We start from the raw sequence: 72,089 nt of genomic DNA on the forward strand, positions 1-72,089 counted from the left end.
CTTCTCGTTTGGATTGATGACTGCCTTAGAGTCGCAGAAGACGGTCCAGTGTTGAGGCAGCTCTTAACAAGTGAACTTAAGTGCAGCTCGTAATGTGCATCCGTAGACGAGTGACTTATGCTCTTTATTTGATCTAAGTCGACGTCGCCGAGGTGACGACTGCAGTTGTCGAGCTGCATCAAACCATCTGCGTAAACACGCTGTCGCTCTCTGTGCGCTAGTTTGCTTGATTGAAAGCTCACACCGGCACTCCAGCGGCTTTCTTCTTGATACCTGGAATAGTCAGCTGTACCTTAAGCCGGTGCAGACACCACAAAGCTACCAACTGCCGTGCAGTAGGCGTGAATTGTGGTGGTAAGTAGGCTTGATGTTCAGAAATTATTTTAACAAATGTTGTACGTGGCATAATTGCTGCGCAGGTATGCAGTAGGGTGAGAGGGAAGCCGAGTCAGGTGCCAAAGAGATGGAGAGAGCTCTTCTTTGTAAGCAGAGGTCGGCTGGCGTAAAAAAAAAAATTAAATTATGGGGTTTTGCGTGCCAAAACCACTTTCGGAGGCATGCCGTACTGGAGGACTCCGGAAATTTCGACTACCTGAGGTTCTATAACGTGCACCTAAATCTAAGTACACCGGTGTTTAGGCACTTCGCCACTATCTAAATGGCACCGCCGGGATTCGATCCCGCGACCTCGTGGTCAGCAGCCCAACACCATATCCACTGAGCAACAACGGCGAGTGGCTGGCGTAAAAGTGCCCTGCTACATGATATACTATGCAAAGGGAGGGGGGGAAGGGGAGAGAAAGGCCTTGGAAGGAGAGCAGAGAAAAAAAAGAACACGACTTGTCACCTTGATTGTATTGCAGATTTTTCGAATGATATACATTTGTCCTAATGACGCAGGTTTTAAAGCCAACCAAGTGATTCAAAATAAATGAACGAAACGATGAGGTCTTGCCGCGCTTTAACGAACTGTGCCAGGGTAATAGCTTGCGCTTTAGAATTAAACATCCTTGATAGAGCGTTGCAATGTTTATCTTGTATAGACCCATTTCTCTACTGTGCGCACTGCAGTTTAGTAGAATGTGTTCAACCGGTTCCACATAACCGTAGTTTGGCCAAGGTATTGTGTGTGACGTCACGTTTTAGTCATTGGTAAAGTGTCTCTAAATCCATGGATAGACGTTTTGAGAGCTTTGGGTTAATGCAGAAAAGAAATTCGTAGTGGCCAAGTGGCGAAGACAAGAGTTCCGCCAGCTCCTTAAGAACATACCGCTTTGGTAAAGCATATTCAGTTTTCGTGAAAAACAATTTTCTTAATCTTTTGCGATTGTAATCATATTTAGCTGCCTCAACCCCTTTTTCGTTCATGTACTACGGGACGCCTGCCATGACCATGAGTGTCACTGGCTAACACTCCTAGGGCCAGGTCAAGTACACATACACAAATACCCAAGAAAAAGGATGGGAGGAGCCTCAGCACAATTAGCGGAGCACCGCACGCGTAATGCGAAATAAGTGGGTTCGGCTCCCAGCGGCGACAAGTTGTCCACTTTCATTTCTCGCTTTCTTATTATTTCTACATTTCACTTAAAAACCGCAGTTAATTTCCCCTATGCTTTCGTTGGCTTCAGTGTCTGTTGACTTCATGTGATTGTGACTGACAAAAAATTGATGCCCTCGGTTATGGCCTTCTCGTTCATTTAATCTAAGCCATTGAAAGGTTATGAGGCCGCCAGTATTACATGCCAAGTGGTGTAAACTATTCAAGATCACTAATACGCATGTGACAGATCGACTTGATAAATTTTGTGCACAGTCTATATAAAGCTGTCTTCAAGACTAAGAAGATTGTTCAGTGCTGTGGAAGATATCGTAAGAGTTACCTGGTTGCCTCTCCGATTGCGTACACGCTGTCAATGATGTTGCTATTTCAAGGAGACAAGAGAAAATGTTTCCCGTGGAAGGCACAAACTACAGGAAGGTCTTTGGGGCATTGATGAGTCATCAGGATATATATATATATATATATATATTGCGTTGGAGTATTTCGTGCACACATGGGCAACCAGCGCTGAAACTTCGCGTACCAGTGCATGCACAAACAGCCTAGGGAGCAGAGCCAGCAGCATTCACTATGACGTGCTGCAATTTCGCGCGAGCAAATTCAGCGCTATCTTGAGGTATACGCGTGTCCAGCTTCTGACCTTACATTGTCCCCCCCCCCCTACCGTTGTATGTAGAAAGCTGCTTGGGGCATAAGTTTACTTGCGGCCGATACTGGAGATGTATGCTGTCGTATACGCGGATAGGCGACACTGTCCACTCCATAAAAGGCAGTGTGGTGACATTATTTGTGGTGCTCAATTTGGTTCGTATTGCAAACAAAATGCACTCCATGACCTGACCGAATTCTGAAGTTTTTTGTGTGTGTGTGTGTTCTTGCGATGAGACATACAAAATGCTCCTATGCTTGAAACACATGCCTGAGACGGATACGGGTCGTTTCTTGAACTCAAAGAGGACCAAGAGGGAAACGCTTAGCTATATCTACGCTTCATAAACAAGACGAACATTGCGGAAGTCCGAGGCGGATGCGCAAGAACTTATTCCACGCCACTTCAAGGTTTTCTTTGTTGTTGTTGTTGTTGTTGTTGTTGTTAGGGGACAGCCGTAGTAGTACCGGAACAGTTTTTAGCAGTACACCGTTCTCGTAGCTGTACCATGGAGTCGCTGCCCCATCACTGTCAAACAAGGTAGCTAATCAGCTGAGTAGCGTTTTACCTATGGAGTCCATGAACGGTTCCGGTCAAATGACGCCAAGGAATCTATAAGCCCGGTTGTAAGGAATAGCTCCACCACCAATTATCAATGGACGAACGCCGATTGTATCATATACCAAATATGCACGCGCAGTGCATCAACAGCATTGCAGCTTGAGACATTAATCTCGGGCCATGTCCACAGTTGCTATTAAAGACGCACGTCGTGGGAGGTCAAGAGACGATCTGGGAGTGTCGAAACCTCTGTATATACATTGTAATTCTCTAGGTGCAATTCCAAGCGCGTAATTACCATCTTCTCTATAAGCTTGTCTGCGCGCAGCTGACCCGTGACATATAGGACGATAGGATGACAGGCCCAACGGATAGTTGCCAGGCTTGAGGAGTGGTCCAGGAAACTGGACTCCCATTTGGTGAGGACCAAGCAAACCACCAAGCCATGATTCCATTCAGGAGTAGAGAATTACAGGAGGAGGTAGTTGTCTAAAAATGTTAGCGGATCCCGTACGCGTAGCAACGCTTGCGAGCCGACCTTGTTCGGTAGATGCTCATAAGTACACACTCGAATTAATACCAGTCTTTGTCGCTTCACACCTTCGACGCTAGGACTTCGGACCTGTGAGGCATCATGTTATTGTGTTCAATTTGAATAAGTTTGAATATGACCGAAGTTGCAGGTGAAGAGCCACAGTCGCTGTGCGCTTTCTGTGAGAGATGGCGTTTTCATTTATTTTGCGCTATGTAGTACTGCCGAGACGTAGAAAAATTACCCCAAAACAGTCAGAACATAGTTGTTGCGTTAGAGCGTTTGACGCGCTCAGTCTCAAAAGTACCACACAGCGCAAAACAAATTAACAGTAATCAACTAGCCGCTTTCGAGACACTTTATATGCCGCTATTTAGGTCAGCTTGTTCAATCCTGTGCCAGAGACATGTAAACCAACTCCTCCCGTGCCGGTACCCTATCCTAAAGTCACGTAATCATGCATATTCCTCAAGTTATTGCAAGCTCCACTTAATGTATTAACCCCGAGTGAACATGCGTAGTGCTAGAAGAATGGCATAATATTCCTCTGATACAACAGGAATATGTACAAGAAAGATCGTTCCCCTGCCTGACTTGTGCGCATGTATATCCTTCCATGTGTGCATGCATGGCTTAGCGTGGCGTCATATTTGTGTGTTCTGTCTGTATGCTGACTCATATGTTGAATCATTAAACATCTCTATGCATTGTGCCTTCTACTGTGATTTCCAGAAAATATCATATGAAGCCAATAAACGTGATATTATGTATGTGAACGCAGTCACGCTTAATGAGTGTGTTTGACTTCCTGCAGCGATACTGCGCTTGTTTCAAAGCGTAATCTGACGTCAAAGAGAGAGAGAGAGAGAGAGAATTTGGTCATCTCTTCACTGAAACTGAGTCGCTGAACTATACGTCAGCTTTATATCCTGGAACGAGAAACAACCATGAGCCAACAGGCACACTGAACGGCGCGCTAAGAGACATAATAGGCTAAAGTTGATACACTATAGGGCTTTTAGAAGTTGAAAGGGATGTGCGTGCGTGCGTGCGTGGGCGTTCGTTCACTGTTGAGGGAAAGAGAGTGAGGGCAAGAGGGGGATGGAAAAGAAGAAAATGAGTGAGATTAACTAGACCTACTCATGCCCAGTTAGCTACCGCGAAGGGGTAACCCACTGTATCTGTAGTCGGTCTCTCAAGTAATAGTTCTGCAGGGGTAGCCCGGAAAGCAGGGTTTGTTCATGAAGAATGAAGTCAAGCCCCGAAAACATTAGCTTCGATGAAACCAGCCATGCTGAAGAAGCGTAAGGCGGACAGAGCCTGGCGAAAGTTGCCGAAATTAGAGAGTTGTAGAATACGGGACGCAAGAGGCTTGCGTTTCGCTTGCCTACGCAAACCGCTGGGTCTCCTGTATAATACCCGAGCAGACTTCGTTCTTGGGTATGCAAGCCCCCTGCACCCCGTAATCTAAAACTCTCCATTGGCACATAGCCCGGTACTTTTCTGGGACAGATGACCAAACGACTTTTATGAGATATTGGTACATGATTTCTTCCATCTGAATAATAACGCAGCCAGTAGTTAGAAGACATACCCAGTAGGCGACCTTTCGCGTAAGCACTCTAACATACTTATCATACGGGGTGATCATTTTTAAGTTTTTCGGAATTTTTAAAACTCGCCTGTGGCAGAAAACATAATTCTAGTCCTTGAGCTGGATCATTCAGACAGGCGCACATTACTTTCACGAGAACTTGAAACACATATTCAACTAATTTTTAAAGATGACTGCTTAACTTCTTAATTAATTAATTTACGGCACACATCGCGATATAGGAATTGTAGCCGGTGAGTTTGCAAGGCGCATCCACTTGGAATGAATTTCCAGAATGGCAACAGTTTTAAGATATGCGCCATCTAACTCGCCGTAAGAATGCACGGTTGTTCCACTTCCTTTTTTAACAAAACGCTCTTTTATCTATTGAAGCACAAAAGTAACTGAAACGTCCATGTATTTAGTCCAACACTTTGGGAAATAATATCTCGCAACTGTTGTCATCCTGGAGATTCATTTCAACTGGATATGTCTTGCAAACACACCGGCTACAATTCGTAAATTGCAAGATATGCCGTAAAGTAATTAATTACAAAGTATTTAGTGATTTTGTTAATTAGTTAATGTTAATAACACACACACACACACAAACACACACGCACGCACGCACGCACGCAAGCACGCACGCACGCACACACACACACACACACACACACGCACGCACGCACGCACGCACGCACACACACACACACACACACACACACACACACACACACACACACACACACACACACACACACACACACACACACACACACACACACACACACACACACACACACACACACACACACACACACACACACACACGCGCGCGCGCGCGCGTGCGCGCGCAAAGGACAAGCATAATCATAGTACAGTACAAAATTTATGGATTTTATTATAGAATCGATACCAGAGCATACGTTTAGTTACAAGTTGAATTACTGAAGTATATGGAATAATTAGAATTGATTAGAAATCACTGAGACGTCCGGGGACGAAATTAAAAATAAATCAGAAAAACATGGAAAGAATATTACAGTACAAAATTCATGGGTTTCATTATAGATGTGATACCAGAGCATACGTTTAGTTACCAGTTGAACTACTGGAGTGACTGTAATAATTAGAATTAATTAGAAATCACTGATGCGACCGGGGACGAAATTAAAAATAAATCAGAAAAAATAGAAAACAAGTATTACAGCACAAAATTCACGGGTTTCATTATAGATATAATATCAGAGCATAAGTTTAGTTACAAGTTGAGTTACTGAAATGTTTGTAACAATTAGAATTAAAAATAACTGAGACGACCGGTGACGAAATTCAATATAGATCAGAAAAAGATAGGAAAAGAATAGTACAGTACAAAATTCATGGGTTTCATTATATATATGATTCAAAGCATAAGTTTAGTTACAAGTTGCCACTGAAGTGTATGGAATAATTAGAATTAATTCGAAATCACTGACTACTGCACATCAAAGCGCAGAATCGTAGAATTTAGAGACCCGCCACGTGAGCACGACTTTGGAGAAACATCCGGAAGTAATGACGTCACCAATGACGGAACACAGATGAAGGTGGCATGATATTTAGCCGGCTAATTAATGAAAAACAGTTGCCTCCGAGTTCTATTCGTGCGCTGCGTTCGCCTAAAGTTAGCGTAAAGAACACCAACGCCGAGGTGCGAGTACGTACCCCTAAAGACACCTAAGTCAAAGATTAGGGTCACCTACCATTTCTTTATATAACGTTATATGTCCTCAACTTACTTTTTGGTACGGATGACTGTGTAATTTGCATTTTAATATCACAACGCAATATCAGTTTCCTTGATCTTTATAATTCGCTGTTTTTCTTTTTTTTTTCGTTTTCACCATTATTTTACGTGAAATGACAATTTGCTGTTGTCGCGCTGCCTAGTGCTTTGTTAATTTCAGAGCATGCTTTCTTGGTGTGCGGCAGTGGCTTAAGTACAATATAACTGGGACGCTGACCGGCCTAGGTTAGTGCAATGATAAAGGCCTAGGCAACGTTACGTACACGGCATTAGCCCATGCTTCTGCTCATTCCGCTGGTTCGACGCCTACTGCCCTGATGTTTAATCCGAAGTTGAATACGTAGTGTTTGAGTAAAAATAAACTGCGTAGATACGGCGGCATTATACAAAAATTTCCCCCATTCCGTGCATGAGTGTCGTCCACGCGTATACTGTATGTGACATGCTCGGGGCCTGAGAGGAGCACATTTATTCGCTTCTCTCTTGCGAGGACTCGTCGTTCCTGTCCGGCGAGTCCGGCACTTCGTCGTAGCTCTTGCTGTCCGCGCTCGTCGACTGCACAGAACTAGACAGGTTGTTGGCCATCTGCGTCACCTGAAAGTGTCAAAACAACGGGTCGCTCAGGTCCCCTAATCTTAAAAGTACGTGGTATGGGAATTTAACTGAAACAGCCGGTCAAGTGTGAAGTCAAGTTTAGTTATTTTCATCAATAAAAAGGAGCAGCCGCATAAAAGCTGCTATACGCGTACAGCATCTTGGCGGGGCGGCTAACCCCCAATATTTGACAGCTATCACAATCACGTCATTGTAGCCACTGCATTAAATTCCACTTGGACAGTCACAAAATGGAAATGCATCGAAGAAGACGTACATTCCGATGAGCACAGATCAAAAACGCGGATATACGTTATAGAAAAAGGTGATGGGTGATAGGTCTGATAGGTCTGACAGGTATAAAATATAAATACTGATATACAGTGCAGACACGACTATAGGAACCAAAACTATTCGAACAAGCTGGGTTGAAATGAATGTATGCGCTACTCCAAGCGAGGGCTGCCAGTGCGAAACGTGCACATGCTTACAAGTATAATTCACGAGGACCATTAAAGGAAATTATTTCGGGATCTTTTGCAAGATTCTCTAAGAATTTATTCAGAAGTGTAGATAGACTAAATTAGAGCATATGGTGCCTAAAACTAGAGCCCTTGTGTTGTTATCTGTCTTGTCCATGCCTACTTCTTCTTTCTTCTTTCTTTTATTTTTTGGGGTGGGGAATTTCAATTTATTCCGTATCATAAACATAAAACGTCCAACAACGCGTCTTGTTAAACTAGAACATTTGTTTGCCGTAATTTGTGCTGCATGTGCAAACATGCCATATAAGTTGTACATTTTTTTTATAAGGACAAATAAGAAGCAGATGTACTTACACGTATACTTCTTATGCACAGTGAAGATAAATGCATTTGTCGAAGCTTTTGCAATTGACTTCTCAAGCATTGCACTCTACTCACGCTTCGAGCATTCTTATGTTCCAGCTTTTAACTGTATGCTCTGGATGTTGCACGCCTCCCATACAAAGTAGACTTTTCCTTATGAGACGTTTATCAAATCGCCTCAAAACAGTCTCTCCCAACTCTCTAGTTTTTTTTTTTCATGCCAAAAAAAAAAAACATTTATCGTCCACAATTCATCCGCGCTGTACGTAAATAACTCGATGCAACACAAACACCAAGCAGTAAAATCTACCGCAGTTTGAAAGGTAACTTCTTGTGGGATTCTTACAGCGCCGTGTTTTCGTGTTGCTCTTGCACTGCTGTAACACGTACGATGAATCCTAAACAAACTCGGCCGCCTTTCTATCTTGCTCTTATCGAGTGTGTCGATTCTTCCGAACAGCGCGGCTCGCGATATATGCGCGCTCGGCTACTTTATCAGGAAGCAGGCGGGCTCGTGACCGTCAGCTATATATATATAGCATGATGAACGCAAGCCACCGCACTTACCGCCGCGTCAATTTCTATTCCCGAAGTCTGCTGCTGCTTGAGGCACCGCTCCTCGAACTGTCCGAGCAGCCTGGCCGCAGCCTTGTGATCTCCTAAGTCATGCATCAGGACGGCGTAATTCAGGCATACCAGAGGCTCCCTGCGCGGCAAGGAATGGACGCTGTGGGCCGAGGTCGAACCGGATTGCAGGGGACGAGGTGCAGACGGAAGGACGAAACTTTAATTTCTCGTGCCGCAGCGATGGCACACGTACTGTCTTGGGCGTTGCTTGGTGCGGCACAAGCCATAAACAAAAATTCCCTCAGCTGTTATACCTGAAAGATTGAGCGGAAAATGATGGCGTCTTACAAAGTTATGATCGACACGGCATCGGCATGCCATTTCAGATTACGTGCGTCCTGTCTTTCTCTCTCTCTCTCTCTCTCTCTCTCTCTCTCTCTTTCTTTCTTGCTTTCGTAAAGAAGTATTTCAAACCATAATTTCTACTTTTAAATTTCACGGACATGATAAATTCGACGCTCCATCACATAAATTTTCGTGCGTGTCGCCATGCATAACTTCGTTTGTATTTCAACCCTTGCAAACGCAGTGGGTATACCCGGATGCAGGCGGTCCCTCTTTACTGGTTGAGGTTTACGACATTTAGTTGTGTTTAATGAAGAGTGCATTGAGTGCTTTTTGGCGGAAATGGACAACAGACTGTCGTAAAAAAAACCTGCAGCGAAGTGAGCGGTGGGCAGAAATGCATGCGTGTTGGCGCAGACAGGCTCAGTGCCAGTCGCATGTGACGTACTCGTCCAAGGTCATGGCTCTCTCGTACGCCCGCTTTGCGTTGTCCGGGTCCTGGAGGTTTCGTAAAGCAACTGCAAGCACAATTAATACACCGGTTGAAACAAAGGATGCTGTCAAAAAAAAAAACTGAACAAGAACTTAACCGGCACTTGCAACAGCGTATACATATAGGCCTGGTTTAATATCAGCAGAACACGCGTACACTCTTTCTGGGCAATTTTTGCCTCCTGTAATACACGGAACACTTTCCCGCGACAGCTCCTACATTTGTCATGTGTCAGTCACCCGATCCAATAGGAGAAAAAAAAATTGGCTCACTACGCAAGAAACTAGGAAACCGAGCGCCCGATATTTATTAGTCATATCATAAGAAGCCAAAAAACCATAAGTCACCAAGGACAGCGCAGGTGAAATCACATGTACTTACTGATGGAATTAAATAAATGATAAACGAGTGGAAATGAAAGTCGATAAAAAAAACACTGGTCGCAGGTGAGGCACGAACCCACACCTTCGCATTACGCGTGCGATGCTCTTACCAATTGAGCTACCGCCGGCGCCGTTTTCCCATTCACTTTCTGCAGTATTTATGTTAGGCAGGCAAATCGCCTTGTGTCGATCAGCAGGATATCCCGAGCACGTTCTAATTTCTTTGGCAGGGTGTTTGCTAAGGAAGCGCAATGACGCCAGCCGAAACGGGGCAACACAAGACGGCAAAGAAAAGTGGTTGTGCTGCCTTAATATTGTGTCCCGTCTTGAAGCGCTGTTCTTTCTTTGATTACGAACAAACTAGCCCGTCAGTCAATCCTTGCAGGCATATAATGCTGTCGCATTAGAAAAAGAAACTTCAAATTTACTCGAATTACGACAGATGCGATTATCAGCCCAGGTGGACATGATCTGCAAGAAAAACTAAAACTATACCTTCATGATTTAAACGAATTACCGCAATTAACTCATTAGTTACGAGCTTTAAAGCACATGCTTATATTGGAAAGTTGAAGGGAACTGCCATAAAGGTGCAGTTCGGCGTATCCACATTTCACGACGGCTGTGTAGACCAAAATAACCGGCGTCAAGCTATCCGTTCAGTTTACCTGATTACACACGCGGCACCGCGAAGCTCGACTCGCCGTGTCCGAGCCCTGTGTGATGTGGAAGGGTGGCGTAATATGAAGCAGTCATCGCACTTCCCTCGTTCCACGCGGTTGAGGGCCGATTGGCGCTTTGCGCAGCTCCCAATTGAACCCATAGTCACTTCAGCAGCAGAGACGCGCGATGGACTGCTGTATCGCGCCGTACGGCGAAATTTCATTTTGCGCCGTCCCACTATGCCACACGGGGTTCCATCCCGAGCCACACATCGCGGTTGCACGTGCGTAATGACGTAAATTTAGCAAATAATTTGCGGGCAGTTATTTTGATCCCATGGCCACTCTGAAATGAAGAAAACACGGAACTGGACTTTTGTGACCAATCCCTTCAACTTTTCAAAATAAACATATGTGCCTTAAAGTTTGTAACTGAGAAGCTCATTACCTACCACGGTAGCTCAGTATATCAATCCTGTGTAGCGTTAGGAGCCGATAATCCAGGGGGTTTGCTTACTGGCGAGCAGCATGAAGAGTTGTCCGTTGCGCGGATTGAAGTGGACTGCGGCGTTGAAGAAATGGTAGGCGGAGGCGTACTGCTCCATGGTCAGGTGCACTAGACCAAGGTTGTGCAGGATCTGCCAATCCATGGGGTTCAGGTAGTTGGCCCTCTTCAAGCAGCTGATGGCCTGCGCCGCGCGTCATCGCGACCTTGTATAGTAGTCCTCCTGCTTATTCCATGGTAAGCACTATTGGATTTCAGTTAGCATAGAATAGACTAAATAATAATGCGCATCGTATAGCCACATGATTTTATAGCATTGAAATAGCACCGCAATTAGTTTTGTTGAAGCTTGCTGTAGTAACTGCCGCCTCTAAACATTCCTTGGCGAATAAGTGTATCGGATGCAATACCAGGTGCATAGGTTATTTTATTCCAGGCGGCGGCAACCAATTGCTTCTCCAAATGTACGTAGTAGTTGTGTTATGCCCAGGAGTATGGTACTATCTCCAACTGGGAGGCGTTATTTCAACCAATGAAGAGGCAAAGATCTCAATATCCGTGATTTTCTTTCTTTGTTTGTTTCTTTAACAAACGTACGCATTTTGGCAACTTATATAGCTTATAGTTTATTAACCAGTGGATCGCTGGACACTGTCGGATGCAGGGGAATAACATAGCAGATGCAACAGAAAAAAATGACCTAGGGCGCTATAACATAAAGCTATTCCACACTTTTCTATTCCAATTATGCAGTCAGGCCTCCACTATTTGTCAAAAACTTTTCGAGCCATTCACCCGCCCCCCGTCCCTGTGCCTGTCTGTTACGCGACGTCAGAAAATCGTGAAAACTCACCGCGTCAAAGTGACGTGGACGCGTTGAAGGCGCATTATTACCCTCAACAAAACTGAAATCTTTTCTGAATAGCCGGAGACTGCCCCGTTCTGAAAGAAGATGGCTGTCCGCCGTACACGGTGGTACTGGCTACTCAGAGCTGCCGGGGAACATGGATTTGCGTATGATGAAAAGTTTTGCGTGGCAGTATAACATTATTAAAATTAAATTATGGGGTTTTACATGCCAAAACCACTTTCTGATTATGAGGCACGCCGTAGTGGAGGACTCCGGAAATTTCGATCACCTGGGGTTCTTTAACATGCACCTAAATCTAAGCACATGGGTGCTTTCGCATTTCGCCCCCATCGAAATGCGGCCGCCGTGGCCGGGATTCGATCCCGCGACCTCGTGCTCAGCAGCCCAACACCATAGCCATTGAGCAACCGCGGCGGGTGGCAGTATAACATTATCGAGACCTTTTGGATTGTATACGACATCACTCTGCCGATTCTTCTTTGCAGAGGATACATTTTAGCGGCATTTCTAAACTTCCGTTGCACGCCACCGCGATTTTCGATCATCCACGCAAGCTAAGTAAGGAGAAGCGGATCAATCGCAGACGCCGGCACCCACCCTCCTCATCCGGTTATCCCCTTTTACTGTGCTGGCTTGGCCCCATCGCAACTCTCTCCACTTGAGGGTGCTCCTCGCCTCTTCTGAGCCAATTAGATAAGAAAAACTGCTCAATGTAGGCAATGCTATTCGCTTTGAAAGCAAAAGGAAGTGGCATCCTGCGAACGGGAATGTCATTTGGCATCCAGTGCAGCCATGCGAGCCTCTTCAGAAGTTAAGACAAGGTCTCACTTTTATGCGACGACATACTTACGCACCGTGTGGGACGCGCGGACTCCTCCAACTGTGATTAGTGAAAATTGCCCGAGAGAGTTGAGCACATGCTCCTTTGTCTCCGATACGGCATATGAAGGACAGTCATTGGCATATTCATAAGCGCTAAATTGCAGCAGATCACTGATTTAAAACGTCTTACTGGTCCTTATGCGTTCAATATCGTCGTACAAGAACGTGTATTACGCAAATGCTAACGCGAAAGAATAAGAGCTGACGCCTGCGACAATACCATGCATAATTTTTGCAAGCCCATCCCCATCGCCTTCTCTCATATCCCTTTTCTTCTCTTCTGATTCTCACTGAGCAGAAGTGACAGGTTAGGGGACGTTTACCCTCGACTTGCCTACCTGCTTTTCTTCGAATGAATGTTCAGGTAGCTAATTAAAATATTCACTGACTAAGTTTTGAATTATTCACATTAGGACACAGTGATATTTAAATGAAACAGCAGTAAAATTATTTTTTATTATTAATATGAAATGAAAGGAGAGGCCGCCACCATTATTGGCGTTGGTTACTCATTTCTGCAGGGCAAGAAAAACAAAAGCCCAGAAAGTTATGTGCACTGGCGAAAGTAAAATACCGCTAACATTTGCAAAGTTATACCCACAGAAGAAAGTAGAAAGGACACTGAAAGATATGCACAGTTCCACAAACGAGTGAAAGTGCACGAAAGAGTCTGAAAATACGCGCATAAGGTTCAGTTCATATCTACACAAGACACATAACAAGAAATAACAACGCTCTACGTGATCTACACACATGTAACATACTATACAACCTCTGGTATTCAAAGAAAATGTATTAGTGTGGTGAACCACTATACGTTTAGTAAGAACCTAATATATATATATATATATATATATATATATATATATATATATATATATATATATATATATATATATATATCTGCGATGCGACCTAAGAACATTAAATGGGTCTGTAGTCTTCGCCTCGTGGCATCGTGTCGAAGGCACTCGAGAAGGTGTTGCACGTGTTCGTCAGCGTGGCCACAATGTCACCGCGGACTAGCAAAGCAGTGAATCCTGTCCCAAGTCGCAGTCGGTGCAACGAAGTTACAAAGTTTATATCGCCGCTCAACTTTGCCGGAATGGACAATGTGATGTTAGGACCTATAAAATATAACTGAGCACTTTGATTTTTGATCAAACCATTGTTACGACTTTGAGGTGGTCCCGTAGCGCTCGTCACCCGTTTCGTGACAGAGCGTTGGTAGCGAAGACTCCGAGTCAGGCGTCGGTGAGAATAACAAAAGGGACTTTATACACTATATACAGGTCATTATACAGGACATGAAGGGATCGGCACTGGGGCCGAGAGCTCACAGCAAACGCGACTGTTCCCGCACGGCGACGTCCGGCGAAAACGCGTGACACATCTCACTCCAGTCGAGAGCGGCACTCTGCTCCCGGTGGGTCGGCGGATCCGGTTTTCCAGGCGGCGCGCCGCGGCTTATAAGCCCCCAGAAACCATTGTCACTCAAACGGCCCAATACAAAGTGAGCACTCGACGGTCGTCGGAGAGGTCCAACCAGCGACCACGCTGGCCACCCCGTTCAAAGTTGGCGGGCGCGGTGACCTCCAGGCAAGGGGAGGTACGGCGCCGGGCTGTCTGGCACTTGGCGACACGTTTGAACATGTTGCCCGCCGATGCTTCTCCGGAGGACACCACTGCCTGACGGCTCAGCATCTTGACTTGTCAAGGGAGAATTAGGGCGCTGTGCCTTTCGGCGCAGCCCCGGGTTTGTCCAAAGGGCGCTCGCAGGATAAATTCTGCATCTTGCAGATTCGGAATCCGGGCTTGTGGTAATGGCACAACACCATGTGTTTGTGCTAAGTCGGCAGGATCTATGTGCCACAAACAGGCGGGTTTCACTATGGGTAAGAGGGAAATTAATTGTATTTTCATTTTCGCGCAGCCTGTTTTGCAGCAGCGTCCGCTGTAGTGTTTCCAGGAATAATCGCAGTTTGCCGGAATGCACTGAGACGCTATAATGTGATTTCTTGCACTGAATTTCTTGTGGTCCTTGGTGATTGCATATACCAATGCATTTCGGTCTGTGCTTTTTTATAGACATGAGGACGGCTTAGGAATCACTAAAAATAACCCATTTCTGTGCAATCTCCATGTTTGATTGATGAAATTAGACTAGCACCACTTTCAAGAGATCTAGCCTTAAAGAGAGCTGCGAAATACATTGGGGTTGCAGCTAAGTTTTCCAAAAGCGTGCCTCAAGTAGTTAAGGATTGTTTGTACTGTAACACCAATGCATTATTCAGCAGATTTTGGACGCAGACATATCGAAAGTAACCGCTATAGTCTTGGAATTTACATGACCTTTCCTGCTTCTAGGCTTCAATTTCACAATTGGAACACATGTGCTCTAAAGTGAATAATTAAAAAGTTGATTAATGAATATTTTAACTATCCACCAGGACATTGCGATTTGTCGCTCAATTAAGTCATGACTACCTCGTTAGGTAATCCACTTGAACAGGTCAAGTGAAGTCTCAGGACCTGTTCAAATGAAAAAGGTCATGAGATTTTTACGGAAATTAAAACTAAAACTAGAAAAATAAAGACATGACATAGTACAGAGCTAAAAATAAAAACATGGATGGTATACTGCTGATAGCATCACGACAACAGCAAACATTTTCTCATTGTTCTTTTTTTCTCTTAAATGACATGAAATAACAATAAAAATATGTTTTATAATTTAGAATACGAATTAAGGGGGAATATTCGAATGAAAAGCCATGAAATAGATTGCTGAACATCTTACACCTCGGTCTGAGGAACTGTTAAAGAAAGCGAATGAATGCGAGGAAAAGGCAGAAACAAAGCCCTCAGTTAAACTACTTGAATGGGGAGCTCTCTCCCTAGCATTCATATTTGAGGGGTCGGGGACAGAAGAAAGAGTAACAGAAAGAATACCACACCCCTTTCGTTTCCTAAAGTTTTCTTGATATCACGTGCTCTCTTATCGCCAAGCTTGCTTCGTATTCTGCGAGCAGTGAGGAAGTGCAGCCTTTTCTGAAGCTCCCATCGTATATCCGTCGGTTAGCAAGACATATTTTCGGTGTGAAGGCGCATCTATTCAGCCCGCACACAGACTTACGTCGCCAGATGGGAAGCCACGCAGTTTGTTATGCCTTAGGTCTCATCAGCCGTTCTAAGAACGACACGAACGTGTGGCATTCCTGTGATGACTAAGGATGCCAGAAAACAAAAACTTCAAGAGCAAATATGTTCGAAATATCTACCTTTACTCCTCGTTTTCCCTGGCCATAACGCTTGCTCAAATACGTGTTCTTTCTAATGATTTTGTTCGTCAATATGTGCAGGTAAGCAAATACAATCAAAGGACGTTTTACGTAAAGTTGCAAGCAGCTGCGGATCTGCAACCGCGGAAGAATATCCGTAAAAGGTTGCGACGGGCCATCTTACCGCGACGTACTTCTTTTTGCCAAAGAAACACATGCCGACGTTGTTCCATAGAGCAGGGCTTTCATCCGGTGCCGATGCGATGGCGCGGTACTTGGTCAGCGCCACGTCGTAGTCGCCATACGTCTGCATGATGCTGCCGGCCGCCAGGACGGCCGGTCCGTAGCTCGGGTTGCTGGCAAGCGCCGCGCCCAGCCGCTCGAACGCCTTCGGATACATGTTGCACTGCGCAAACCATCACCACGCCACTGGTCGTTGGCGGTTGGAGGTATGTACCATATGAAGTTCTCCATATTGCTACGGATAGACGGAAACGTCGCTGTGAAGAAGCTGGACAAGATTTGATATACGACCGAAAAAGCAGGGATGTCAACGTCAGGAGCATTCGACTAGAGTAGTACGGAAAGGGGGGGTGGGGGGGGGGTTTAAATAACGTAAAAGCAACACTGGTGGTGAGCGTGAGCGAAATGTTTTGTAGAGGTACCACGCGCAAAACAAAATATCAGTTGTTCTTGCAGGAGCATAATTTCTTTTCTCGGCGTTACAGTCTTGTTTGTATAGCGAAGAAAATAAATGCATTCGACGTCTTTTTGTTGGAATTTGTATCATTATTTAGATGGGCTACAGTTGGTAATAGGGCCCAATCGAACATCGCAAAGAGACACAGAAAGACACGATGCACACACGCGCGCGTACTGTCGCTTCTTCTGTCTATACTTTCTCTGTCTAATCATGCTCTACTGCGACGGTCGTCCATACCGAGGCTCTGTTTTCGGCATTTGTTCGTCTTTCTTCCGAGTCCCTGACAATATTACCAGTCACGAATAGGCTGGCAATTGGTAAGTTCGCATCGGCCATTAAAAAAAAAATGAATTGGGACCATATTCTAGTTTCTTCACATGGGGACTTGTATTTGGTCCAGCCATGATATTTACTTATTTCCTTCGTCCATTACTCGTATTAGGTCAAAGAGCCATCCAATAAATAAAACATTTATTCAATCAATCAATTTCCTTAGCTTATTTCAAACTTGAGCAATGCTACAGAAAACAAACAATTCTGCGCGTATTTTGGCTGCTCCAACAACGGGCACACGCGGCCACGCACCCTAGATTGCGCGTGAGCTGCTCGCATGCGAGGCACCTGGAACGAATTAGTGCCGTGAAGAGAAGTGCACATAAATTGCACGACGATATTCATGCATCTGTTAGCCCTTACAAAAATGACTTTAGACTGTCTATAGAAAGTCTATAGACTTTTCATAGACGACCTTTCCTTTCTATAGATTTGGACTTTTGTTGATATAAAGTCTATAGACTGTCTATAGACGAAAGTCGATAGGGTTTCTATTTCTTTTTGTCTATTCGCAGTCTATAGACGGTCTATAGAAAAAAGTCGATGAGGTGTTTGTTTCCTTTTTATCTGCTTCCCCTCTATAGAATACCTACAGACGAAAGTGGATACAGTCTCTATCTATATTTGTCCATACTTTGTCTATAGACTTTCTATAGACGAAAGTCGATAGGGTTTCTATTTCTTTTTGTCTACTCGCAGTCTATAGGCGGTCTATAGAAAAAATTCGATAAGGAGTTTGTTTTTTCTTTGTCTACTTCCCCTCTATATGGACTACCTGTAGACGAAAGCCGATACAGTTTCTATTTATTTTAGTCCATACTTTGTCTGTTGACTCTCTATATTATGGACAATAGTCGACAAGGTTTCTATTTTTTTCTCTACTCCTGGTGTATTGAATGTCTACAGAAGAAAGTCGATAATATGTAATTCCGAGTTCCCATACCCCCCGCCCTCTGCGAACGTGATGATATGGCACTGGTTCATGCACGACGGCACCGCAACCCCGGCGCGGCGGGAAAACCGTGCAGACTGCTAGTCTGCGTTCGGTGCAGCTGCACCGAACGAGGATCGCGGCGGAGCAGGCACCGTCCGAGTCACCAAGGCCTTCCAGGCACCCGAAGGCCCTAAACCTGGCTGCTTCCCGGACGTACACTTCGCGAAGACCAGGTGGTGAAGGTCAGATGGTGAAGATGTGGCAAAGGGGGTGAATAAGTGGCGAAAGCCCGCAGACCAGGTGGTGAATTCACCACCTCTGAGTTGTCGTGATCTTGCATGTCTATAGATTAACAATAGACAAACATCGTTAATCTGGGCCCAACCCGTGTACGCTGTAACCAAGCGCAGGTACCGGTGGATAATACATAGCTGCATTTGATATAAGCCACTAAAGTTGTATACTGCTGAGATTGCTGTAGAGCCTATTTGTAGACTTTAGTAAACACATAGTGTATACCTCCGCATTTGTTGACCACATATGATCTACGTAGTCGCTCTCGGCAATCCCAAGACAGTCTTCACAGTTGTCGCATCACTTTTGCGGCAGTAGAATAACGGAAGCAAAACCCCGATCCAATTGTTAAAATATATGTTATGAACGCCAGCTTAGATACAAGTGGATTCGAAACAGGCATCAAGCTAACAGCAAAGACACTCGTAATTTTTGTAGCTGTCGATGTCGCGCATGTGGTGTTCGCGTTGTGTGTCGTCCGATTCTCGGATACTTTTCACATTGTCTTCATATCTCGGCTGCGTCACTAACATCGGGCGACTTTTGTTGCCTAATATCCTGCACTATAAACTCATCAAAGTTTCTCATTCACTTAAAATAGGTGCCAAATTCTCTGAGCCCACCCAGTATTTCGCCGGAGGTATGCCTGCGCAGCCACGCATATGAGTACCTCAATGCTGTACTGATTGCTTTGACCTATCATCGGAACAGAAAATTAGCACTAACATACGTGCGGGCATCACATTTGGCGGCACGCTGGAAGATATGCTACAAATACGCTGTATTACTCATCGACGCTGGCAATAATGCGTCTAAAACGTCTGAAGGGCCCCGTAACGGCTTTTACAAACAGCGCATTCATGTTAGCATTCCAGTCTCATACGATAGCCCACAGCGTTTGTCATACAACCTGCCAGCGCATATCCTTTGTCCACGAAAAAAATGCATAACGGAAAAGAAAAGCCACCCGTTCCGGCGCGCATGGCGCGCAGAGAGAGAGAAAGAGACAAAGAAAAAAATGAAGGAGGAAAAGGCGCTCACACTCCTCCGAGCGCGCACGCCCTCCCGGCGGAGCTTCTGCGCATGCTCGGAGCTCTTGCGCATGCGCGGCGGTGCGCCGTCTCAACGAGTGCGCCAGGCACGTAAACGGTTGTGCCGGTGTGCGGTGTCTCCCTGAACGTTGGTGTCTGTGTATGCGTGTCTTCTTTGTGGCATCACACGTCAACTACACTGAATGGTAAGCTTTATCAAAGACGTTTTGCGTCAATACTTCATGATTATGTGAGCGCATTTCGTAGCGCGAACCGGCTGCATGTAGCGCAGGCGACTCGGGTATAGTGTCGGTTTGTCGTTGACATGGTTTGATAACGCGCTCTTGTTCTCGCTTCTACTATACGGAATGTTTTACGGCGAGCGATCGCTCGTGCTTGTTGATTTTATCATTATAGCTTAGGTGCGTAAAAAAGGAAGTACACCATGTTTTAACTTGATACTGAGCTACCACTAATCGGATTGTGTGTGTTGGGCAGCCAGTGTGGTAGATCTCATTTAGTGGCGCTCGATCCGGCCGCGATGAATGCTGCACCGTATGTGTAGTGAAATTCTCGTGACACGCTTTACGTATATATCTCGAAATTGTGTTAGCATCAAGAATTTTCAAACAGACAGGCATAGTTGAATAACTGCTAGCGTACTCGGATGAAAGGCCGTGTTTGCGGGGCATGCATCAGCAGTGTGTGCGCTGCCGTTTTCGCATAGTTTAATAGTAGCAGTATTTTTAAGGTTCCTGGCAACCAATCTAAATAATTTTGGGAAGTTACAATCTAAATAATTTTGGGAAGTTACAGCAAGCAAAACACGAGACTTGAAGAAATATCTAGTAGAAATCTCTAGATTCACCCAATCTATTTATATGCAACCGCAAACGCTTTTGGAGCATGAAACCAGCGATAAGCTCAGTCACTTGCAGCTTCGCAACTTAGCCGAAAAAATTAGAGAACAATAAATTAGTCGTTCCGGGAACACCTTTACACGTTTCAAATTGAAGGCATTGCGTTTGACGGTAGTTGGAAGATTTGTTTTTTGTCTCTTTTTTTAAAGAATTTAGCAGCAGAAGTTATCTTTCGAGCTATATGAAAAGCGTTAAGCGGCTTCCGATGCTTCGGCGTTCTGCAGTTTACGTGCTCTTAATCACAAGGCAGCTAATGGCGCAGATTCGCATTGTGCTAATCGTGCATGGTATGAAGCCATTGTCGTGCGTAATAAGTGTTTCGGTTTTCATTACTGTTGCATGTAGTGCCGTCGTGTTGGACAGACTGCATACAATATGGGCTGTACAAAAGAAAAAAGAGCCAGATTATCAATTTGGTGGTCTTTTCTAAGTAGATAACGCACATATTATTCAAATAATTCAGTGGGCATTGCATTTGTTCTACCCTTATCAACACACCTAAGAGATCGTAACATGTTTTAGTTGATAAGTAACCTGATCAGTACGCCCCCATTCATGTGCATTCTACTGAAAGTGTGGCAAATGTATTCATCTCGAAGTATGAGAAAAGAGACATTGCAGACTGTTCTAAGCGGAAATAAATTGCAAATCTTAACGTGATTGTTCAAAACTGCAGTCAGTATGCTGAGCATGTTCGTTCGGCACGGGCATATTGCATTAACACCTGAAAAATGTGCACAGTCCAGCCGGGTATCTTTGTTTCGACAAGTATTATTATAGGAATCGTTTGGGATTCTCGCATTTCTTTTATTTTAATAAGTACACTGTGTGTCACATGAACCTGTCTTAAAACGAAACGTACCGTTGCTGCCACCGGTGACCATTACGGTTGTCTAACTGCTTATCATACTGTAGTATAACGAAACATCATAATGGTACTGATTAATATTGCCATGTAGTCTTTAGTCAGAGGTAAACAAAGTTAACTAGAGGCATAAGTGATGAGAGCAAATTATATTGAAAACTACTATTGAACCGTAAAAATAACTAATTGTATAACTCATTGTATAGTTTTTCCTCACATTGTTGCATTTGCTTTACGTGTGTCTCTGTGTCTTCCGTGCTGTACTCGTGTGGCCATCAATTACGAACTTGCCGAAGCCCTTGTCAGCTTTATTAATCAAGGGATTCAAGTCAGTTGAATCTAATACTGCATGTCAAGTGACTGACGTGTTATTCGTTTTATCTAAATATTATGGACTGGCAGTACTTGGCAAGCATTAGACCACAATATTTTTTTTATTACACTTAAGCTGCAGGCGTCATAGATTGCCAGAAAATTTTTATGAAAACAGCCAGGGAAGGCTTGGAAAAAGATCGGGAAATTTTAAATGGCCACATAGGTATGCTGTCTTGTTATATGTCATGCAAAGTTTCCAGAGAATCTCTGAGTTAAATATATTTTTAAAACGTTTCACCTGATAAAAATTGAAGGAAATTGGTTCCATTTATTAAAAAATAAAAGAAAGTCAAGCTTACTGACAAGGCATTTCTTACTCAATATGTGTTTTTTTTGCGTTAACTAAACGTCCTGAACCTCGATAGCCTAGAAAAAATTTTCATCTTTCAAAGCACCTTAAATAATTTACTGTAATAGAATTCATTCGAACTATACTATCAGTTCTGTTTCCTAGGAGGTGCATATCTGTCGTGCCATGACACAAAGTGCTCGTGTGGTATTTCGGGTGCTCATGTGGTATACCTAACTTGGAAACCTGTTAGCACGCCCAAGAGGCCTCATTACCTGTAACAAATTAAGTGACCATATCGATACAATCAGCCCATCTGCTTTCCGTTGAAGTTATGGCCAATCACCCATTCATTTAAAAGTATGAGAAAGACATTTAAATGTGTATTAAGCAAAATAAATTACAATCTTAGGCATGATACTGTGAATATTCCAGTCACGTCTTCTGAAAATATCCCTCTGCACGGGCATACTTAACTACCAGCCGAAAAAATGTACAGACAGCCCAACTGGGTAACGTTTCAGCAATAAATATAGAGACCATTTGGGATAAGTCAATAATGCATCATATATGAACTTGTCATAAAAGGGAACATACTGTTGCTGGCACGAGCAGCAGTTGTGACTGTTTAATTGTTCACCATACCATGCAATAAAACATTGTATAAAGGTGCTGATTTGTATTGACAAGCAGCCATTAGTCATAGTTAAACCGCATTAAGTATTGACTTAGATGGTTTGAGCAAATATATTAAGCTGCTTAATGAACACACAAAGAATATACACTTGTTATTTTTGCCTCATATTGCTGCATCTACTTATTTGCAGCATACACCTGCAGCACCTTTGGGACTAATGACACAAAGGCCAAGGCCAGCCTGGCGACCATGCTTGCCAAGGAGTAGTGTAAATATTTAATCTGTTTACATAATAGCATACGACATGAATTTAAGGAATTCATCTATTATATCGAGCAATAAAAACGGTGAATGCATTGCTGGTGCCTTTGTTTTATTTTTCGCACTGCATGATTCAGCACTATATAAATTCTTTCTGTTTATGCAACATATATGAAAGTACAGCTGGTTCAGAAGCATTATTAATCTACTAACGGTAATGCATAAGTGCAGATGAAAATGAACAGGTGCACATGCATAAATACATTCAAAACTTTTTGCTACCGCATGTAAACAAAAATGTAAACTAACTTGTAGATAGCCGCTATGGAGTTATGGCCTTATACACTCTTTGTAGACTTGTCTATAAGATGTCTGTGTATATAGAGTGCCTATAGATTAAAAAAATTCATATTTGTTAACAAATGTCTGCAGAATGTCATAGAAAAAAGTGTATCGGACTATAAAGTTCTGTTTTTGTAGACTGAAGTCTATAGAATGTCTATAGACTATCTATATACATTTGTATATAGACATTTCATAGACTTCAGTCTACAAAAGTAGAACTGTATATATAGTTCTACTTTTGTAGACTGAAGTGTATAAAATGTCTACGGACAAATCTCATCTGTAGACATTCTATAGACTTCAGTCTACAAAAGTAGAACTGTAAGCCTATACACTTGTCCATAGACAGTCTATAGACAGTCTATAGACTCAGACTTCTTATAGACTAGTCTATAGAAAGTGTATGGCCATAAGTCTCTAGACTGTCTATAGGCAGTGTATAGACAGTCTATAGACTCAGACTTTTTAGATTAGTCTACAAAAATTGTATGGCCATAAGTCTATAGACCGTCTATAGACAGTCTATAGACCCAGACTTCTTATAGACTAGTCTATAAAAAGTGTATGGCCATAAGTCTATAGACAGTCTATAGACAATCTATAGACTCAGACTTTTTATAGACTAGTCTATAAAAAGTATGGCCATAAGTCTATAGACTGTCTATAGACTCAGACTTTTTATAGACTAGTCTATAAAAAGTGTATGGCCATAAGTCTATAGACTGTCTATAGACAGTCTATAGACTCAGACTTTTTATAGACTAGTCTATAAAAAGTGTATGGCCATAAGTCTATAGACTGTCTATAGACTAGTCTAAAGAAATGTCTATAGACAGTCTATAGACTTCATAGACAAATGTCTATAGACTGTCTATGGACTTTCTATAAAAATTTTTGTAAGGGAGGAATGCCTCAAGAATTACTTGGACGAAGGGAAGACGCAAGACACATCAGACGGGGGCCGTCCCTTCCCCACCCCCCTCCTCCTGTCTTTCGCGCTGCTTATTTAACATTTCTAATATCGAGTCATATATTCCCCAAGCTTCCAACCTAACGGTTGGAAATGCACTAAAGCTCAATCGCAAGACGATTCACTAAACACGTTCTACGGCTGCCAGTGAGCATACCTACAGTGGCTCCTGACACAGCATGCTTGTGCATAGCGGGTTTCCAGTTCCTTTTTATTGCGATAACAATTATATGGACGCTCCAGGCGCTTTTATGCCGTCGGCGTCGGCGTGAAGTCCCGTATTAAGACCAAGGGCGATAAAAGTATGCTGTACGGATGAGTGAAAGCGTGCGAGGGTGAGCCGGAGATTGCGGCTCAATCTCGCACCCGCAAGAGAGGGAAGCGAGGAGGAAGCGCGCTGTCTTCCGTCATGCGAAGCTCTGAGGGGAGGGTAGGGAGGGGGGTGGGGCGAGTTCTAATCCGGGCCGCTGCATCTTAAAAGCCACCTACAGCGCGGTCACAGTCCACCGCGCGCTGTTTCCGCGGCTTAGTTCGCGTTCATGCGAAACGTCGCACGAAGGTCAATTCGCTCGCTGTTGCTGCCGCTCTTCCTCGCTCCAGCGTTTTGACAGCGAGTTTATGCTATAATGGGTCCGAAATAAGTTATCGGCCGAGAGCAAGGGCTTCGAGTGCCCGTATTGAAAGTAATGAACAAGAGCGGGCGGATAAAGATGTTATGAGACTAATCAAATAAAGTATATATCAACCTATTGGATCACAAAGAAACGTAACTTTCGATGATGCCATTGTGCTTGCAGCCAAGAGTGGATTACGAATACAACATCGCATGTCCGTGAGTCCGGCCTCTTAAAAGAAAGGCACGTGCAAAAGACAGAGGCCGAGGCACCCAAGGCCCATCTGGAAAGTTTAATTTTTTCTCCGCGAGCACAAGTGCTGCCATGTGCTGCTTTCAGAACGTCAAAGCGCACTTCCCCTTTATCCTCCTGATCGACATGTGGCATTCTCGCCCAGTGAAGCCCTGGCGAAGGATAGACCGGGCACAAGACAGAACTAGATGAAGCAAAATCGGGAAAGATGCTCACTGTGGTTAAGCCGTATCCTACAACGACGCACGAAAGAAAGAAAGAAAGAAAGAAGAGCGGCCAGCGTTTTCGCTCCCCGAGTTACTTTCGTTACGCAGCCGTTTCCTTTACATCCTTCTATTACTTTTCATAGTATGTGCACTGCGCGCCTTTGTTTCTTTCTCTCCGCGGATTTCTGGCGCCACATGTAACCGTACTGCGAAGAGCGCGAGAAACGAGGACAATGGAGCGAATGACACGAGCAGTATACGGGTCATAATAGCCAACTAACCCAAGCAAACATGTTGCTGGAAACTTGATCACTGATGAATCATTTCAGTACACAGACCTCGTGGCGTACACCTCAACGTGACGTGTGCCGACCTCCCAACGCTGTTTCATTTCTGCAGCCGCTGCATTTTAGATTATCAGGTACACCAATGTTCTATAGGTGTGCTGCCAGCAAATATACCCGTTAGCATAAAAAGTCGCAGTTTCGCCCGAAAGGCAAAGCATCGATTGCAATAGAAAATTAGTAGACAGTTGTACGAAGTAAGGATAGTCGTTTTCGGCCGTATAAACTCGTAAACATACACCTACTAACTAAATTAACAAGCGTGGTGTCAGCGCGCAAAGGTAAACATGACCACACCACACTAGATGACCGCGGGCATTCGCAGTCAAAACGATGGCGTGAGGAAGCGCGGCAGCAGCGGTGAGCAAAGTGACCTTCGCGCTGTCTATCGCTTCAATCAAATTGAGCAGCGAGAACAGAGGACGCCCGCTCAGTTTGGGTTGAAGTGATAGACAGCACGAAGGTCAGTTCGTCGTATGAGCCGTCGGCACACCTAGGGCCCTATAACGTCAAACTATTCCAATCTCCTGACGTCAAACTTACGTAACCACCAACGCAAAGCCCAATAAAACGCGCTTCTAGTTTATGGGATGTCAATTTATTCTGCTTTCAAAGCGAATAGCGTTGCTTATCACTACTATTACTATTATTACTACTCAGAGCTGCCGGGGAGCATGGATTTATTTGCGTATGATGAAAAATTTTGCGTGGCAATATAACGTTATCGAGACCTTTCGGCACGTATACGACATCACTCTGCCGACTGTTCTTTGCTGAGGATCATTTTTAGCGGCATTTTTAAACTTCCATTGCACGCCGCCGCGATTTTCGACCAGCCACGCAAGCTAAGTAAGGAGAAGCGGACCAATCGCAGACGCCGGCACAACCCTCCTCATCCGGTTATCCACTTTTACTGTGCTGGCTCGGCTCCATCGTAACTCTCTCCACTTGAGGGTGCTCCTCGCCTCTTCTGAGCCAATTAGATAAGAAAAACTGCTCAACGTAGGCAATGCTATTCGCTTTGAGAGCAAAAATAAGTGGCATCCTGCAAACGGGAAGCGCGTTTGATAGGGCTTTTCAAACAGCGCTGGCGTGTTACCGCCCGATGACTGCGTTGGTGGTTACGTAAATTTGACGTCAAGAGATTGTAATAAAAACATATCGGAATAGTGTTACGTTATAGGGCCCAGAAAATGTTTCAGTTTTGTTCGGCATATTAATGAGTCTTTATCGCGTACACATGTCACTTTGACGCATGAGTTTTTGCGGTTTTGTGACGTCGCGTGCCGGACAGGTAAAGTGGGCGCAGCCCGAAAACGTTTGACCAATAGCACTTGGTCAAACGACGCCTTTTTCGCTAATAGCGAAAAAGGCGTCGAATGAGAAACAATTTTTCTTTCGTTCGGTCTAATCATGCATAATCAGTTTGCACGTATCATATCAGATGGGGCGTTTTCGCACTTTTCGTGACATCACCTTACAGACAGGCGCAGTGGGCAGTATGGTGTGGTATGGTATGGTAAAACTTTAATGAAGTCCTGCAGATCGTGAGTCTTCACGAAGCGGGCCGCTCCAACGTGGGAACCGGTGGCTCAAAAAATTTTTGACCAATCGTGGAAGGCTGATTGCAGAATTGGAACAGAAAAGCTTGGAATAACTTTACGTTACAACGGCCCTACACACTGCAGATCGCTTTCAAGATGGGGCGCGGAATAAGCAGTAGCTTACCGAGTACAACGCCGCCCCTCCTGCTTCCCCTCCCCATGCGCGCGACGGAATGCAGCGCGCTGCCTCCCCTCTTTCCTCCTTCTTTGCGCGCGCGAGATTGAGCCGCGATCGTCGGCTGCCCTGCTGTATGTGCTGTATGTACTTTCACTCGCACATACAGCATACTGCGAGCGGCGACGGTATTATCGCCCTTGGACTTTGTACGGTACATTGCGGCCACGGCGACGACGACGGCAAAAATACGCCTGGGGTGTCCATAGAATTGCTATCGCAATAAAATGTCACTTATACTACATTTTAAAATCCTACATTATGGTTGTCAGGACGCGGGTTCGGCTGCCCAGTGTTGAAACCCGTGGAACATTAGGAAAAATGCTACTAGATGGCATAAACTATGACACAGACACATGGCAAAGCTTGTACTTAATTTTTTTTCCTATTCGATAAAGTACGTGCGTGATATAGAAATAGGGGCATATTGCAACTGACATGTTTGCGTGTTCAGTACAGACTCAGTACCCTGGATCACAGCTGAAGGATTTCATTCGTTTGTGACTTTTTCGCGCTCATACTCAGATGGCTTTGTTTACGTCTCTATTAAGATGGCTTCCAATCAGTCAATTCGCTGAAAAGGCGCACCCATCCACTGCAATGCCAATGTCGTCAGCGAGATGACATTGACATGACATGACACATATTACGACGGATGCGTACGTTGAAGCAGCAGTGCTCTGTGATGTTATTTTTTATAAAATGTTTCACAGCATAGCCAGCTTGATTCCATCGCACTATGTATGAGCAAACATCTTATACATATCCGTATGTAGCTTACCTGCATATACAAAAGCCCGAGTTTCGTGTTGAGCTCAGCACTTTCTGGATTGTTCCTAGACACAAAAAAGACAAGTGTACATCAGCCGCAGCTTCTAATAGACAGACAGGACAATTAGTCCTGTCTAGAAAACAAAGTTGCACGGTCCTTTACACATCCGCCGACTCTTCTTTCTTTATTTTTTTCTCCCTCTCTTCTCGAGGGCGAACAGCTGTTAGCAAAGCAAGGCACACCGTGCGAAACAACGACATTCGAGAGGCTACATGTAGCTATATTTTGTAAATTTGAGTGAACTGCCATCCCGATGCTTACAAAAAATAATTTTAAAAATTAAAAAAAAACAGAGAGAAGATGAAGAAGAAACTAAAAATAACAGCTGCCTAGTTAAAGATATCTTCTAATTTAGAGTAACTGACGAACAAAAACAGAACTGGGAAAAAATAGACAATAAAGGGTGAGTCAGAAAGTATTTGCTCCTATTTTTTGTTAGCCAAAATAAGGTCCATGCAGGCAATTACAAAGATACGTACTATTCTACGTATCTTACACTATTTTTCGACATAGTCCTCACACCGGTTCAGAAATTTGTCCCATTACAGCTTTAAATTTGAGGTGCTCCTGGTGTCAGCCAGCGATGCACACGGCCTCCACGAACGCTCATTGTCGTGCAAGTCTTCACGACCTTTTTCAAACTCACAAAACCATCACCTCACACTTCTCAAAGCTAGACACCTTTCCTCATACGTGGGCTACATTTCCCTGTGGGTTTCTATGGGCGTTCGTTCCTTGCACAACAGAAAACGAATCACACTTAGTTGCTCGTATACCATGAACGTGTGAAACACGACCGCCATCTTCAACGACTGACAACAGCGTCGTGCCGCGGAGCTACCGGCAGATAAGGCCGCGCCGGTCCAAGGAGGGTCCACCGCTTGGAATGGATGTGTTGACTTCGTACTTAGAGCCGTAATTTGGCTAAAAAAAAATAAGGGAAAAGACTTTCTGATTCGCTCTTGTACATCAAGTCCAGAAATGTTGCGTTCGAGGTAGGTGACATATTAGCCCAGTTGATGCAAAGTTCTCGTTGGGATACACCACCGTCAGCAGCGGAAAACTAAAGGTGTCTTTTCCTCACATTCAATAGCTAAATTGTTAGGCTTTTGTGTGTATATATACGTACGGCTACATCTGACTGGGTTGAAGGCACCCTGGTTTGGGCATAAAATCCTGCACAATCTTTGTTAGTGTAAGTGCAGCAACTAAAACAACTAGCTTTGACAAGTCCTGTGCTTCGTTTGCCTCCAGTGGAACTGGCCCTAGAATGCTTCGGAGGGTGAGGTCTATAGTTCGATTCAATCACCAAAGCTACAGAGCTATGTGGATGCAACAGAGGGATAATTGGACGAACAACTTGATTTGGGCGAGTAGGTCCATCTTGGTCAATCACCTCTCTATATGGCTTTCATAGGCTATCAAAAGGCAATTGATTCAATAGAGATAGCAGCAGTCATGGAGGCATTGCGTAATCACGGAGCACAAGAGGCATACGTGAATATCTTAAGAAAAAAATTTACAGGTTCCACACTTATCTTGGTTCTCCAGAAGAAAAGTAGAAAGTTACCTATCAAAAAAGGGGTCAGGCAAGGAGACAGAATCTCTCCAATGTTATTCACTGCATGCTTAGAAGAAGTATTCAAGGTAATAGGCTGGGAAGGCTTAGGAGTGAGGATCAACGGCGAATTCATCACCAACTTTCGGTCTGTAGATGACATTGTCCTGTTTAGCAACACTGGGGACGAGTCACAACAAATGATTGCGGACCTTAACCGAGAAAGTGCATACATCTCTACATTGTCATTATTAACCGAGGGTCCCGTTGCAGTCTTTGACTTTGGGACCCTCGTCTGCATATTGTATCTTACCAATGCATTGTATTTAAAGAATAATAAACTTAAACTGAAACTGAAACTGCAAGTGTAAGAGTGTGGTTGAAGATTAATACGTAGAAGACAAAGATAATATTCAACAGCCTGGCAAGGGAACAAGGATTCAGTCAGCCTCTACAGTCTGTACAGGAGTACGTTTATTTAGGTCAATTACTCACAGGGGACCTTTATCATGAGAATAAAATTTACGAAAGAATAAAAACGGGTTGGCGTGCACACCGCAGGTATTATCAAATCCTGACTGAGAGCTTAACATTGTCGTTGAAAAAAAAAAGTGTACAATCATTGAATTCTGCCGGTGCTAACACAGGGGGCAGAAACTTGGAGGTTGACAAAGAAGCTCGAGAACAAGTTAAGGACCGCGCAAAGAGCGATGGAACGAAAAATGTTAGGCGTAACGTTAAGGGACAGGAAGAGAGCAGTGTGGATCAGAGGGCAAACGGGGATAGCAGATATTCTAATTGACATTAAGAGAAAAAAATGTAGCTGGGCAGGGTATGTAGCGCGTAGGATGGATAACCGGTGGACCATTAGAGTTACAGAATGGGTGCCAAGGGAAGGGAAGCGCAGTCGAGGACGGCAGAAAACTCGGTGGGGTGATGAAATTAGGAAATGTGCAGGCGAAAGTTGGAATCTCCTAGCGCAAGACAGGGGTAACTGGAGATCGCAGGAAGAGGCCTTCGTAATGCAGTGGACTAAAAGATAGGGTGCTGCTACTGATGATGAATATGATTATAATGATGATGATGACGACGACAATGATGATGATGATGATGACGACGACGACGACGACGACGACGATGATGATGATGATGATGATGCTCCATCTTGAGTGTAACTTGAAGGACCGCGAATAAGACGAGGATAGGAACCGAAAACAAACTCATGAGGACGATATCGTCCTGTCATCTCGTCCTGTTGTGCTTGTTTTGTTTTTTTCTTTTTGGTTCCTGTCCGAGTCTTCGTGCTGCTTCAAGCTATACTCTCGATAATTGGACGCCTTGGAGCTAGCTGCAGGCATTCATGAAGTAGCTTTGTTTGGTTCAGGTAAGCAGGATTTCCATAGTGTTATTCTGCTCTGGCACATCCAGTAAACTGTTTGTACTAGTTCGTATGCTAGAGTTCCTTTTTTTGTAGAAATAGGCCCTAGCACACTCCTTTTCCCTCCCTACCAAAAATGACAGAAAACGAAGGCCTGATTTCATAAGCAGAGAATGGATGACGAAATTATTTGGAATTGTTTTTTGCGCCCTCCTCTGGCAGGTCAAGGAACTAGACGTACCGAGTAGCCCGCATAAGAAGGCGATGAAAATAAATATGCGCGCCTCGTGGCGTGCGCACGAGCACGACACGGCCGGATAAACAGAGACTAAAGAGAGTAAGAGCTATTTTTCTATGGCAGACCGTCCCTGCATATTCATGCTCACATTAATATATATCCCTCGTACCGCCCGCCATTAAATATACAGGTATATTAAAGAATTACGCGTCTCTGATCCTCAGAAGACGTGCGTGGCTTTACTCCCACACATGTTGTCCAAAAGCGAATGTCTCTGATTCGTCACTATTGTCTAAAACACTGAGACAGGTCTTTCCCCTGCTGTTTACACTGCCATGAATTATCCATTTCCAAACAGCGTTTTCTACCTTTGCGCTGGCGAGGTCACCAAAAAGCGACTCTACGAAAAATCACAGAGGGGTGCAGCATGCTGCGCTCTTCCCTGCTTCTTGGTTCAGTCGCTTTTTGGCAATCTCGCTGAATATGTCTGTCTTCCTTCGCCAAATAAAATGAATAGGTTTGACAGGGGCGAAGTTTTGTTTCGACGGCTAACTGCTAACACAATGTTTGCACAGCCCTATTTCGGCATTGCGCAAAAGCCGCCCAAAAGGTGGTTTGCCAGTGAAATAAATAAATAAATAAATAAACTCGGTAATATTGCGTAACAAATGCATTGGGCGGTAGAGGTATACAGTTCCGCTGTAAAACGCCCAAGAGTCTGGATTGAGCCACGTCTGATAACAGACTTGTCGTGGCGTAAGTGCCAGTAAGAAGTGAAATTTAATAGCCATACGAAAGGACCCGAAGACCTCATGCGGTTTAACTTCACGGAGCGAGTCCGTGTGCTTACTCGACAGCCTTTCGGAAGACGTTGACCGCGGATTTCATGTCGTCGTTGGCAACGTGCAGCTCCCCCAGGGCGATGAAGGTCTCGTCCCGAGGGCTCTGCTGTATGGCTTCTGCGAAGCGTTGTCTCGCCTTGATGGGTCAGAAGAACGAAACGAAACCAGCGAAAGCAGCTTCACTGTGGCACGCCCTCTAAGTGCAGTTTCTCGGCACTCGATATAAGGCTGCGTTTATGGAGAAAACATTGAATCGTATAGTTACCTGTTCGTAGTCCTTGAGCTTTGCATAGCACAGTCCGAGGTAATGCAATATGTCCTGAATTAATTGAAAAAGAAAACGTAAATTAGATTTCTTTTTTACTCTACAGCAAAATACTGCATCGCTCAATAAACGATACGAGGGAATGTGGAAAGCGATAACCCCGAAAACAAGTTATTCCAAAGATAAATTGTCCCACATAATGCCTACACTGCTTATTAGATAGGTAAAAGCTGACATAGATCCATAGCGTACACTGATAGAGTTGCGAAAATTGCGTATGTTAGTTCTGTAAATTACATTGGCTCACTGTCTACCCTTATATTTGTTCTTGTGCTTTGTCTGTTTATGAGACTAAGATATCCTCTGTATTTTTAATAGATTTGCTGTATGTTGTATGTTACTGTAGTGGCCGTTGCTGATTGTTTTGTCAGCAACGGCAACTAGTTGTTGGTAAAAGCTGCCTCTACGAAGAGCAGCTTTTACCAACAACTTCCTTCATCAGTGTGATGATGAAATAAATATTTTTTTTCTGTAAACCGAGATCTACTGATATCCAACTTTCAGTAACGTAGTTGACTAAGGTCATGAGACGAAGAAAACATGTTAAAATATAACAATATTGACTGGTCGAGAAATGTAAGCCATTGTACGCCCTACGGACACGGACTCATATAATTAGATATACCGGGCGTTTCAGAGAACACTTTTAAAATTTTTATGGTTGCCTGTGGCAGATAGCACAATTATAGTTAATGAGCTGGTCTACTCGAAGAGGCGGGCATTATTTGCACAAAAAATAGAAATGCATAATAGACTTATTAACCCAAAATCACTAATTATGTTTTTAGCTAATTACCTTATGGCCCAGATTGCAATTTACAAATTCTAGCTGTGGAGCTCGCAAGGCGGATCCGCTTGGAACGAATTCTCAGGATGACACCAATTTTGAGATATTAATTCCCTAACTTTGTGGAGATACGCATTGGCGTTCCAATTACTTTCTTAACAAAACGTCGTTTTATGCATTGAAGCACAAAGGTAACTGGAACGCCAATGCATCATCTCGAAGCTGGTGTCATCCTAAAAATTCCTTCCAGGTGGATCCGCCATCCGAACTCCACGGCTATTATTTGTAAAATGCAATATAGGCCACAAACTAATTAGTTAAAACTTAATTCGCGATAATTAGTCGATTAAGCATTTCAATTTTTTGTGCAGGTAATGTCCGCCTCTTTGAGTAGACCAACTCATGAACTAGAATTGTGCTATCTGCCACAGGAAACCTTTAAGATTTTTTGAAAGTGTTCGCTGAAGCACCTTGTATATAATAGTGGTAGCCATATAGCTACATATATAAATAAATATATATATATATATATATATATATATATAAGCTACGCGTCACGTCGCTCTAGCACGCATACACGTGAAGGATGCTTTAAAACTAAGGCTGTAGGAAAATACCGGTCCTGTTTAATCTTTTAAATATTTAATTCCTTAGTTGAGACAATGCTGTTTCTGTAGGGGCCGCATTTCCGGTGGATCCCTTTCGAGGGCAAACTTTCAGTTTAACGTGATGTGGCGTCTGGCGCGGCGCCTCATTGCCGCTGGCTTAGCGAATCAACGTCCACTGAAAGTGGTATCCCCGGAAGTAGTCGATTCAAGACACGACTCTAGTTCTGAGCTCACCATGCCTGAGTCACTAACTTTAATTATCGCGTCGTGTTGGTTTCTTCCCTCAGCGATATTAGCAATAACTTTCAAGTTTACATTAGTACGAACCAGACCCCGTATTCACAAAAGGATATTAGCTAGAATTGTTCGCGAGACAAAATTACAGCCACTCCTGATGCTGCACATATGATTAGCGAAGGCGGCCAGCCAATAAGAAAGAGTACTTAAGAACGAAAAGCTTTGCGAATTCGGCCCCTGCACCGGAATACACAGACTTTCGTTCGTAAGTGATCTCTGCTATTGGCTAACTGCCTTCGCTAATGATATGTCCGACATCTTCATTGGCTAGCAGCTGGTGCTCTTACGAACAGCTTCCGCGCAAGAACATTTTTGTGAATACGGCCGTGTCCAGGCGTATCTTGTACGTAAGCTCATCTCGTTCTGGGGTTAAATTCGCAAAGCTTTTCGTTCGTAAGAGCTCTTGGCCTTTGATCGACTGCCTTGGCTAATAATATGCCCATCGAGACAATTCGCTTTAATTTGTTCTTACGAACAATTATAGCGTAAGAGCTTTTTATGAATACGGGCCTTGTTTCTTTGTTTAATGATGGCTATTGTCACGATCACACAAAGTGTAGTGAACCTTCACCGATTATTCATTTTTGGGCGGCACAGAAAATTTGTGTTCTGTGATATAGAAGTATAAACTTCTATTGCATTAAAATTATGAATTCTTTATTATCAAACCTTTGCTTAAAACCACTGCAACGCTGTACCATTAGGCCAATATTATCATGACCCGTCTGTCTGTCGCTTGTTTTTTTTTGGGAAGCTTTACAGGGAAAAGTTTATTGTGTCTATGGGAACTTCCTCTAGGCGTGCGGCCTTTCACGAGTACTATTTCAGTCAATTTAATAAATCTCATTCGCGCACAGAAGACAATGAGTAGCGGCAAATCACGTCAAGCACACCAAAAGCGGCAACAATATTCACCCAGCATTTTCCTTTCAGTTTAAGGCATTCCTCATAGATGTCGGCTGCTGCTTTGTGTCTTCCCAGCAGAAATCTGCAAGCGTAATACAAGAACAAAGGTGTTAGAATCAAGTTCGTTCAAATGCATACTAGACTTTTCTTTGCGAAATACAATGCGAAATGATATATTCGTTGTGCAATCATACCATGGGCTGTCAAAACTTCACTTGGCGTACGTAACTTAACGCTTACTCATCAGCATCTCAAAGACAGGCGTGTACACATACTACTCAACTTCTTATGAAGTGCCGTTGACGTCCGAAGCGTCAGAAGTCGCAATATTAGGTTGAAATCATGCCTCTTTGAAATTTCATAAATATTGATGCAATACAGAGCAATCTATGCGGAATAAATTCAGCTTGCATGCAGAATTAAACAGGTCGGGTGTGGAAGAGACATCACAAGGAAGAAGCCGGAAAACAACGGAGAGGTACTACGAAGTGGTTTTAATGCTGCTTAATCAGCACCAATATACAGCCCTTGTCAGAAAAGTTCCTGGACTGCGTTCGTAAGAAATAATTTATTCAACTTACAAACTGATTCTAGGCCTCGTCAAAGCAGTCCCATCAACCCTCGGCTACGTACGCACAGTCGCCACCGTTGCTGGAGTTCATCAAAGTATAGTAGAACTTGCTGTTGGGCTAGTTGGTAGCTCGTCATATTGAAGTAGTTAGACGCAATTTTGCACTCCCGCACTCCCGCATTCATGCACAAACCCACAAACGCACACACATGCAAGCATAGATGTGGAGGGTGTTCTTGAGTGTATGCGTGTGTGGGTGTGTGCGGGAATTCGGGGGAGTGCAAAGTTGCGCCTAATTACTTGGATATTCGTGAAAGCAAGCAGAGAAAACTGAATTCTGCATTCTCTTCAGCACATTAGCCACAGCAGCTTAGATTGTTGTCGTATCGTCATGATGTTTCTCTTTCAGCGGCAATTTTACGCGGGGAAACAAAAATCCGAGGACACCTAAGCACTTCTTATGAGTTGTGAATGCGAAAGCATTTATGTCCAATTGAACGCCGCTGAGCGCTCCTTCGAGTTATTAACTCCTCGCGGTCAAGCGAGCACGTTGGGACGCTTAGCCAACGCCTCCTAGATAGGATGAGACGTCATGCTACCTTTCCCAACTGCCATGGAATTTAATGCGGATGCTCCCGAAGTAAGCCACGATGTTTCTGACGTCACCGTTTTCGTCACACCGGGCTTGGCAATGGAAGTTTCGGTCCGAGTAGCATAATGTCATAAAGCAGAGTGTACAGCAGGCTTGCTATCTAGGATGCGCTGGTTTAGTCCAGTGGGTAAGAGGGGTAAAACACTCGGCTTCAGAGCGTGGGGTGAGTGGTCTTCTGAAGCTCACGCTTTAGCGGCAAAGTGTGTCCGCCTCGCCTTGGAACTTGTCTGCAAAAACGCCACATTGACTACGTTCATTACGTTTTTATAAAAAAATCTGTATTGTCTATAAAAAAAACTATTTTGCTACCAATCGAGGGGCAATAAAACCAGTTTGTAGTTACAGGCTCCGATGTTATCCGCCTTCGTCGTGGTATCTCGTTCGTGCCCAGAGTGTTAAATTCTGAAGATCCCCAACTAGCTCAACGCCGCGTCATTCTGAAATCTGCATGCCGTTTACCTTTACAAAGTGATATACCGGGTGAAGCCCAGCAGCGTAAGTGTGCAGTGGTTTGAGTAAAGCAAGCTCTATTATTGCCGAAGGGACCAAAGAATGTTTTTGTCATACAGAAGAGCTAGAGCAGATGATGGCAGTATAAGGTCCCTGTTATATGACAACGGTGGCGTCTTTAAGCAGACGGCAGACTACTGAAATTGCGCGAAAGGTAGCCGACTACCCTCAAGCGCTTATATATAGTTGGCGTCCCTGTTCGAGGTGCCGCAGATCTGGCTTGACAGCACGGGACTATTTCCTGTGAGGCTAGACGAAGTATAGAACCAAGCAGTGAACCCTGGAGGCCGCAGGAGATAATACGTAATGTACCTATGAATGTTCCAGCCGAGTTTCGAAAGAAATCCAGGAGCAGCACTGTGGCTGTTGTAGAATTTTAATTTTAGTCTTACAAAAATAAAAACAACAGAAATGACAACAACGACAACAACAATGACTATGGCGACAGCGACAACAAGTACATTTTGAACAACTGATCGTGCACAGGCCGCTAAGTATAGCGAATGATGCAAAATATTCGAGCGCGAACAGCTAAAAGAGATTGGCCCATTGCTTTCTCCAACGTTTCCCGTCATAAGCGATATAAGAGGAAAAAGGAATGAAAATATATTCTTACAGAGATCTGGCTACTTGTTTCAGAATCGAAGCGTCCCCGTTGAGAAGGGCACACGACTGGAACACTTCTAGCGATTCGCTGATGTTTCCTTCGTGGCGCAGTATCAGGGCTGCACGGCAAACAGCGCGGCGTCACTGCTTTTTCAAAGGAAAGCTGGCATTCGATAACGATGCGATAACGATGACACGGCGACGGCGTAACGGGAAGGATGGACACCGCAAACTCACTCGCGGTAAAATAACGTGATAGCGCCTCCCAATATTACTGCCTCAGCGCGCTCCGCTATGATTTCGCAGCGTAAATTATCTGAACTGAGGATGCACGGTTCGTTCACTACATCTATTCTCATTCTGGGTATACCGTAAAATCCCGAACTTCAACAAATATCAGGAAAGCAACGACACTTAAACAGCCGAAGGCGTCATGTCGTCTCTCTCGTTCATGCAACATTCACCAGCCAGGCATGTTTAATGTTTTTTCTCATTTGTTTTATGGAGTCGGGAGGAGGGAGAGGTTTAAAAAAAAACTACGAAACCGCCATGATGAGTGGATGCACATGTGGCATCATTTACAGACTTACTCTTGACCGTTCATTGAAAAGCTTGTACTTTACTAGTTATTATGCGGTTTGGGTGAGTTGGTATTCCATGATATTTCTTGAACTATTGCAACTCAGAATGAGTAAATGAAACAAGACACATAAGAAAAGGACACCGATGCAACGAGCGCCCCCCTGTCGCCTGTTTTTTCTTGTGTGTCCTGCTCTTCGTCTTGTTTCCTTCACTCATTCTGAGTTGCGCCAAATTAAAAAAAAAACTTGCATAAGTTCACTTAGTTCTAACTACAGTTCCAGATGAAACAGAAACGATTATTTCATGAAGATGAAAATCTTTGCTCGACGTGGAGTAAACTAAATTTACAACAATGTATTCATCAGGAGGCGTGTAGAGTTTGAAAGGGAGCGAGAGAGGCTGGTTTTAATTAGCAGTAAGAAGTCTGCTGGCAGAGCACGTGGCTGGTATTGCTACAATACGGTTTTATGTGTGCATTATATGCGAATATTGCACGTGTTATGTGTGAGGATCATAACGTGCACAGTCACGCGTGTCAAGGCGGTCCCGTTGTGCGCGACAATGTGAGAATAGGCGCACCTTGTATGTAGAGGGCGTATTCGCAGTACCCCTTTGTCTCGGCGAGCATCTCCTTGATGAGCGCTTTGCAGATGTCGAACTCCCGTCGAACGAAGTGCATGTGGATAAGCCAGTTCTTGCGGTCGATGGACGGGTGCTCCGGAGCTGGGAACGATAAAAATGACATTGAAAGTCACTTGGCTGCGACGAGAAACAATGCCCTATTGCGAAGGAACTATTTTCGTATACCCGGTGCGCTTGCTAATTCCAATGCGGGCGCAGTCTGATTCTCCCGTTTATTATTTCTGGAAGGTGGTACAGTACGTATACGTCGTGTAGGTCACCTCACAAACACAAAGGGGGGAGAGAGGAGAAAGCGTACGCACATGTATCACCCTCTAATATTTCTTTTTGTTCAAGTCGTTTACTTCTGTTGAGAAGTAGGCGACACACGTAGTAGGTATTTCTTATTTGACCCTACTAAGCGGATCGTTGGTGCCAACTGTGTCATTTCACATATTTAGTGCAGGTTCAACTGCAAAGACGGTAAACATTTCGCTCGCATTGCGCATTCTCTAATAGCAAAGTCATTGCGCATGTGAAAACAAAGGGCGAGCTACGTTCTCAATTAGCCGGGTATGATAATAAGTTGTGATATATCTCCGCTTATCACTTAATTTTGAGCATGAAACTCTTAACAATGAATAAGTTTCCTAGATAGCATATGTCATCACGCGTTCTAGGAAATATATTTCGTTTTCTTCTTTTCTTCTTACTTTCTTCCTTTATTTGGAAAAGAGCGGCAGTGAACAACTGATGCCTGCATGTGTCATTTCCAGAAAGATAATCACGTCCAAGTGCGGTTTTCCTTGCGCACCGTATGTAAATTGACTTGAATAGCGCAGCTTCCTCCGTGGGCGAGTTGGTAATGCATACTATAATTGAAAGCGCGAAAAGACAAAGACAGCAGACACTCCATGTCTCTTTTCTTTTTATTTTCGTCAAATTTATTAGACTCGACAACAAATGATGAATAGAGCTCTCATTCTTTACCGTGTCCATGGATAATCGGTTAGCGTAGCCCTTTAGGCAAACTTGACGAAAACCTTAGAGCAAGTATATTCTTAAATATTCTACTTAAATTGAGGACGACGCAACGAGCTATGGAAAGAAGAATGATGGGTGTAACGTTAAGGGATAAGAAAAGAGCAGATTGGGTGAGGGAACGAACGCGATTTAATGACATCTTAGTTGAAATTAAGAAAAAGAAATGGGGGGGGCGCATGGGCAGGACATGTAATGAGGAGGGAAAATAACCGATGGTCATTAAGGGTATACGGACTGGATTCCAAGGGAAGGGAAGCGTAGCAGGGGGCGGCAGAAAGTTAGGTGGGCGGATGAGATTAAGAAGTTTGCAGGGACAACATGGCCACAATTAGTACATGGCCGGGGTAGTTGGAGAAATATGGGAGAGGCCTTTGCCCTGCAGTGGGCGTAACCAGGCTGATGATGATGATCCTTACGAGTGGCCTAGCGTATAAACACGTTGCATTGCCTATAGACATTAATCATCAAAGAAATCTCTAGACATCATTTCGTGGTACATGTCGTGTCATAGTAGGTGTTTTATTGTTCTTCTTTTTCTTCTTTTTCTTTCTTTTTTTTTTGTTGAGCCACTTTGGAAAAGTACGTAGCTTCTTTCAAGGAGAGCCGTGTGAATGGGAATTTTGCGGAGCTCCAATGCAGCTGCTGGCCTGGGTGGGTGGGGACGTATTCTGTAAGTGTCCTCCTAGTGGACATGCCCATTTCGTCTGCTGCTCAAGTTCTGATTGGCTGGGCTGGGGTACGCATCAGAAGGAGACCTGCGCCCCCAGTCATACAGCATTTCAGCACCAGACGAAATGGACATGTCTACTATAGGGGACACTTACAGAATATCCCCACCCTGGGGTTCTATGCACGATTCCCCAAGTTTCTCGCTTGCCCGAGTTTGCTCGACGGCAATCAGTGAACAAAGATAGCAAGGAACGCGCTATCTTTGACGAGGTAATGACGAGGTAAAACTGAGATGATGAGATAAATTACGTTTTAACTGTTTTCTATGTTTACTAGCAGCCAGCAATCAGTAAGAAAGATGCTGTTGCGTGCGAGATATAATTAAAGGTGCACACGTTCGGCTCAGTTAAAAGACAAAGTCACAAGTTCGGTTTAATATAGATCTTTTCCCAATTTGGTGTGAACCAATGTGGGGAATGCGAAATCACTTTTAATAGGACGTCATAAATACCTCACCAGACTTCACCAGATAGAAGAGGCTCTCTCGACACCACCTTTAGACCCAGATAGCACATCTTGAGAAATACTGGACTGTAGGTATAATTCCGTCTTATACGCTAAGCAATACTTAATGAATGCACTTGATAAAATCATTTTTTATTTAGGAGGACTTGCCGCAAGGCACATGTACAATAAAAGAAAGTAAAATAAATGCTCCCAACTCTGCATCGTGCAGAAACTGTAGTAGTGTATCTGCAAACCTATCGTCTATCATCCAACGGCTGCAATTTTCGGGTAGGTCTGGCTTCAGTCCAGACTTTCTTAAATGCTTAAGTCTGATCGCCCGCGATCCAGGGCACATTCAAAGCAGGGGTCGAGCATCTGACGTTCTCACAAAAGCTGGGCACTTGGGTCACGCTCCTTGGTCGTCTTTTGTCGATTCCCGAGCACAGATAACGGGTGGTGTAAGGGCGTTGAATGTCTTTGTACCCACTTCTAACGTATACATTTTTTTTTTCAGCGGTTCGGCAAAAATTTAATTTGGGGCCAACTGCATAAAGTACATATTTTACAGAGCCCCATCGGTAGAACGACTGGCAGCAAAGCGGTCCATGGCGTCGGAAGAGGGCGTTTGCTAGAAGTCTGCAGCGCTACTTTCGCCCGGCAGCCGTTGCGTCTCTAAAGCCAGAGAGCTGGCCTAGTTGACAACAGTTTGGGCAGACTAACGATGATTTGGAAACGGTCGAGGGCAAGGAACTGCCTGCCGGCGCGTGTATGCCGTCGCCTTTCGGCACTTCGTGTCGCTCTTGTCTTTTCCAACACCGCAAAGTTGGAGCGCTCACCTTTCTTGACCCGAGAGCGAACTGAATTGACCTCCTGCTCACTGTCCCTTCCTGCCGTTGACCTGGCACCATCGCTTTTCGTGCTGGCTGTGCCGCTGGCCCCTGCAAGGGGCTGCCTCTCCGAGCTGGCCATCACGCCCGACGCTGCCACAGTTGACGGGAAGCGTTCGACTTCAGTCGCCTAGCAACGAGCCAACCGCGCGCCGAACCAGCCGGAGAGTAGCGTCAAGAAATCAATGACTGGGCTTCAGTTGCTCCGTCTTGTTTGCTACGAAAGGTATACCGCACGTGGCCGGTATTTCTAGCGCAGAACTGCTAAGCTATATTGAACTGTTCTGCCATGAAAAACCTAATCGAACTTCTATATTTAGAGGTTCGTTGTACATCATTTTGGAGAAAGCAAGATAAGGCGCTCTTCACATCTGCTTCGTTTACACGCTGATTCGTCATACCAATACGCCCTTTCATTGTCCTGAGTTCGCAGTTTAACCTAAGTACGTCACAGAAAGCCACGAACAAGTTATTGCCATATCTCCAGTCGACAGGCCTCTGCGAGCGTTTATAGAGTCGATGCACTTTCGTGCACTTTCAAATGTACGCGAAACTGCGCTCTCCATCTCTCTCTTAGCCCCTATATCCCCTTTCTCCAGAGCAGGATTGCAAACCGGACGTGCGTGCTTGCGGGTCAACATGAAAGTAGCAATATTTTCAGCAGCCCAGAAGCAAAAATAAAATATATGTCCAAATCTAGAAGCATAACGACAATCTATGTCCAACTCATTCAGGAAAGTATAATTATGATCGTCCTCTGAGTGAACAGACAGTACTGGAACACCGTCCCCACCGATCATCGGCTCAGAAGGCAGTGAAGGCACTTTTTGCTTTCTGAAAACGTCTGGCTTGTGCGAGCGCCTTTGACCATGTAGTGCTGTCCGTGCTGACCGCCCTCCATTCCTCTCTCTCTCCCTTCTTTCTATTCCCCTTCTTCCTTCCCGGAGCGTAGAGTATGCAACCGGGCTCTTGACTGGTTACCATCCAAGCCTTCTTTTTGATCTCTCGTTCTTTATCGAGGGGACAATGGTGATGACGGCAGGGTTGCCAGGTCCAAAATGTGAAAAGTAGCCAAAAAATCTCAGAAGGTAGCCAAAAAAACTAGTCATCTACTTTGGCTGGAGACAGAAATGTAGCCAAAATATATCCACATTTCGAAACAAAAATTGCATTTCTATTTATTGTGTTAGTGTAAAGAGGTCACAGCCGACGCTCAAAGCTACTTTTAGTAAATATGGAACATACTAAATACATTATGGAACGTGTATAAACGACTAAAGGTAACAGCGCTTTGATTGACATGTTATATAACTAGAATATGAACCACACACTGGAAAATTATCACACAATTGGAATCACAGCTGCAGTTCAGGTGCAAATGTTCATTTTGGCAATCATTTCTGGAGGGATATCAAAGCTGGGGTGCTGGTCAAGTTCCTCAGTGGCAATCCGAACTTTATCCTTAGAATCGAGACTAGATCATCACACATTCTGCTTCTAACCACTGTCTGCGGAATAACCGCCCAAAGCGAGCGTGCTTCCCCATGAAGCGTTTGATGCGCTACCAGTTTGCTTCTGCGATCTGCGGCGCATTAATGTGTAGTAGGCCTGACGCGCAACGCGAAGGCGAAGATGGCGCACGCTGTGACGTCGCTATTGCGAAATCCATAGCATGAAATGAAAGCGCCCGCGTTCAATTGACGACGATGATGGGCCAGCTTGAAAAGACTTGAAGTGCCGTGGCCATACGGTGGCCTTAAATTATGGGATTTTACGTGCGAAAACCACAATCTGATTATGAGGCACGCCGTAGTGAAGGACTCCGGAATAATCTGGACCACCTGGGGTTCCTTAACGCGCACCTAAATCTAAGTACACGGGTGTTTTCGCATTTCGCCCCCACCGAAATGCGTCCGCCGTGGCCGGGATTCAATCTGTCGCCTAAATATTTGCTAAAGTAGTTGCATAATATTCGCTACACATATTTTTCCAATTTACACAATAGCCAAGCTATTTCAAAAGTAGCCCAAGAAGTAGCCAAGTAGCCAGCGCAAATTTCTCCCCACAAACAGCCTCAGGAATTAGTCAATTTGGCACAAAGTAGCCAAATCGGGCAACCCTGGATGACGGGTGTATGCAGAGAGAATTACCACACATATCTATCTACATTTAAAGACTCTGTGTCTCTTATGTCACCGTGACACGTACCCATTCTGGAGAACTGGCCGATAATGGGCACACAAACAATTGGGCATACCGAATGGCTAAATAAAAAAAAATCAAATAAAAAAAAAGAATCCATTGAAAATAATCACCTATTCCCTTAAAAGATCGGTATGCTTTATAAGTACGTATGAGCCAACACTATATGTTCAGGTTTTATGTAGTAATTTTTTTTTTTTGCAGAACAGAGGTGCCCTTACTGGCAATACTTTATCGGCCGGAAGCAGAGTTTATATAAGCCCATTTGCTGACAGAAGCATTCAGCGCAAATATAACCTTCGCATAAACCATGTGTCTCACTTAAGTTGTGCCAAAATTCAAAAATATGCAAGTGCCACGTGTCTGAACAGAACCAAGGTATGTTGCTTGTCGTCGCTTGGAGCAAAGCAGACTATTTTTTGTGTGTCGCCTAATTAAACAATTAGTTATTATAATTAATCTAATTATCAACTAGCATAATCATAGCACAAGTGTCAATAAGAAAATTGTATGCCATCCTGAAAAATTTCTGATCCAGATTTCTGTTGCTCAATACGTGCTACACAAAAAGTTTTTTCCAAGTCTGAAAGAAAGCTAGGTAGCTGTAAATTGCAACGTGCGTTGACCAAATTGTTTATATTCAATGGTGCAAAAATAAGCTACCAATGTTTTCAGCTTATCTTTCTTTTTCAAGTCTAAAGTGAAGATTGATGCACCTCCAGAAAAGTTCATTATGGAAGAATATAGAACCATTATCAAGTTCCGGTTTCTCCAGGGGGAACGTGTGAAGCAGATTAAAGAAGAAATGACACAAACTTTGCGCGATAGTAGCCCTTCCTATGCCGCCGTTAAATGTTGGGTTGTTAATTTCAAAACTTGCTATTTTGGTGTTGAAATTGTTGAGCTTTGTAGAACGCCGGTTCCTGTATCTGTGCCTGGAAATCTGAAAGGCGTCCATTACGTGATCATGGACGACCGCCGAATATCAGCCAAAAGTATTGCTACGTGCCTGGGAATATCATGAGAAAGCGTGGCTGCCATTATCCACGATGACTTGAAAATGGGAAAGCTTGCAGCAAAGTGGATCCCCAAACGTTTAACAAAACAAAAAAGGAAACGTGTGCAAACTCCAGTAGCTGTTTTGGAACATATAACAAAAAATGAGTCAGGTTTGTTGGACAAACTGACTAAGAGTGATGAGACATGAATCTAGTGTTGTGATCCCGAGACAAAGTAACTGTCTAAGGAATACAGGCACAGTGGTTGCCCGATATCAAAGGAGTTCCGTGTGCAAAGGTTGGTCCAGAAGCAAATGGAAACAGTTTTGTTTTTATTAAGCCGGAACTCCTGCTGAAGGATTACTTCCAAGAGGATTCAACCAATAATGCACCATATTACTGTGCTTTACTGACGAGGTTGAGGGGAAACAACAATAAAAAGAAACGTCGAGGAAAGTTCTCCAAAGGTGTTATTCTGTTGCTTGACAATGCCTCGTCACACAATGCAGGTGAAACAATGGTAAAACTGGCCTCCTTAGGCTTCTAAGTGATGCCCCATCCATTCTATTGGCGTAACCTGGCTGCCTGTGACTATCATTTTTTTTTTCCACAATCTAAAAAAACTTATAAAGAGGCGATGTTTTGGGAGTTTTCTGGAGGCGGCTAATGCTACAAATGAGTAGTTACGCCAGCAGACGGAATACCTTTATTTGCAGGTATTTAAGAAGTGCAGGACAGATGTCACAAGGGCATTGACTTCCTGGAGGAATATGTAGAATAGTGTGGCAGTTCCAGCTTCCTATAGCTCAACTTTTTACTGGGTAAGGTTAATACTTATTGGCACCCCCTCGTATTTTTTGGTCTTGGTGAAGAAGGCGTCTTTAGTTGGCTAGGAAACTGTGTTAGTATGCGGCCTTCTGTGTCAGTATGCGGCCTTCCAAGCATCCCTCCCCTACCCCTCCCCGTCCCCGGCCACATGGGTGCACCCCAACCGAAAAAAATATATTTCTGGCTACGCCACTGCAGCTAGCCAGTTGTGAAGCACCTACACCCACCTCGCGGGAGAACAAAGCTATACAACTACGAAAAGCCAGTGCAGTTTCCTTTTCTTCTCTAAGTGAAAGCCTATCAAAATATCTCTGCGCTCCACCACGAGAGATGGTAGGCTCTCAAACTTTCTGATATTGTCCATAGGAAAAGAACTTGCCAAAAGTATAATTCTTGCTGCTATATAGTTCACTCTATATGCAGAAGTGAAGGGCTGAAAAAAAACTTCGGAAGAAAAAAATGCACGCAGGAACCATTGACGATCATTGTCAAAGTAGGTGTACATTTTAAGCAGAGCATAGAAGTCAAAGGAACATCTTATAGAAATGACCTCGAAGTATACTGTTGACATCGATAACGATGTTTGATGAACGTAGCAGAAATTATCGATGACATGTATTGGGAGACGTCTTGACAGTGTGACTACGATGGTGTGACGACCATAGAATGATGACAATGGAAATGACCGAACGACTACGACGGCAACATGACCAAGACGGCATCAACCACAAGGAACGAGTTTCCGACGGATTGTCGGTGTCGGCTGGCGCCAGGTGGCGTCGGCCGGCGTGGTTAAGAATAATGCGACGCTCGCTCGACGTCTGTTCAAGCCAGATCACATCGCCGACCCCCGAAGTGACAAACAATGCATGAAAGCCGACCGACGTACGTCGGCCGGCGCTCGGAAACTTGTTCCTTGTGGTTGGGGACAATGGCACAACAACGGCTGTGCACCTGGGCTTCCTTCTCCGCTCGCTTATTTCACGGATGCCAGATACATATTCCTCCGACAATTCACTTTAGGATCATGCAGATCCCACGCACTGTGGGAGTCAGCCGAAACAAAACTGGTGAGCCGGCTAGACGAAACGGCGCATCTCGACAAGAGATGCTTGTCGCCCAGGTATTCTAGCTCACTCTACCCAGGTGGCTGATGAATGGTAAAGCCAATGAATTGATGCTATGAGCGGCCCCTTTGGAGCGGACTAGTCGGTTGCGCCACCAAGCTATTGTTATTATATTGCCTAATTCCCTGCCTATGTTTAAAAAAGGAAAAAAAACGGAAAGAAAAAACCCACGATGAATTCCCATAACCAAACTTTCTGAACCCTTATTGTGAACTTTGTTTTTGCACGCCTCCGTTGTTTGTCGCTTCCCTACTTTTCTTCCACCAGTCTTCCAATCGCCGTGTTTTACTGGTAGACGCTGCTCCCATTGCCACGGCAATGGAAGTGGAGTCGGCAGAATGCCGACGCGACGTGACTGCTTCGGCAGGAGCCGGCCCGAGGAAGAGAAATTGCCCTCCTAGTCAAGCTGATAGCAAGGGCACTGTGGTGTACTCCTGCTCAAGCGATGACGCCTCAGATGACGAAGGCTTCGAAAGAGTGGTACACCGGAAGACCAAGAGAAGAAACATCAGTGGATGGCCTTCGTCAAGTAAGTCTACCATTGTGCCACAGCGACGGCTATCGGCGCACACAATTCTTTTTGTGCCGGACATACCTGCCGAAAACCTCAACCGCCTTAATAGACAAGCGATTTCCGTTTCTCTGGAGGCTCTTGTCCCAGGAGAAATCAAGGATATCAGAATTAATACTCGAAAGAACGTCCTGGCTATTGATGTCCACAACCGAAGCGCAACCAATGCTTTGATGGCAGTAAAGCTCCTGGGCAACATCAATGTCCACTACCTCATTCCGCAGGACAACGAAACCACGGCTGGCGTTTATGATATTGACACATCGATTAGCGACAGCGACCTACCAATTTTAATAAAACCTGCGACAGATGGTGTTGCCTGACTACAAGCTCAGCGCCTTGGCAAGCCGACCTGTGTAAGGCTCGTGCTTAAAAGTGACTGCCTACCATCACATATGTAAAGGTCGGCCACTTTCGGCATGTGGTACGACCTTTCGTACCCAAACCACTTCAGTGCAGAAGGTGTCAAAGAATTGGACATGTGAGTGCTGTCTGCCGAAATACAACGAGATGCCCACGATGTTCCGAACAACACGACACTGACACTTGCCGTGCAACACAGCTCAAGTGCCCAAATTGTCAAGGCTCGCACGCTGCATCCTCAAAAGACTGTCCAAGCCTAAAGAAAGAGCAGAAAACCTTGAGAAAAATGGCCAGAGACGGATCGTCACACAGAGATGCTTCTGAAGCGATAAGGCGACATCGCTCCCGGAAACGAAAGACTATGAAATCCTCTTCTGGTTCAAGAGAAATGTCTAGTCCGGCAACGCCGCCTCCTGTTCCATCTGTCTCCACTAAGAACACGAATGTCAACGAAAGAAGTGGCCGTGCTTCATCAAGTGAGGTGTGGCCAGCACTGCCGGAGACATGCCACGCACCAGAGTCACAGGACTTGACTCACCACTTAAAGTCCAATGTGGCTGCAGTTGACCAAATGCCAGACAAGGACTCACAAGTGATTGCTATGCTCAAATCGCTCAGGAATGTCATGCGTCTACTACTGACAAACATGGACACTCCGGCAGCTCGTAGCGCACTGCAAGCATTGGACGCGCTGACTCCAGTACTTGAAAGCATCGCATAGCACCATGGCCCGCCCCTCGCTGCCCTTCCACAAGGAAGTCAAGAAAGCATCTCTACTGCAGTGGAATGCCCGTGGTCTCAAATCGAGAATTTCAGATTTTAGACATTTTGTCTTCGAAAACCGTTTTCCCATCCTTGTAATTTGCGAACCGAACATGCAGAATGTTATACGCATTTCTGGCTATGAGGCATTCATGTCCTTTACCGGCGGTGATGTGAGCAAGGTAAGTGTATATATTAGATGTGATCTGACTTACGTGTTGCACCCAGACCCGCCTCACCACGACAACCAGTACGTTTGTTTAATTGTGAAAACGAGTAAGCTTACGTTCACACTCGTCGGTGTTTACATTGCTCCTTCAAGTGGCTTCGATTCTAACCGACTGCACGACGTGATATCAGCGACACCCGGCCTTACGATTCTCACAGGAGATTTTAATGCTCACCATCCGCTTTGGGGCAGCTTGAAGATAGACTCCAGGGGAAGGAAGGTAGCATCCTTTGCCATACAGCACGACCTTTACTGCCTCAACGATGGTAGTCCGACATATTTACGGGGGCTTACGTATAGCAGCTGCCTAGACTTGACCCTTGTTTCTCGGCGTCTTGAAAGAAACGTCCAATGGTTTCCAGACATCGAATCACATGGAAGCGACCATATCCCGACGTACCTGAAAATCAAGGGACTTTCTAAATGCTCCTCCGTGACCCTCCGGCGAATAGACTGGCCGGCGTTTCGGTCGCACATGGAGGGAGTATGTCAGCAAGGGAACCATTCAAGTCTGGAACACGAAATTCAAAAAGCCATGCAAGAGGCTACGCGTACTTTTCAGCCTTTCCCGAAATATGAAGAAAGCCGAACTGCAGCGACTACGAGCCATTCGCCGGCGGGATGAAAGAGATATAGAAGAACTAAATCCATCCATGATCTCAGAGAGGCAAGGCGGATGCAAAAGAAGATTCAACGCCGCATTGATGCACTACAATCTCAAAAATGGAAACGTTTCTGTGGGTCGTTGGATCCACGTCAGCGATTATCTCAGATATGGAGAACCGTGCGTGGACTTCGCGTATCACCGCAACAGCGTGTTCCTTTCAAACCCCTCCCTTTGCACCAAGGTTGCAGCGAAATTGACACTGCTGAAGAATTTTGCTCAAGACTTGCCAGATTGCAGCTACAACGCGCACTTAAACCATGTGCCACTCCTGTGCCACGGGATTCCCGCACGGATGTAATGTTTTCGGTGGAGGAGCTTGAAGTGGCACTGGCGACTTGCAGGCGCTCTTCGTCACCTGGGCCGGACGGCGTTACCTATGCGGCGCTCGCCAATCTTGGGCAGAAAGCACGACTCATGCTGCCAAACCATTACAACGAGTCTTGGCGCAACGGTTTGGTTCCACGTGAATGGAAATGCAGCCGCTTGGTTCCACTTCTCAAACCTGGTAAATCACCGTTAAACTTGTCATCGTACCGCCTCATCGCTCTGGCCAGTTGCATAGGAAAAATAATGGAAATAATGATTTTGACGCGCCTAGAATGGTACCTGGAAAATTACAACGTGTACCCAGATGCTATGGCTGGCTTCCGGCGTGGGCGCTCATCTATAGATAATGTCATCGATTTGGTTACGTTTGTTCAGCATCAAAAACGTCTGAAACGACTCATCGCGGCATTGTTCCTAGACATAAAAGGCGCCTATGATAATATAGCCCATTTTGCCATTATAGATGCTCTGATTGAAGCCGGAATCGGTGGCCGCACTTTTCAGTGGCTGTGCAGTTATTTGACCGACAGGCATTTCTTCGTGATGACCGAGGATGGCGCCACGACTCAACACCAAACGTTCCGTGGAGTGCCGCAAAGCGGAGTGTTGAGCCCGACGCTATTCAACCTAGTGCTCGTTGGCCTAATCAGATGCTTGCCCAACACAGTTTATGTATCAATATATGCCGACGACATCTGCATTTGGGCCTCTGCTGTAACACGACTGCAGGTACGAGCCCGGCTACAAAAGGCGGCTACGTTAACATCACTGTATACTTGCGAAAACAGAACTTAAAGCTGCCTTCAGAGAAATGCTGCCTTGTTACATTCACTCGGAAGGCAATGAAGCGTTACACTGTAAATGTCAATGGGCAGGCAGTTACAAATGCATGGAAACACCGCTTTTTAGGGGTAATTATTTACCGCGACCTATCATGGAGCTCGCATGTTTCATACCTGAAGAAGAGATTATTGACAATAATACATCTCCTCAAATTTCTCGGCGGAAAGTCATGGGGCACTTCGGTGCGGTCAATGCTGCAGCTTTATAACGCCTTGTTCCTCGGTTTCGCAAGATACAGCCTCCCTGTGCTTGGTAACACCTCAAAAACAAACCTGCGTGTACTCCAGGGACTACAAGCTCAAGCCCTAAGGACATGTCTCGGTCTTCCGAGGTGTGCGTCTACAGTGGCAACGATTGTCATAGCTCGAGATCACCCAATATCAACGTACTTGGCAACCGACGCTCTCAGGGCGCATATTCGGCACGTTGCCCGATTATTTTCTCACCATCTTGCCGCTCTACCCGCAGAAAGGCCACACACAACTTTCAGTCGTATAATTGATGCCAATCGTACCTCATTGCGATCGAACTACATGCCTGCAGCAAGACCATCTTCACCTTTATGGTGCCTGCACAGACCTGAAATACGCCTCACCATCCCAAGAATCATAAAGAAAGCCAACATGCCGTCGTCTGCCCTTAAGCAAGCCACATTAGAACATTTACATTAGGTGCACAGTGGCCGCGTACACGATTACATCGATGACTCAGTCACATCTGCAAGTGCAGCTGCCGCTGTGGTGGTACCAAGACGATCCGTCAAAACACAGCTAAAAACGTCAAATGTATCATCAACGACAGCTGCTGAACTGGTAGCCCGGCGTGCGGCTCTTCATTTCATTCAGGAGGAACCACCCCACGCATGGTCAGTCTTCTGTGATTCCAAGGCAGCCCTACAGAGTGTACTCTCAGCACTGCGCCATTGGTTCACATGAGCAGCTCGTCGCAGAGATCAGAGAAGTCCACCATCGACAAATTGACGAAAGACACGATATAATATATCAGTGGTTGCCTAGTCACTGTGGCATACATGGCAATGATCGAGCAGACGCAGCTGCCCGATCTGCCCATGACGGCGTCAACTGCGTTGCCATTCCTCTTTCGAGAGCTGACGCAGCGAAAAAACTTTCCGCACTTGCGCGTGACCTGACATTAGCCCAATGGAATTCATCCAATTTCACAAGTGCACGCCTTCATACCCTGGACCCTAATTTACAGCTCCGTATTCCACCCGAGCTTCCACGACGTGACTGCACCCTTCTAGTTCGTCTATGGCTTGGAGTTGCATTTTCAAATGCCTACTCTTTCCTTATCGGAATGGCCAGCAGCCCACTTTGTGACTTCTGCGGGTGCATTGAAACAATCGAGCATCTTCTTTGTCAATGCTCTCGTTTTAACCCACAAAGAACGGTCCTCTCAGCCACCATAGACAAACTGGACAAGCTTACAATGTCAGAAAACAAGATCCTTGGAAACTGGCCCACGTGAACATCAGCGCGATCTGCTATATTTGAAAAACACGGGACTTTCTGACAAATTGTGACTGTACACTGTGGGACGTAGGACTGTACGGTGACACTGCGTAAAACTAGGAACGCCTTTGCGGGCTGCGTGACAGTGCCCACAAAAACAGTTCGTGTGTACGTGCGTGTGTGTGTTTAGGTTTTTCTTTTCTTTTTTTATCCTTCTCTCTCTCACCTATTGCATCCCCTTGCCCCTCCTCCAGTACAGGGTAGCCAACCGGAGATAATCTCGGGTTAACCTCCCTGTCTTTCCTTTGCCTTTCTCTCTCTCTCTTCCAATCGCCGCCTTACTAACCTCTACTGCGTACATGTTTACTTTCTCCCTGCTCTCGCTGTAGACAAGTGGTTCAAGGAGGCCAGAGATGCCTAAATCAACCGCTGGGTCACATTCTAATAAAAGATGCTCCATCGTTGTTGTTGTTGTTGTTGTTGTTGTTGTTGTAGTTGTTGTTGTTGTTGTAGCCTGTGATGCGTGTGGCTCCTACCCACGATGGGGGATTGGCCAAGAAACGGGTGGATCATTCGAAATTATTATGGAGCATAAATTTCCTAATAGCTATTGAAATAGCATTGAATAGCGCAGAATTACCTGTTAAATAAAATCAAGAAGGTCATATTGAATGAGTAATAATTAATTTAAAAGTAAAAACAAAAAGAAAGGAATTTAGCAGGGCATTCGTTTAGATTCCGTAAGGAATGTTCGGACAGCGAAGCATGCATCCCTGTGGCTGAATCCCAAAGTGGACGCTCCGAACGAAAGAATTGCAGGTTCTCTCAAGTCCAGGCCAATTCTTCGAAAAGGTACTTCCAACCACCTTTTTCTCACCGCAGTAAAGCGGCGACAAGATAGAAGAAAGTGGTGTATCGTCTCTTCCTCATTACAAAAAGAACAGAGGGGGGAGGGAACCAAACCCGACCTGTGTAAATAGAAATTCAGCGAGGGTATGCGGCAGCGTAATTTGGTGAGGCAGACCTCAAGCATCTTTGTGTCACAGGATTCGCTATGCCAGGGAAATGCCAGGTGCTTATACTCTGGAGAAGCAGTCAAATGTGGGTTTGATAAGGCTAATCTTATTGATCGCATCCGAAATCTTGCCGCCGTGATCTGTGCTGTCACTGGTAGAATAGGAAGAACAGGGCCGGATAGTGATGCATTTGCCAGTGAATCAGCAGTTTCATTAAAAAACAAACCTTTATGCCCTGGCACCCAAATCAAGTGAACACATTACACATGGGCTGGAACTAGTAATTGGAAGAGTTTTAGCATGGGTGACTCATTAGTAGCGGTAAGGCAAGAGCATACTGAAAGGGAGTCAGTCAGAATGGCAGCCGTTGTAATCATTGGGTCTAATTTACGTAAAGCTAGGATTGCTGCTAACAACTCGGCCATAAAAATAGGCACAAAATCAGGTAACCTTAAAGAAAAAGACCAGTCGAGTCCAGGACAAAATATTCCAATGCCAGCTTTTTCCTCGCACTGTGAGGCATCTGTTGCAATGATAACGTTTGTTTCTAGGCTGCTTAGGTGGTCTTGCAACATGGCGTTTAAGATGCCGTAAGGGAGTAGTTTCGCGTGGTTTGGGAAAATGTCATCGAACCTGATCTCTGGGTTATTTGAATGCGTATTATCATGAAGCACCTCGCGAATTTGCACATTGAGTGGTTCAAGCAATGTTTGCACAAATATAACCTGTGGTCTATGAAATCTGGGCCAATGAATAGGAAAAAATAATTCTGGATCAGAGAGAAAAATAATTTGAAGGCGGTTTAATGGGGATTCATATAGCCTTAGGAAAGTCTGAACTGTCAGAAGGTGAAATCGGCATATTATGGGTGGGATTCTTGCCTCCAGGTATAATACGGCATTCGAAACGTATTTTGGGAGGCCTAAGCACAGACGTAGCGCCTCTCGTTCTAACAAAACTAGCGGCCGAAGCTTGTGTGCTGGAACACCTGAGAATAAAACGCATCTAAATTCTAACACCGGATGAACATACATCTTATATACCATCAAGAAAGATTTTCTTCGCATACCTGTTCTTCGGTTGCTCAACTTGCGCAAAATGCCCATTGAACGAGCTCCTTTTGTCGCAATATATTCAATATGCGGCCGGCAGTTAAGATTTCCGTTGTAAATAACCCCAAGGTATTTTAGTGACTCTACTTGTGGGATATCTTCGAGATGATAGTTAAGCGATATGTATACTGGGTCTTTAAGGGGGCAAACAAGGATAGCACACTTATTAGCATTCAGGTTTAAGTGTAAGCTATCCAGCCAGCCTTTCAGTTCCTTTAGATACGACTGCAGTATTTCGTAAAGAGAGTATATGTCGCTAGCCATACCAAAAAAAAAGCAGTGTCATCAGCATAAACGTATGTACTGACACCTGGGTGAACGGGGATTCTGCTCAGTAAAATATTAAATAATACTGGTGAAAGTACCGATACCTGAGGCACACCTCTTGTTTGCTTATATTTACTGGAAGAATAGCCGCTTCGAAAACAATAGAACTCCCTGTCTTTTAAAAATTCATGCACCCATGCTACAATATAGCCTGGAAAGCAATAGCTGTGTAACCGATTCGTTAAAATTGTATGTTCAATGCTGTCATAGGCTTTGCATATATCTAAGGTAACTAGAGCCGCGTATTGTTTTTTTCTGTCTGGCGATGTTAATGCGACTTTCAAGGTCTACATGCGCGTGCCATATTGAATAGCCAGATCGAAATCCAATTTCACACGGACTCAACAATCGATTGTCGTCAATAAACTCTATTATATGTCCGAGAAGCACTCTTTCAATAAGTTTCACTATGTTTGATGTCAACGCAGTTGGTCTGATGTTGTCGATAGTATACCCTGCCCCTTGTTTTTAAGTAACGGAATAATTTTGGCGATCTTCCATTCTTGTGGAATTCATGCGTTACTAACAGAGTAGCATAGCAACTTCAGAAGCTCACGTGGAGCTTCTTGAAAGAAAATCTTTAACATTGCATTTGTTATGCCGTCCGGGCCAGGCGCTGTAGTTGGCAACTGTAACATAACCTTTGCTACTTCCAAATAGGATATCTCCTTGTAGCCCGAGAATGCAGGAGAAAAAACAGAAGTTTGAAGGCGCGTTGCGAACCGACTCTCCAGTCCTTTAGCCAGTAGTTCTAAGGACTCCTGCATTTCCTGTGAGGTATAGACGATTGAGTCTACATTATTGCTCATTGGGAGTTTGTTTCTAAAACGAAGGTAATTAAATAAAGCACGTTTGTTTTTGGATTTAGATAGATAATCAAAATGGTTTTTATCGTACTCATCTTTTGCATGTTTAATAGTACGTTTGAAGGTTGCCGAAATAAATTGATAATCTTTCCAATTTTGTGGGCTCTGATTATGTAGAAGTTTTTTCCAAGCAGCTTTCCTTCTTCTATAAACTCGTGTGCACTCGCTGTTCCACCAGGGACTAGATGAGGAACGCTTAGCTGTCTGAATTACAAATTCAGACTTTTGTCGGGACGTCTGTAATGCTGAACAAATATTCAAGCCAATTTCTTCGTCATTACTATTAGTTAGTGACGCAATGGTGGACCGCAAGCAGTCTTTAAATTTTTTGCAATTCACAAATATTCTGCCTTGTCGTTCAACTTATGTTCAAGGGCATGCAATTTCAAAGTATACCGGGAGATGAACACTGTTCGTACAGAAATCAATCGTTGTCCAAGATGTCACAGTGACACTTGTGCTAGAAAACGTCAAATCTAACACTGAGCGAGATTGTCCGCGGACAAATGTAGGTCCTCTGATATTAAGGCATGAAAGGCTTTTATTTATGGTCCAGTTCCACAGACGTGTCCCACCTGAATCTGTTTTGTAACCCCAAGGCACGTGATGCGAGTTGAAGTCACTAGTAAGAATGACTTCATTTTTGCAGCTGGCAAGCGCAAGCAGTAGGGAAATAAGCATGTATAATTGAAAATGAACGGTAGCCTGGGATGCTAAGGTGCACTGCCAAAATTTCACATTCCGGGGACATTAACTTGAAAGCTATTTTCGCCTTATGACAGAATTTAGATGATAACAAAATCATTAAGCCACCTTCTTGTGAAAGGCGATCTAATCGAAAAGATCGAAAATCTTTAAAATGAAAATTTTTCTCAGGAGTAAGCCAGGTTTCTTGTAAGATTATGACGTCAGGATTAAGATGAGTTGTTAAGCAATATAAGTCTGTTGAAGCAGAAAACAGGGAACTGTCGTTCCCTGTTTGATATAGTTACTTCAGCGACTACCGTCGCAATGAACTTTCTTGAATGCCAGAATGAGAAATTGGATTACCCTTTTTGTTTTTAGTATATGGACAAGAAGCAGTTACTGGAGACCTAGTTCGCTTTTGCGGCCTGGTATCATGACCTGTTTCCATGTCGACCTGCGAGTCTGACTCACGCGAAGAACAAAGATCGGATCCAAGAAATGTTGGGTCCGATGTGGTACTCGGCACTAGGACTGAACTGGCTACCTGTTCTGCAGCACAAGCAATCAATTTGGTGATTGGTGTTGCAGCTGTTTGCAATAGCTGTATCATCTGCGCAGTAAACACTTGGGAAAGACAGTCGGTAACACTTGTGACAAAATGTTGCATAGCCTTTGTCATTGCTTTTTCTACGGCCGATTCAATGAGTTTCGACAAGTTGTCTTCCTGTAAAGTAGATTGCCTCGCAGTGACGCCAGAGTATCCAAAAGCTCTTTCCTTGACGACTGCAATAGTTTCTCGCCGCGAACATTGTCGCCTGTCAATTACCTCGAGTACCTGTATTTCGTTAGCTCTAGCCGAGCAGTTTGCATAGTCAGCCGCATGGTTTCCTCCACATAGGCAGCAAGTTTCGGCTTCAGCTGTGCACTCATTGGGAGAATGACCGTCACCACAGGCGCGACAGCGTTTCCCTAGCTTTACCGCGGCAAGCCCATGCTTCTTCTTCCTTCTTATATCTCGCTTTATAAGTGCGTGCTCTAAGGTATCCCGATCTTGCTTCGAAAAGTAATGAACTTCCCTTTGAGCTATCATAAATTGTTCCTTTCCTGATTTCGTTTTTTTTTTTTCGTTTTAAACAGTTACTCATGGCAGGTTTCTTTTCCATTGACGCCACCCATGAGATTACTCCAGCCTCTCCGACTTCCCGCTTGACTTTCTTTGTTCCTGTGTTGCTCAACCACAGGCCGAATACTTGCTGGTAAGCTTCCTAATTCCTCTCCTCCTCTGTGAATCAATGTTTTTCCTGTGCAAATACATCAATACTCTCACAGCCCATTTACTTTCTGCCATATTCCTCAGTTGTTCTTCATAATCAATTTTACTGTGAGCTTCCCTCACTTCAAAACTTGTCTCGCCCATACCACCCTGCAGAGCTTCATTTGTAGTCTCCACGTGAGCACCCAATGCGAGGCGTCCCACTGACCTTTGGTTGCCATAGGGTCCTGATTGTACCCCTGATTTCAAGCAAACAACCGCATTTCCAAACGTAAGTCCCGGAACCAATACACCTTTCCACATACCCCGGAGCACCTCGCACCTATTGTATCCCCATAGCGCTCTGTGCTTCATTATGGCGGAATTTCTCTTCCCTTTTACTGTTATTGTTTACTGCGTGAGGAGCCGCGGCCCCGCCCAGCGGTTCACCGGATCACCTTCGAAAAAGCGCTTTGGATTTCCATGCCAACTGACGATGACGGAACAGGGTGAGGCCGCATTTCTCTTTCCCTTTGCTGTTATTGTTTTTTCCTGTTTCCAGATACCTACAGCCTTCGTTTATCCATATACCAAGGTATCTATATTCTTTAGCCCCAGGTATTTTATGGCCCTGAAGTGACACTATCTGCTCACTGTTTTCATTGAATACCATAACACCTGATTTTTTAACGCTGAATTTCAGACCTAATTTCTCGTCTTCCTGTCCACAAATATTAGCCACACGCCGCATATCACTTTGTTTGTTAGCTAGCAACACAATGTAGTCCGCATAAAACAAACCTGGAAGCTGCTGCTCGTATACTGCTGTACCCGCCTGTTTGTATGAAGATTAAACCCGATATTACTTCCTTCTAGCGCCCTCTCCATCCTCACCATGTACATCATAAACAGCAATGGGGATAATGAAGGGCACCGCTGCCTCAGTGCCTTCTTGATATCAACTTTCTTCTCGCTCCTCATCCCTCCCCATTCAACGCAAACGATATTTTCTAGGGAAATCTTCCTCAAAAGCTGTATACAATCGTCACCTAAGCCTTTCCCTTCCAGAATATTCCACAAAATGTTGCTGTCTGCGTTGTCATACGCTCCTGTAATGTCTAAAAAGGCCACATATAACGGTCTCCTTTCTACTTTTGAGACTTTCTCCTCTTTTAATCTTCCCGTCCCCTTTTCCCTTTCCCCAGTGTAGGGTAGCCAACCGGGCTCGGTCCTGGTTAACCTCCCTACCTTTCCTTTATTATTTGCTCTCTCTCTCTCTCAATACACTGAGTATGATCAAATAAGTTATCATCCAGACGCACGCCTATTCTGAAGCCATTCTGAAGTTCTCCCAAAATGCCATTATCCTCAGCCCATGCTTGCAGCTTTAATTGAATTGCCTGCATTGCTAACCTATATATTACCGATGTAATGGTCGACGGTCTATACGAGTGAATTCTACCTTTCCCCCACTTACCTTTATAAATTAAATCCACTCTACTTTGTCGCCACCTGTCTGGTATTCGTCTATCTTATAAAGTTTCTTCCACTGCTTTCACCAGTGCTTCCTTACCTTTTGATCCTAGTTGATTAGTCAGCCTAACGGGAACCTCGTATAGCCCTGTGGCTGTGCGCTTAGGAATTTTCTCTTCGGCTTTCTTCCAGATGAAATTTGTCAGCCCCAGCTCCTTTTCCATCTGGTTCTCTTTCATGCACTTTTTTCACTCATGTAAAGCCTCGTCATTGCCTTGGAAAGATTCGGCTGTTATTTTTCGGATGTAATTTAATGCCGCGTTCCCTACGAGTTTGTTTCCACCTTCATCTAGGATATGTTGTATTGTTGTTGACTTCCTGCCTAAAAATTTTATGTGGTTCCAATATGGTCTAGGTGCATCCTCCTTTTTCTCACGTATTTCTGTCAGCTAACGTTCACTTTCACCTTTTATCTTTGCTTGCACCAGTACTTGAATCATAGGTTTTTCTCCCGGTACATTTCCCATTTACTGACTACTTCATCCTGCGGCAACTGCGCTTTCTTTTTTTTTTTGCCTGCCTGTGCTCTCGGAATGCTTTCTGTCGTTTGGCGATCGCTTCTCATATCTCCCTGTTCCACCAGCTTTCCGGTTTCTTTTTTCCTTTCCAACGAACATGTTGTTTCTCTTTCTGTATTTCTGTCGTTATTACACTTAGAAGCTCACTATATTCCCGCTCTTTACTGGGCCATTTGCCAAGTTCTTCCTAGACTCTTGTGACTATATTTGTTGTTTGTTCAGCGTTCAAATTTGGACTGGCCATTCTGCACTCCTTGCTCTCTTTCCCAACTACATATATCCCATCTTCAAGATGATGCGTTTATGGTCACTGCCTCTGCTGCTATACCCTTCCTCGTCAATGATCAATTCTCTCAACTTATGACGAATTCCTTCTGTCATCAGGCAGCAATAAATGGTCGATTGCCGGTTTCCAACTTCTCACGTGATCTGCCCTTCACACTTAGGTCCTTTAGTCAAGGCACGTGCCCACGATTTTTCTTTCGAGGGGGAGGGGGGGAGGGGCAACCCAAAGTAACTTTTCTATGCAAATGAGGGGGGGGGTACCTTTACTAGCACAAATATGAATAACGCCCGCCATTCGCCATAAAGACGCGTAATCTCGCAAAAGAGAAATGAAATAAGGTGTGTCTCACAGGTAGCACGCCTGTGAGATGCACCTCTTCTTTACTTGGCAAACAAGGAACCACATCGAATGGACTCGTGCAGGAAAGAAGCGCAGCAAGAGCACTACCAAGAACAAACAAACAAACGAAAGTGCAAAATAAAGACTTCTATCATCAGCCTGTTGTATGTCCACTGCAGGACGAAGGCCTCTCAGTATAGTAGATTTGTATAGATATAGCATACAACTTTAAAAAGCAGCAGTTGGTAACTAAGGCACACTGACCGCGCGGGGTTGCGTTACTCCGCCTGCCAATCACAGAAGCAAACAACATCGTCGTCCTGCGGACTTTTCAAAATGGCGTCGTACTTGAAACGTCCGGAGCGTCTGCTGTTCTTGAAGAGTCTTTTCATCGACGGAAGCAATGAGGTGTGCAACAGACATAGACAAAGCGTATGGAGTTTGAGCATTTCACTCTTCAAAAGTCTACCCACCATGGTTGCTTAGTGGCTATGGTGTTGGGCTGCTAAGCACGAGGTCGCGGCATCGAATCCCGGCCACGGAGGCCGCATTTCGATAAGGATGAAATGCCAAAACACCCGTCTACTTACATTTAGGTGCACGTTAAAGAACCCCAAGTGGTCCAAATTTCCGGAGTCCCCTACTACGGCATGCCTCATTATCAGATCGTGGTTTTGGCACATGAAACTCCATAGTTAATTAAATCTTCAGAAGTCTGCAGTACAGTTAATCTCACTGCTGAGCCCGTTTTACTCATGAAATTTCACTCCGAACTGACGTGAAACTTGACATTACATAGTTGCAGCGAAGCAATCATTTTATTTCACTTCAATAAAGAATTGGGCTTTCGCCATTGCACTATAATAGGCGAAGGAAAACGTATAAAATTACGCGCTAATAATTTTATTTTTGTGGTTACCGCCTCATTTGGGTGACAGGAAAAGTTTGAAGTACGAATTATTTGCAGCGTCGGGGAGGAACAGTGGCTGGCGGTTATGAGGGCGTGGGCCGGGCTTCACTGCAGATTTAAGGGGCCCTATAACGTAAAACTATTCCAAATTGTTTTTATTCCTATCTGTTGACGTCAAATATGCGTAACCTCCGACGCAAGCATCGGGCGGTCACCCTCAGGGTTGTCTCAACAGACCAGTCAAACGCTCTCCTCGTTCATAGGAGGTCACTTTTATTTGCTTCAAACACGAATAACATTGCCTACGCTGAGCGGTTTGCCTTATCTAATTGGCTGACAAGAGGCGAGGAGCACGCTCAAGTGGAGAGGGACTTGATGGGGCCGAGCCACTGCACTGCAAATCGATAACCGAACGAAGAGGGTGGTGCCGGCGTCTGCGATTTGTCCGCTTCCCTTATCTAACTCGCGGTGGCTGGTCGAAAATCGCGGCGTCATGCAACGGAAGGTTAAGAATGGTGCTAAAATGAATCCTCAGCAAATAAGAGTTGGCAGAACGAGGTCGTAAACGTACCGAAAGTGCTCGAAAACGTTACGCGGCCACGGAAAAAGTTTTATTATAGGCAAATAAACCCATGCTTTCCGGTAGGTGCGAGTAGACAGTGCTTGGGCGATCGGCGGCAGCCATCTTTTATTCCTTTGGGAACGGGGCAGCCTGCGGCTATTCAGAAGAAAACTCAGTTTTGTTCGGCATATTAATGCACGTTTACCGCGTACACGTCACTTTGACGCGTGAGTTTTTGTGGTTTTGTGACGTCGCGTGACAGGCAAGTGAAGTGGGTGCAGCCCGAAAGCCTTTGACCAATAGCCGAGGGCTAATGGGAAAAGGCGTCGAATCAGAAATAACTATTTTGCTTTTGTTCGGCCAAATCATGTATAATCAGTGCGCACACGTCATATCAGATGGGGAGCTATCGTGGTTTTCGTGACATCCTGTGACAAACAGGTGAAGTGCGGGTGGTCCAAACAAGTTTTTGACCAATCGCGGAGGGCTGCTTGCAGAATTGGAATAGAAAAGTTTGGAATAGTTTTACGTTATAGCGCCCAAGAGGAAGCTTTTGCTCGGGCCCAACTCCGATGCGGCCTATTCAAATACATGTAAAAACGCAAAAACGTTTTTCTGAGATAACCCCTGGACCGATTTTAATGCAATCTGTTGCATTTGAGAGAGAAAGTTAAATTCTAGTAACAGTTGGAAGCGGAATTTTGATTTAGGGCTCGAATTTTGTTAAAAAGATTTTCGAAAATTCAGAAGTTTGAAAACAATAGAAGCACGAAGTTTACAAACTAATAGCTCTGCATCAAGAACAGATATCGCGGTTCTGTAAACGGCATCCATTAGATCATTCAAAGCGGACAAATTGGATATGTCATTTTACATCCTACGTGAATTTATTACCTTGTTTAGGAGGGTTCTGCAAAAGTTGTAATTAACTATTAATAATTTTTTTTGGATTCACGTGTAAGATGTCAGATTTGTTCCCTTTAGATGTGCTATCAGATACAATTCCCATAATTGCGATATATTTTTTTCTTGCTGAGTTACAGAGTTGTAAACTTGATAATTAAGTTTTCTGAAAATTTGCGATTTTTGCCAATTTTTAATAAAAAAATTGCCGACCTAAATCAAAAATACGAAACCAACAGTCACAAGACTTTAAATTTTTCTTTTAAATGCAACAAACCCCGTCAAATTTCGTGCAGTGGTTGCCGAGATAAACGAATTCTCCTTTTACATGTATTTAGATAGGAGCACCCGAGCTAAAGCTTCCTCTTAAGTAGTATCCAAACAGTAGCGTTTTTTTAATTTAGCTCTGGAAGAATTATAGAGAAATATATATACGCGGAACAATCAGAAATCCTTTTGGATCCCTCGTTTACTGCTAGCTACCTGGTGAAGTGCAAAAACCGACTCAGTATAGCCATCTAGATCCTGTATGTGGGCATTCATGTCACCTAATAGGATAATCTCTGCATCATTCCCGAAACCCATAATATCAGCACTTAGACATTCCACTACCTCTTGATTCTTGTCTGTGTAATTATTTCTGGTCCACAAATACGTTACGCCCAGCCAAATTACCTTTACAGTCATTGTACCTGATAACCAAAGGTGCTCTTGACATTTTGAATTTACTCTTTTCCATTTGGCTCTCTGATGGATGAGCATTCCGATCCCTCTTCCATTTCTTTCCGACTTTATTTTGTTGCATCTTTCCAAACATAATTTTCCATCACTGGAGGCTCTTCCGACTCTCTACGGTGCGTTTCTGTAAGCGCATGCACCCGTATTTGTTCTCTAACTCCTCCTCAATCTCTACCCACTTTTCCTTTCTTCTGCCGCCCTGCATGTTCATGTAGCCTATTGCTTGGTGAGCTCTCTTTCTTGCTTTCCTCCTTTTTCTGTAATTGACGGCGATGCTATTCTAAGGTTCCCCTAGGGGACCTTCTTCATTACTACCTACTCTGGCCTCCTGAGCGCCCGTGGGCCCCATAAAAAAGCAACAGCGCGACCAGCAAGTCGCCAGCCCACTTCTCGTGCAAGCCTGTAATTGAAGTGGTTCCCGTCTCGTTCAAAACCACCACACCTTCTCACTTCCCTGTTTAATTCGACAACCTCGAAACCTTTCTCTCGGCTAATTTTCTATATCGCCTCAGCAGCCACTACCGTTCTTTGTACGTGACTGTCTCGTACAGGCACCTCCGGCACCGTGCACACCACGATCTGTACCTAGGGGGACAGCTCGCGCAAGTCGTCTACCCTCTTCGCCAAGCGCTGGGCTAGTCCTGCCCCTTTCCTATTTAGGACGTCATTTAGCCCACAGTTACTATGACAAGGTTGCGCACGTGGGTATTTTACGCGAGCTTTGCTTTTGCTCGCTCCATGACCGAACCCAGTGTCCGCCCTAGCATTGTCCATACAGCCACTCTTTTATCGCCTTTCACCCTTTCCACAATTGTTTCTGAGCAGCCAGGTTTGAGTCGCCGGCGATAATCACCCTTTCACTCTCTCTTACTACCGAGGCCTCTGCCTGCATCCCTTTTTCATCCTTTTCCGCGTGATTCGGACTTGACAAGGGGCATTGACCCCCGCGCTCCTGCTTTTCTTGTGTGGCGGCCTCAAGTTAATGGCCGCTCTTTCCAGCTACTCCCTCCCCACGTTGTAGGCATTCCACGTGCTTTGCTAACACTCCCTCTCCTGTCACGTCGGGAGACTGCGTTCCATTGTCACGACCATTCTCATTCACTATGGCGGTTCTGTTCAGCTTTCCCTCGGCTGTTTGGTCTTTTTTCCACTACCTTCCGCGCATCACGCTCCATATTTAGCTCATTTTTGACCTCTTTGACCTGTTTGATAAGCTCATCCTGGAAAGCCTCCATTTTCTTAAGCCTAGCATCGCCATCACAATTTTTGCCGATTGACTCGATCCCCTCTCCATTCCCACCCGTTCCCTCGTCTGCGAGGGACCCCACGCACACTGCACACTTTCCCGGCTTTCTTGCCATGTATTGCACGGCTTTTTGTAATGCAAATACCGAAGCTTTCAGAGCACGTGTCTTCTAGCAAAAGCCGATACACACAGAATCTAAATCCTTCAAATGTCACAAAGTAATAAAGTTTTAAAAGCAATCAATGCCGCACAGACAGAACACGTGCCATACCCTGCGAACACGGTATGGCACGTGTTCACACGTGTTCAACCACGCGGCCACGCTCTCACTTTCCTACCAAAGCAATATTCCCGATACCAAAGCACACACAGTAAAACAACCAATAGCTATTAATATTGCCACTTCGAGGCTACTATTTAAAGGCTATAAATACAACGTCCCACCCAGTTGCACGTGTTGAAGCACGTGGCACAAAAGGAAGCTCTGACTATCCTGCAAAACCAAACGTACGCGAAACACACCCGTGCAACGAAAAAAAAAAGAGAAAGAAAAGCAAGAAAACTATCCAATTATTATTTAAAGGCTAAAAAAGAAAAGAAAACCGGCAAATCAAAAACAGAAGCAAGCTCAAAGCATGCACAAAAAACTTATGATTTCGTCGCCACCACGGAGCCCTGGAAAAGCAAGTCCATCCGCCACACCATCTGCAAGTAGCGCAATTTAGAACCGCATCGCTCCTCTGTGCGCCCCGCCGGCTCCCGACCGTCACTAGCCAACATAGCAGCGTCTCGTTTTAGTGGTCTGATATGGTCACGATTGTGGATGTGGTGTGCGTTCAGCTGTGTGTGTGGGGGGGATGTGTGGTCTTTATTTAGAGTGTACTAGAAATTCTAGAATACGGTTGAGTGAGACCACGAGTGAGACGATCGCCTGGGGCGGCGTATGCTTTGCAGTGAGGCGCGCGACGACGAAAAATACTGTGGCGGCGCTGCGATCGAATTGGATTGGGCCGCATCAAGGTCTCGCCGTCGCGCCGTTGAAAACTGCTGGCGATACTTCCTTATGTAGGTGTTCTGTGATACTCCTCGCAAGGGTCATTCGTTTTTTTTTTCATGGGCGCCACCATATTGCTACGCAGTGACGCCATCTATGGGCAGTCGGCATGCTGGCTTGGGCGAGCGCTCCGTCTTGCTCGGCGGTAGTTTCTGGCGTGTTTTCGCGCTCGTGCGGTATATTTGGTATGACGTGCGTCTTCTACGTGCTAAACTGTTCTGTGAGACGTAGTGAAGTGTTTTAAGGCGGTATGGCCGGACTTTCTGCTGGCGTTGAGGCGGACGGAGCACGCACCGCGATATGTGCGCGAGTGTTTGGGCCTACAATCAGCCTCGGACATCAATTGTGTATTTCTGAATGTTCCATTTCCTAATGTGACGTTATTCCAGTATTATCCTCTAGCTCTAAGCTGCGGTTTAGGAGGAATGAAACATACGCGACGATCGTAACAGCGTGGGTATCGTTCTGCTACGATAGCAGCTATGCTTACTTTGACTTATAGTATACTTTGACAAGCGTTCAAACTGTTAGCTGCAGATTACATTGCGTGACTACTGGTTCGATGGATGAGGTTTCCACCCATAAATAAAATAGTTTTGGTTAGTAATAACAGCATACCTTACAGTGTGAATTAAGCTTGTCCAGCAAAGCGACCGTTTACGAACTGCGCGAGCGTCCTAGCAGTGCTACATGCTGGATTACAGATATATTTGTTCTATATTGGGGGCGAGCTCCACCACTGGAAAAGCTGGCGCCACCATCGGCGTGACGTGGCATGAATGATCACGTGGACACAGCGGCTGCTTCGGAAGCGCCGAAGTGAGCTGAAAACCAAAGTTTAAAGTCCCACCTGCGCTGCGGTTCTGATTAAAGGGGTGGAGACATCAAAATTTTCGTTCATGCGTTTGTTGATTCAAACGTTGCGTCATGCTTCAGGGAGCACGATACACACAGCGGGATTTATATATATCCGATAAATAATTTAATAATAGCATTATTATACCGAGCGATTTCGGTTTCGGTTTCTGGGCTCCGGGGGATGCTATGACGTCACAGAGGCGGAAACGCAACATTGCTTGGTCACGTGAGCCACAAAAAATAGTGACGTAAAACTATGCTGCGTCGTCTGCTCGCGCATACGCGTGCTCTGCCAGCAGAGGTCAACAACTGGCGATTCGAAGCTCATGTCGAGATTATTATAATTATTGCGAAGAGCGACAACAACGGTAAGAAAATATTACGGCTTGTGAGAGTCGGTGATTAATTCCGAAGCGCCGTAAGATTTAGCTTTGAAGTGAACCGGAAAAGGCCTAGCGACGATATCGGCGGCGCCGAACGATCAGAGGCGCTGAAGCTGCCGTCGGTGCCAGAGTGACCACTCCTCGGTCGCTGATTGGCCGCTTCGCCGTATGGCTGCCGCACAAATGGGTCCCGGGCCCGTCCTCTCTACGGTAAGGAAATCTCGCCGTTCGCGAGCAAAACCGCCGTCGCACGGCGGCCCGCGAACGGCAAACGGCGTGCGGCGAGTCTCCGTGCCGGTAACGTGGACGGGCCCTCACAAGAAAGGCCAAGCGAACGAGAGACCGCTCCGAGCTGCCGAACTATGCGACTATTCGAGGAGAGAAGCGGACAACACGAACGCCGCATATCCTATAGTCCCTTTCGGAGTCGGCCGGCTAGTGTTATACCAAGGCCCGTCCGCACGGCAACTCGCCGCACGCTGCCGTTCGCGGGCCGCCGTGCAGCGTTCGTGTTGTCCACTTTTCTCCTCTTGTGTCCGTGTGTGCAACCTTACCCCTTCTTTACATTAAGAAAGGATTTCTATATGCCTGTAGCTCGGTCATAGTGGAGGCTATGCTCGGTCGCTCGGCTGAGCAGGCTCCGTAATCGGCATTTCATCGCTACTCATCATACGTCACGTTTTTGTGCTAGTGTGCTATGACGTCAATATTTTCGTTCCTCCTCTGTGACGTAGTGACTGCCGCGCTAGCGATGGGTCTGGACTACGAGAAGGAGTTTTTAATGACTTTTTGGAGCTGAATTAAAATTATTTTGAAATGTTTGCGGCGTCCAATACCTCGTTCTGGGTGTCCTTGCATACGGAAGCAGCCTACAACATGCTTTTTATAGCCTCAAAATTTGGTGTCCCAACCCCTTTAAGTGGTGAGGCTTTCCCACCTTGGTTGTCTGCTTGTCAACATTTGAAAGCACTATATACGTAGTGGCTTCCTTTGGAGGCGTGAAGCATGGTAGGCTACTGCTAGGTGCCGCGGTGCCGGATGTACGCAACGGAGCCTGGTGTCAGCCTTATTCACACGTAGCCGCAGGACAAGGAGCTGCGTGAAGCTTGGCTCGCGAAACTTAGCACCGGCAGACAGCCATCGACTACAACTCGGGTACGCAGCAAGCACAGATGCGAAGAAGGTTTCTGCTACGGCGCCGGGACTGCGATGTTCTGTGAGTAGCAGAAAACGCGCACTGAGACGCTCGCCCGCGCCCACTGCCCAGCTAATGTCATGACAGTTTGGTCTATGAACTTGTTGATGCTATAGATATTGGCACGTTCGCTGGAACGGAAAGGGAACGGTAAGACGCACATTAAAGAAAGGCATGTCATATGGTCATGTTTATGTTAATAATTAATGCAATGTATTACAAAAAAGAAGCAGCGAGAAATCGCACGCTGAGAAGACCGATAAACATACAGTGCGATGCAACTTGAGAACTAATATTGAAATGTCCAAGAATTTAGAAGACAAAAAAAAAGATTGAATCGTCAGTACGGCACATCACACTCGCCGAAGGCGTCGAAGTTTCTATAACGAAATTATTTTTGAACAAGTTCTGATAGCGTCTACACAACAATGGTTGTAGTGGACTGTCAAATATATTCTCATATGCTGCGGCCTAAAGCTCACGGCACGGTGCGAAAACGCGCTCACAGCGAAAGCATAACATTGTGCGCGGACATGCATGCAGACGCGCAGTCGGTCGCTGCGAACCCGTGCGATCGCTGCAATGAGGCTTCATTCTCTTATGCCCCATTTGTTTACACAGAAAACCCACTAGAAGAATATATTTCACATAGTTTACTTTCAGCGTATGCCTACCTTACACGCAAGAAGCTGGTTCGGGAGACTCCATCGCGGCGACCGCGCGTAGTGGCGTTCACTGTACGTATTCGGTAAAGAGATAGCGTCTGTAAACGATTCTGTACTTTCAGTTTGCCCAAGATTATTATATCGACAGTCAGAAATTTCCCTCGTTTTGAGAGTACCTGCATAAATGTCCAGGAGGGCTGCCGCGTGGTGTTTTTATTGAGCGCCGTAAGCGAAACCTATGAGGAACGCGCCGCGTGATCCCTCATACTACGCAAGGGAGGCGCTTCCGACAGATGGCGACTCCGTAACTCCTCGCCCCCAATAGCGCATGGTCCAAGTATACGGCATCAAGGTTTATAAATCTATAAACGTTGTGCGGCGCGACTATGCGAGGTTGTATTGCGGCGTTAGCCCGTTTTCTCTTTCTTTTTCGAGAAAGAGGATGATATAACCGACTTTTTTTTCTCGGTTGTGTTCGTTCCGTTCTCTACAACGCACTCACACGTATTACGAAAATTTCGTCCTCAAAAATAGCCACCGCATTCTGATTATGCGTTCCCTCTCGTATATATGGCTTTTCAGAACAAAAAGGCAACGCCGACGCACATAGCTTATATGTGTATCATGCTGGTTCACCAACCGCAGTGATCGCTGTGTTGAGCAGCGCCATCGGCCTCATGCAGGAAGGCTAGCGTAGACATATAGTGAGTGCAAGCCTACTAGATTTTAAATGTGTGAGAACGATGCCGGTGTATCACAATTCGCCTGCCGCTTAGATGTTTCGTGGTTGCCTTAGGTTGGCCGTCCACGAGCATGCGCTCTTATGTTTTATGTTTTAGTCCCTACGCCAAGCGATCAGATAGTGAGCAGATTTACCATTTCATGCTGGTACTACAGAGACACCGGTGCTCTCCGTTGAATTAAAACCGATATACGCAAAATAGTTCACAACACATACACACACACCGCGGCTGATAATGCGCGCGACATGCTTGCGCCCCCAGGAGATATTTCAGCGTACTGTAATTACCGACGCACCGAATGAATTCCCTGACGACCTTATGTGAACGGACATTGCGTAAATTTCACAAAGTACGATCTAAAACATCTCGAAATCGTTCCGCAGCACGCGACAGCAATACTTTAAAGCAGCGCCGCACCGGATCGTACAAGCCAGAGAGGAGGAAAGGCTCGCCGCGCGCCCTTTCCTCCTCGCCCGATGAAAAGGTATATAATTGCATATGACATGTATTTATTTATTTATTTATTTGGTACATACTGCTAGCCTTAACGAAGGCTTTGGCAGGAAAGGGTACATTCATAAAGGGGAAAATACATCATTCACACAGGGCTCAACGATAATCGTTTACAAGAGGCCTTGGTTTAAAAACAAGCTATTCATGCAACAACAATTATATTCATACACACAATAGAACATAATGACAATAGAACATAATGTAAAAACCACATTTCATCATGTAGCAACAAAGATATGGTTAGACAGCTTAGACAAAAAAGAATCGAGGGTTGTACAATCGAGAACCTCTTGTGGTAACATATTCCATTATCTGATAGCTTGTGGGAAGTATGAATATCTGAAGGTGTCATTGTGAAACCTATACTCAGGTAATTGTTTATTGTGTTTCGTTCTTGAAATTCTAGCGTTAGAGTGTACTAAAAACTTCTTTTTGTCTATTCTTAGGGCATTAATTGCTCTGGAGAATAAACAGGAATTTTATTCGGAGATATCTAGCACGATCTCTAATTGTTGGGAGTCCGGCTAAGCGTAGAAGTTCAGTTGGGGAATCACGACGACGGTATTTATTATAAATGAATCTGACTGCTTTTCTTTGTACGCTCTCTAACTTCTCTATGACACACTTAGTGTATGGAAACCAGCATATGGCGCCGTATTCTATAACGGAGCGAATGAGTGACGTGTACGCGAGTAGTTTGGTGTTCGGTGAAGCGTATCTGAGGGACCGTTTGAGGGAAGAAAGCGCTGAGAGTGATTTTGTTGCCACGTATGACACGTGTTTGTTCCATTTTAGATCGGAAGAAATAATTATACCTAAATGCTTGTATTCTTCTACCCTATGTAGTTCTCTTTGCTGAATTTCGTATGGAAAGGTTAGTGGTGCTTTCTTTCTCGTGACTGTCATGCAGACAGTTTTTTCTGCATTTAGCGTCATCTGCCAGTCTTGACACCATTTTGCTATATTTTTAAGTGCGTCGTTCAGAATAAAATGATCATCCTTGGTCTGTATTGGTTTATAAATAATGCAGTCATCTGCGAACATGCGTACCGTTGCGTCAATGCCATCTGCGATGTCGTTGATAAAAAGAAGGAAGAGAATGGGAGCTAAAACTGTGCCCTGAGGCACACCGGATAAAACTTCAACGTAGTCTGAGGATTTCCCTTCGAAATGAACGAATTGTTGACGTCGTGACAAATATGCTTTTAACCATTTTGTAAGAATACCATGTCCCAGAATTCCTTGCAGCTTATGGATTAGTTTTGGATGCGATACCCGATCAAAAGCTTTTGATAGGTCTAGAAAAATTATGTCTACCTGTCCTCGCTTATCGAGTGTTAATGCTAGGTCATGAATAGTCTCTATTAATTGAGTTGTTGTAGACAAACCACTCCTAAATCCATGTTGGTTAGGGTTAATTAGAGAATGACCTTCAACAAAAGTTACGATGTGTTTTAATATTAAATGCTCAAAAATTTTCCCTGCAGTACAAGTGAGTGAAATAGGACGGAAGTTTGAAGGATTTGTAGCGTCACCTGATTTATGTATCGGAATAATTTTTGCAATTTTCCGTTCTTGAGGAACCTCAGAAGTTTGCAATGATTTTGTAAAAATTAGCAATAAGTATTTGGAAACCCATTCAGCGTACCTTCTGAGAAAAGTATTTGGAATGTTATCTGGGCCGCTGGATGTTCTTATATCAAGATTAAGTAATAAAGAAAGAATTTCCGCTTCCGTTATATTTAGCTCACATGGTACTTCACCTAGGTCACTTGTCTGTGCGACCTTGTCTGGGATAGTGTTATTGTCCACTGTGAAAACTGATTGGAAAAATTGATTAAATTGGGTAGCCTTGGTTAAGGCTTCTGTTGGCAATAAGTTGCTCTTCTTCGGAACCCTAGATTTGAGATAGTGCCAAAATTTATGAGGGGATTTTTTAATGAAGTTATCTAAGATTTCGTCTAAGTACTTTTGTTTAGCCGTTTTCGCTGCTATCTTCAACGCGTGAGAAAGTTCGCTAATTTTTCTTGTACAATTGATGAAAAAAGTTCTTTTGTTTCTAAGTTTTCTGAGCCTTGCAATTCTGCGTTTTAAATGTATAATCTCTCTTGATATCCATGGGTTCGTTTTGCGTACGGTTTTTATTAGGAATGAATTTCCTGAGACAGTGATCAACATTGGCCCTGAAAAGCACCCATAGATTATCAGTTGGCATGCTTCCATCGTGGAAACACCGAAGGAATTCTGGGTAAGATTCTTCTAGGAAGTCAAGAACACTAACGTCATCGGCATTTGTCCAGTC

At 44.7% G+C, this 72,089-nt stretch overlaps 1 protein-coding gene across 1 annotated transcript; it reads right to left on the reverse strand.

Moving 5' to 3' along the window:
* Window positions 1-5,776: 5,776 nt before the first annotated feature.
* Window positions 5,777-41,776, reverse strand: BBS4 (Bardet-Biedl syndrome 4). The gene is made up of 12 exons (XM_075669484.1): window positions 41,642-41,776; window positions 38,544-38,687; window positions 37,393-37,501; window positions 35,053-35,125; window positions 32,386-32,439; window positions 32,129-32,256; window positions 28,054-28,108; window positions 16,305-16,526; window positions 11,099-11,270; window positions 9,492-9,561; window positions 8,699-8,837; window positions 5,777-7,283 (listed from the first exon to the last, which is right to left on the reverse strand). Exons 1-12 carry the CDS (start codon window positions 41,772-41,774, stop codon window positions 7,158-7,160), a joined length of 1,425 nt encoding a protein of 474 aa, XP_075525599.1. The 5' UTR covers window positions 41,775-41,776; the 3' UTR covers window positions 5,777-7,157.
* Between the last annotated feature and the right edge of the window lie 30,313 nt (window positions 41,777-72,089).

This window comes from Dermacentor variabilis, chromosome 1, assembly GCF_050947875.1.
Source record: "Dermacentor variabilis isolate Ectoservices chromosome 1, ASM5094787v1, whole genome shotgun sequence".
In the NCBI taxonomy this organism is placed as follows: domain Eukaryota; kingdom Metazoa; phylum Arthropoda; class Arachnida; order Ixodida; family Ixodidae; genus Dermacentor; species Dermacentor variabilis.

Excerpts from the sequence above, each read along its gene's own strand:
- BBS4 (XM_075669484.1), bottom strand. The coding sequence starts at position 41,774 with ATGGCCAGCTCGGAGAGGCAGCCCCTTGCAGGGGCCAGCGGCACAGCC. Across the intron at positions 37,502-38,543 it reads ATACGCCCTCTACATACAAG|CCCTGATACTGCGCCACGAA; the intron begins GTGCGCCTATTC and ends TTTGCCGTGCAG. Across the intron at positions 32,440-35,052 it reads AACTGAAAGGAAAATGCTGG|GACATATTGCATTACCTCGG; the intron begins GTGAATATTGTT and ends CAATTAATTCAG.